Raw genomic sequence first — 72,089 nt, 5'->3', positions numbered from 1 at the left:
CAATATAGGAAAAGAGCATTGTATGGTAGTGAAGTGGATTCTCAGGAATTTGAGAGGTACCACAAATCAAGCATTATGCTTTTGTGGTTCAAAAATTACTCTACAGGGATATGTTGATGCAGATATGGCAGGTGATAGAGATAACAGGAGGAGCACCATAGGGTATGTGTTTACTGTAGGTGGAACAATTGTCAGTTGGGTTTCAAATTTGCAAAACATTGTTGTACTTTCAACAATGAAAGAAGAGTATGTTGTTGCTAGAGAGGATAGTAAATAAATGATTTGGTTACAAAGGTTTATGGATGAGTTGGGAAAGAAGGAGACAGGCAGATTATACAGTGATAGCCAGAGTGCCATCCTTCAAAGAACTCAGTGTTTCATTCCAAGTCTAAAAATATACAACTAAAGTACCATTTCATATGGTCAGTGTTGGAAGATGGACAATTGAAGTTGGAAAATATACACACTAGCCATAAACCTATAGATATGTTAACAAAAGTTGTAACCAAGGAGAAATTGAGATTCTACTCAGTTTCAATTGGTTTTCAAGTATGATGATGAAGATGAGAAACAACAAGGTCCAAAGTGGAAGCATTTTCTAGCAAGTGAAGTAGCGATGAATTTTGTATAATCAGTCTCCAAGTGGGATATTGTTGGGTTTGGAGCCTAATTATCTTCCTGATTTTTCAGAAGTTTTTGTTTCAATCACGTTGGATCCTTGTTCCTAATGGGGAAAGAATACCACCCATTTAATTTCCATCAGGGGGGTCCATGAGGGGGCAATGATGATTTTTATGACCCCCCCCAAGCGGGGGTTCAGGTGCAATGCCCCCAGAGCTAAAAATAGATGAAATAATTCCTTGTAAAATATTATAATTTCATAGTAAATCTAGGTCGTTCATTAGGAGAATGATATGATGGCAAAAGTTATGTTAATTTAGGGTTTTTTTCCCTAGAAGGAACCCCCTCCCTTTATATGAGGAATTGTATTGCGACTGTGGAATATTATTCTAAGTGAGAGAGAGAGAGAGGAGGCTATGTGAAAGCGAAGAGGAAATTACAACGAATTTGTTGTAGGTTGCATCTATTTATTTTGCTGGATAATATAAATGGAAGGACTAGTTTTTTCTCCATGGACATAGCCCAAATTAGGTGCCGCAAGTATATATGTGTCTCTCTTGTTTTATGCGTGTTTGTATTTGTGTTTCTGCGATATTTTTTGCATTTCATTGCTCCGTTAATTAATTTCTAACAATTTTAGGATAAATAGATTCATTCCTTTCAAGCTAGATATTTACTGGTCTTGATAGACATCTCCTTTAAAAAATGATTATAAAGATGAAAATATGTACCTCAACTATTAAACTTTAGTCCTAGTCACACTTCTTCTCAAGCTTTGACATTAGGTCAATGGTTTTTCTTAGATTAGCACATGACATCTTCAAATTCCTCCTTCTCGGCATTTCTTCTTTCACATGTATTGTGATTTTATAGTATCAGTCCTTTCTTTGTTACCAAACAATTTCTTAGAGAATCAATTCAAACTTAATATTTTGATCATGGTCTACTAGGAAAGGTTTGTAGTTAGGCCAAGATTAGGCCACTACCTCAGAAAGTTTCTTTAGGACTCGGACTTAAACACTCGAGCATTTCCACATGGGTAACTTGAACATCACTTCAAGAGAAGGCTCAAATTAACACATACTTTGGTCTCTTTTGAAGCTCAAACACATGCACATAACTCAGATATATTGCAGAGCTTGATTGGGCTCAGTATTTTGGTCATATCTTAGAGAATCAGGCTTGGATATCCTCTCCACATCTCAAACTAGTACATAATCTTAGGACCTCTTCCATAGGGCTCAAACTTGTCACGATTCCATTGCAATAACAAACTCAGTATTAATTCAAACTTTTGTTCTGGTTCCACAGTGATGTCATACTTTAGACCTTGATTTCTTTTCATGGAGTTTTGATAAACCATACTTCTAATGGTCCCTAATTTCAGATAGTCACCTTGTCATTATTCCATAGAGATAACCAACTTATATAATCTATATGCCATAAAGATGTATTTTGTATGCCATAAAGGGGCCCAAACATGATCTCTTTCCACAAGATTTTTCTTTAATTCGAATTATTGTTCTTTTCATAGAGGCTTAGGATCATCATAGTTCCATAGATGCTTCATATGTGTCATAAAGATATCACAGAGTAGAAGGAGGATTAGATTTTGTATCTTCATCACATCGAAAATTTTGGCATTTATCTCAAATTTCTCCTTGAACCAAGCTCTAATCCAATGTTCATTTTCTAGTGCAATCGAGACTAGTGCAATTTTTCAAACTAATAACTACTTCCAATGATACAATATTACTTCTTTAGAGCATTCCAATCATCAAGTTATACATGAAAATTTTCAACCCTTCACTTCAACAATAGAGAAATAGAGATCACAGTAAACAATGAGACAAGAGACAAGAGTCACCAAAATTTAGGTCAACGACTAGGGAAAAACCCACAAGGGGAAAACCCAACAATATTTCCTTATGAGAGAGAGTTAAATTCATTAATTGTACATCAGTGAAAAAAAGCATATCTTTGATAAGATCATATGGAAAAAACATCGTCCTCTTCCTTAGTCACAGAGATAAGGAGCCACAAAACTTCACTTTACCACAGAGATAAGGAGCCACAAAGAATCTCACATACCATAGAGAATAGTACCATAGAGAAACTCGCATACCATAGAGAATAGTGCCACATAGAAGATTTAATACCGAAAATAATAATGCCACAAAGAATCTCACATACCATAGAGAATAGTGACACAAAGAAGCTCACCTACCACTGCGAATAGTGCCATAGAGAAACTCACATACGACATATTATAATGCCACAGACTTGAACACATGCCATAGAAGATATAAGCCATAAATATTCATATGAACCACAAAACCAGTGCCACATATCCTTCACTTTAGCCAAATAAGAATGACTACATAAACCGACCTCCTTTTGTCTTTAGGAAAAAGACATAAGATTTTGTTTCTCCATCCTCAAGCTCATCCTTCCTTCGCTAGAAAATAGATGATTTGATTTCCCAAATTAGGAGGAGAAATCTCATATATATAGCTTTGAAAAGGGGTCGAATGGGTGCCTCCAATGACTTGATAAAGGAGGGGGATGATTTGACACTTGTGGGGTCATAAATGTAAATGTAAATTTTCCTTTTATTTTACTAATGAAAATGTGAAAATTATGAAAACTATAATCATATTGCAACAACTAGTATTTTTTCTCCTAACTGATAAATTAATTATTCAGTTTATTTATGTGAAGACATCGAAATAAACACACTGAAACGTTCAAAAATAAAATTGCAGAAAATAAATAGCGTTGGTATTGAGAAAATACTAGCACACACATATAAAAATAACACCGTTGTTTTTGGACAAAACTCAATGGAAAAACCCAATGCAGGAATAATGGTGCAACAAATGAGGGTTTTATTTTATTACGTAGTAGTGAAAATATAGTACATCTATGGATGCCCAACTGGAAATCCAAACATCAATAATATCTGGGAAAAATTATTGAATGGAATTACCCTTTCTCCACAAGAAATCTTGGCACAACCTGCCTGCAACAAACTCCACCTCCTAAATCCTTTGTGTTAGCCTCTACATTGTGCTACGAAGTCTCTTTGATGTCAAGCCTCCAACTAGTCTCTAATGAAGTCATTCTTCCTCCCTCTACTAAGGAAATCATCTCTCCAGAACTCTAGAACCTTTGCCTGGCCTCTGGAGCTAAGAAATAATTTCTCTCCCACAAATCGAACTGCCAATCTGAAGCAATTCGCAGTCCTCTGAGTTGCCTCACTGGGAATTACTCGACCCTCTTGCTGCTACCTCTCTGTATCTGGAAAAATTCCTCCAGAATCACTGTCCCTACCCCTTACTTACTACTTCAAACTCTGGCTCTCTGGAAACTGACTTCTACTACTCTAGAAATCGATCTACCACGGAAATCGAATTTCTGGTGATCTCCATGATTTTCTTCAAGCGCCCATCGACTCCCTCTTATAATCCATTGTTGGAGCACCAATGACCAATATTAAAACTTAATCGATGGCTAGGATTCTCTTGGAATTGATCTGTGTGAGTTTCTATATGATTCTCACCTTGACTTAATTAATACTGATCAATTAACTAGTTTTCCTAAGTTTAGACTTAGGAAACATTAAAAAATTGGTTAATATCTAGAAACAATTGCTGGGTCTTGGATATCTCATATATTATAGCCACTCCACCAAATTTTGTGGCAAGAACACATCTGATGTTGGGTGTGGAGCCTGATTATCTTATGTATTCAAAGGTATCGCCACATTGGATCCCAGTTCATAATGGGGCGGCAAAGTTGCCTGTAAAATATATGCTTCAGGGAGGGTCCAGGGGGGAAACTGTAACCTTTGGAAGCGCCCCCTGGTGGGGGATCAGGAGAAGCGCCCCGAAGCTAAAAATAGATGTAAAATTGCCTTGTAAAATGTTGTAATTTTGTAGTCAATCTGGGTCGTTCATTAGGCGGAGATCTGACTGTAGAAGTTATATTTAATTTAGGGTTTTTTTCCCTAGAAGGTAACCCCTCACTATATATGAGGGAATTGTATTACGTCTATGTATATCTATATTCTGAGTGAGGAAGAGAGAGGAGATTGAGAGAAAGGAGGGAAATACAATGGATCTGCTATAGGTTGTATCTCTTCAGTTTGCTGGATAATATAAAAGGAAGGACTCGCTGTTTCTTCGTGGATGTAGCCCAAATTGGGTGAACCACATATATATGTGTCGCTCTTGTTTTATGTGTTTATATTTCTACAATATTTTATGTGTTCTAGTGCTGCACACCCTGTTTTCTATAATATATAGTTTTCTAACATCTGATGCTACACAAACTAACACTCCCTTTTAGCGAAGAATGTGTTCTAGTGCTGCACACCCTGCCACAACACTCCCTATGTGTCATCTCCTGTCATGTTGCTGATGTATGGATTCATCTTCCCATCAACTACTGCCCAAATCTGATGCTACATATGTGCTACTGCTAACACTACCATACTGCTTCCAACTCTGCATCTGCACTACAACTCCCTCTTATCTGTTGTTGTTGCACCTGCAACATTTGCAACTGAAAAACATCCAAAATATTGAATCAATTATGTTTAATATGATGCATGTGTCTCCCTAGTCTTTGATTTTACTAGCATTTTCGTTGTCACTGAAGAATCTGCGCTGCTACCAACTCTACACTGAGCTACCTGCTCTGTTGTCAACACTGCACTGCACTGCTCAACATCTGACTGCTACTAGTCTGCAACTGTAACTCTGGTACTGACTTCATCAATTGCCACTGATCCATCATGCTATTGAATATTGTGGGTCCTTGTAGCAAGGTACTGATACATGTGGTGGAATCCTCAAGGACCCTTACCAATATTTGTAGTTGTCTAGGATTACAATACCAAATCTCCCCACCTCGCTCCTGGAGCTATATCTATGAACATCACAAAGTCTTCCTCCAACCCATGGAAAATTTTAGGGGCGAATGTTCGCCCTTTGGCGAAATTAAGGGGTTTTAAATTTTTAGTAGGCGAATATTTTGTATCATAGTACTTTTTTACAACTCACCTCAAATAGCCCACCTTATTTTAAGGGAGAGGGTAAAAAAGGTAAATTTAGCCCTTGAAATTAGGAATTACAACCTTCCATTCGCCCTAATTTTCAAGAATAGGTTTTATTTAAGTGAATCCTATGAGCCAAATACCATATTTATAAAAGAGGTATGGTAAATTAATAAAAATATAAATAAATGAGAGGTATGGTAAATAAATAAAACATTTTTTATATTTACTCCATAAGTCACCTTATATACATGCAAGGGTGTAAAAAAATAAAAATATAAGTAAAGTGGAGGTATGGTAAATAAATAAAACGTCTTTTTATACTTACTCAAAAGGTATGGTAAATAAATAAAAATATAAATAAACTAGACGTATGGTAAATAAATAAAACCTCTTTTTATATTTAGTCCATAACCCTCGTTCTATTTATGAAGGCTCAAAAAAGAGGTTTTATTTAAGTGAATTCGATGGGCCAAATACCATATTTGTAAAAGAGGTATGGTAAATTAATAAAAATATAAATAAACAAGAGGTATGGTAAACAAATAAAACATTTTTTAATATTTACTCCATAAGTCACCTTATATTTAGGAACACTCAAAAACGCGTTATATTTAGGTGAAACCAATGGGAAAAATACTATGAGACAAATACCATGGGCTAGATTATTATTAATACCATGCAAAAAAATATTATTAACCCTAATATTAGTATTAATAAAAATAAAAATGGTACATGGTATTGACCCATAGTATTCACCAAAATGGCACATGGTATTGACCCATGGTATTCACCTAGAATTTAGCCTATTTAAATGGGGGAATTAAACCACCATAGATCCATCTTTACTCTGGATCTACTAACCCCTGAGAGGTATCAAATATCATGATATGCAAACTAGCATAGAGTGAAAAAATATTTGATCCCTCTCGGGGCTTGGTGGATCAAGAGTAAAAATGAATGTTGTAATTTAATGTATGTTAAACATTTTAGCTTGGTTAAAATAAAAAATAAAATAAAAATCAACTATTAATTTTATTAAGTTTTATAAATTACTAATAGTAATTTTTAAGCTCCAGGTTTATGATAACCCATGGTATTGACCCATGGTAATACTATGGTATTCATGTGAGCATAGACTATTTAAAGGGGAAATTCTATCATCTTAGATCCACCTTAATTCTGGGTCTACCAAGTGCTCAGAGAGATAAATAGATTTCATCCCCCTAAGAGTGGTAGATGTGGAGTTAATATGGATATAGGTTGGTTTTTATGATAATGAAGATATTAAATAGACTTAGGAAATTATATTGTAAAAACATCTTAAGGTGAATGGTTAAAGCATAGACATTGGACAAGTATATTTGTATACTTTTGTTTTAAACTGAAACAAATCCAGGGCTAAAAGGAATGGATTGATTGCACTAGTCATCCTTCTATAACTTTCCAACATAGGCTGGAGTAAATAGATTGTAATTTGGGTAATTTTTCTAACTGCAAACAGGAACATACTTGTGTATTGGCAGGGTGGTTACGAGGTCCCTAGAAGTGATGAATTTGAATTTTTCTTGGTTTTATATATAGTATTAGGTTTTTTCTCACACTTTCTGTGAATGACACAGGTGAATTTTATCCTACACCGACTAGATTATTGATATGTAATTTCGGTAATTTTGATTTTAAAAGATATTTTAAAGAAATGCAATGATTTCATTTGTGTATTCAATAAAACCAATATTCTAATGGAATTCTGCATTTGTGGTTTACCTATATAGATTCCATGGAGAAGTATTAGTGGTGTGACATCGATTTTCCTCAAGCAGAGGCTTTAGTTTTACTCTTTTCTGGAAGCAAATACTTTCTTCCAACATTTTTGAATTCCATGAAAAATTTGAAAGTCCTAATAGTATTCAATTATGGGTTCAAGAGAGACATAGTATTCAACTATGGGTTAAAGAGATCCACACTGAATGATATATCAGCCTTATCTTCACTTAGTTTAATACTATTCACTTGGAGAGGCTGCACGTGCCCCCACTTCAAGAGCATAGTAAAGTCATGTAGAACTTAGAGAAGCTATCTTTAAGCTTTTAGTGAAGATTGGAAAAATGTCCGGGTTCAATAACACCCAGTCGAGCATTAAGCTTCCAATAATGCTAGATTTTAACCTGGAGCACTTTTGTGATTTGGAGGAGATGCCCCCTCGTATTTGTGACACATCTTCAGTTGTGAATTGGACTATTACTAATTGTCATTTCCTTCAAAAGTTACCTGATGACTTGGGGAACCTCAAATCTTTAAGAATGTTGAGGAAGGAAAGAAAGTACATTATGCTAAGTTCTCTTATGTTTTTCAAGTTTTTCTTCGATATCTACAATGTTTCAGGTAGGAAAGTACATTCTGTTAATGAAAATTTGTCTTGATAGAAAGGCCCAATTTCAAATTCTAATGCTTTCAAAGACATTGTATAACTGTAATGTTTCTAAAAGGAAAGCATATTTTTTCAATTTAAGTATCATGATCCCATATCCCAACTTATTTTTTAGTAACCCATTAGGCTTCGTAGCTTTGAATAAATCCATGTCTTTTGATAAGATCCTCTTCCAAATTAGAACGCAATTTCCTTTTGGCAATAACTACATACAATGTCTTGATTTTGTTATTGAGAAAAAAGAGGTTGTGAAACAAGCCTGTGCCATACAGGGACTTGATTCATTGATTATGTATCAATTATGGCTCTTGATGTAACAATGTCTTGATTTTGTTGCTTCAAAATAAAGGTTATGCTTTACTATTTCACAGAATTTCTTACAATATTTCCATAAGTATTGATTTGTAATCTCAGTCACTGAGGGATGACAGTAATGACAAAGGTAATATTCCATGGTTTGAAGTTCCCATCTTACTAAATATTTAAATATATCACCACATTTTAACAGTTAGTTAAAGGAATTGTATTTGATTTGTAAACAATTCATTGCTTGATTTATAGATTTTGATTTTTTCCATTTTTTATTTTTTTCTCAGATTTGGTATGAGATATCTTCCAAGATTTGGGTTTCGTAGTTTCCCCACCATAGCTACTAGGTTCAGATGCTATCATTAAATATTCTCGAAACGTTACAACTTTTCCAGTAAGTGTGCTTTGAAACATTGTTGTTGCTTTTCCATGGTGTTAATGCAAATAAGAACTGCAACTAGTGCCATTATTTAGATTAAGTGCCGTAATCCAGGTGGCCTTGTAATGATGGAGTGATTTTTTTCTAGCTACTAAGGCCATATGCATTTTTATCTCTTATGTTGTCCTGAGATATGAAAATTTAAAATAAGAATTGAGGTCTCGTTTCCACTGTAGATTGCAGTCAGTTTCTTGAACATAATATATAGTAGATTATCTTTTACTAATCAACTGTGGATGTGATCCCTCGTAGGGAAGGAAATTCAAAGTGACTTTGATTTCAAATTTATTTGTCAAAACATCCACACATGAAAGGAGATTCAAAGTGACAATGATTTCAAATTGATTTGTCAAAATGGAGGCAAGAGAAAAGGAAACTTTGTATTCAACAATGCTCTTAATTTCATATGTACATGCACAGACATATTAGTAGAAAATATTGAAGGGTTTCCTAAGTAATATTTTCCATTCCACTACATTCTTTATAGCTTGTAAATAAATAACTCGGAACAATTCATTACAATACTTGTTATTCTTTCTTAATCAATGGTTAAGATTTTGATATTGAACTGGCAAAGATTTTTCTTCCTTCTGTGAAATTGTGTGTTCTATAATGCTTCTTTTCCATTCACTATGTATAGCATATAAAGTGTGTCTAATGGAGTAGGAAGATTTCAAAGTCTTGTGATCCTTGAACTATGTTACAAGGTAGAAACCCAATGGGGAAGGGTAGGTGCATCCCCACAAAGGGGTCACAAATACCAAAGTTGGTAGTATTAACAGTGAATCTGGAGAGGATTCTAATATTATCTTTATAAGATTTATATCAGTTAAGATTGATGAATAAAATTCATGAGACATGAGCTAGGATGTCCTTGCAAGGTGGTTGTTGATTATTGGAAGTTATGTTGGCCATTATGTCAGGCCAGGTGGTCGCACTCCCTTGATCGTGAGCACGATTGTGATCAAGATGGAAGACTTCATAGTCTAGATTGATTGTCTAGCAATGATAGTTAGTGGGCTCATTCACAAAAGCTTCTATTTCACTAATCCTTTTTATAGAGTTGTCAGATTCAATTTCCAAAGGTTTTAATTACACTATAGAGTTGAGTTCTGAGAGAGTTGTGATTCACAGCGTTAAGCATAGCAACTATGACACTTGAATGAAGACAAGCATAGTAGAGGTATTAGACTCTGTTATAAGCTTACTTGCATATTATAAGGGACTTGGTTGGATTTTTTATAGTTTTATAAACAAGTTCCATGTCATGGAAATGTGAAAAAAAAACAGTGATATTGCCACCATGTGGCTCTTGTCATATATGGTTTTATACTTTTTCAAAAAATTCTCTAAGAGTTCACAATGCTAAGATTCACTAGGACTTTACAAAGTTTTATTATTTAGTGAAAGATTCACCAAGATCTTACAAGATTTTATAATTGAGTAAAATATTTGCCATGCCTGGTGAGAGATTCACCAAAAAATTATATATACATATTATATTATTGATAAAATCGCTTTCCATTTTTCCTATATACCATGGAGATTTTCCCATTTATTATACATATAAATTTGGGGGGGTTCTTAAAATTTTCCCTGCTCCAACCTGGAGAAAAACTTGTCAATCTTTGCAGAAGCTTCCTACTAGTCTTGCTTTTCCGAATTGTCCTTCTTCTTGAGAGGACACTGCGTGTTGTAGTGACCAATCTCACTACACCTAAATCACTTGACCTTTGACAGGCCCTTCTTCTTTTTTCTTTGTTCCCCCTACCCCTGATTGGGATCATTTTATGCGAGAGCCACATTCTCCTCCTCCTTCACCACCTTCGATCCACTGCTACTATTGCCAGTGATGGAGCTCTTTAACATAGCTCACCTCAACTCCTCCTGCCACAAGTCTGACCACATCCTATCCCATTCTGGTAGTTTGTCTCTATCCAATATGCTTTGGAAAAATACTTGGCATGCCTCAGAGACATTATTCAGTTCCAATCTCACTAGCTCTATTAGCTGAGGTGGTGCCCCAACAACTGCAAGTTGGTCGCGGACCTCTTGAATCTTGGTGAGGAAGGTATCTATTGTAGCGGCTACAAACACCCTCCAAAATTTTTCCTTAGCTTCGTTTGGGAGCCTCCCTACCAACCATCCTTAACAACATGTCTTGCACTGTCAAGCATATAGGATTCAACTGTTTCTCATTGCCTTTTCAGCCTGTGCATATCAATTTTCTTCACTCCCCTCACAGGCTAATACTTAGAACATATGCTGGCCAAGGAGATCCCCTAGAAAATTAAGCAATTCTAGAGGGGAACCAACCTTCGCTCCAAAAATTGTGCAAATCCGTTGGCCAGCCTACTGAGCTCAAGAATTGTGCAAATTAGTCTTTAATGATTCCCTAGTAAAATTGCGCAATTCTAGAGGGGAACAACCTTCCCTCCAGAAATTGTGCAAATAAGCCTAGCAGCCTACTGGGCTCTAGAATTGCTCAGGCAATCTTACCCCAGAAAACTGCACAATCTCACCTAGCACTGCTGCTCAACCTAGAAATTGTGCAATTCTGGGAGGCAGTCACCTGCTGACCCTAGAAATTGCGCAACCCATCTGGGACAGCTAGCCCAGCTTAGCCGAGGAGCTATGAAAGTTTTCATCCCAGGCTCATAGACTAATGCATGTGCCTTCGAGTCGACCGGTCCCCTCCGGGACTTAGCTATCTTGATTTGCATGCATGGGCTGCTCTTCTCAAAATAGTAGAAGGAAACATGCAAAAGGCATCCCTAGATATAGGGATCTATATTTAGCAGCTGGAGGTTACATGTAAATCTCATTTTAGAAACCTCTCACCAAGTGTCGCTTTTTCCTAGATTTGTGCCATGCGTGTCATAACTTTGTTTTTATTAAAACTTATGAACTAGACGTTGCAGATATAATTCCTCACATCGATCTTGCAACTCTGACATCCCACATCGCATCTAGGAGTCAATGGCACATTCAGATCAGATGTTTCGAGGTAAGCCCACTTTGCATGTCTTGCACTCCGTTTTTGTCGCATTTTTTGTTTCACCTTGTGTGAGGTTGTCTGCTTGATTTTAGTGAGCGCTTGCTGTCATTTTCATGTATTTTAGCTTAAAGAAGCACTATTTCAGTTTTTGTTCGCATCTCACTGCTGTCGCATGCATGACACTAATTTTGCATAGACGGTCGCTGTTGTGGTGACTCACTTCACACACATGCATGCTTTCCTATTTTCTAAATCTTGCACTTACTATTTGCATGCATGATCCTTTAGTATTTTTTACACTCAGTATCACCATGCATTTATAATTCTCATGTTTTCAGTCAGTCGTCAGCATGTTTGGGTTGCCTTAGCCCAGACCTTGCCTTAGCTCGGACCTTGCATTTCTCGGCTAGCATTGCACATTTCTAGAAGTGAAGGCTCTGCCTTCCCTCCAGAAATTGTGCAATTCTAGCCCAACACTGACCTCCAGGCTTGCATTGCACAATTCTGGGAGGCAGTGCCTTGCTGGCCTCAGAATCTACGCAATGCAGTTTGCTGGTTTGCATGTCATTACTGACTGAAATTGTGCATTACGTAGTTTCAGTCCTCAACAGACTAGGCTAGACTATGCATTGCGTATTTCCATTAGCTAGTCAAACTCTTGACAGCCCAGACTGTGCCTTGCACAGTTTTGGCAGTCAGTCTCCCAGCCTCCCAGTGAAAATTGTGCAATCTTCACAGATAATCACACATGTATGTTGCATGTTAGTCCTCCAGTTTGTTTTGGTTTTTGACTGAAATTTTTCTTGTCATGAGTGTTGCTATGTCTCCAGGTATAATAGGTGTTCGTCTATTTCTCAGTAGCATTGGTATAATGGCTTTCAGGAGAGTAGAGTCGATGACACCATTCAGAGCACAACTGGGGATGCAGTTGATCAAGTGTATATGAACTTGCCTATCTATGAACACATCAAGTTGTTCATGGACAAGGATATCAAGATGAAATGAAAATGGCATCACAATGAGCAACAACATCAACAGTAGCAGAAGGTAGCACACCTACATGCAACACATGCAAGAGGAAGGCTGTTGACATCGTAGAGGTGGAGCAAACTTGCAAGTTCAAGCAGATCCACTTGTGATGAAAGAAGCTTTGGAGACTGAGGCTATGAGGCAATTGTGCGACAAGAGGATTACGTGAAGGAAGAAAAGGAGCTGCATAGATGAGAGAAGGAGTTGCAGTAGGAACATGTACAGAAAAAGGTGCAACATGCATAGACTGATGAAACTACGCCCATACAGGTTATAGATCCATTCAGCAACCATCATGGAGTAGACAGGGTGAGCAATGCTGTCGATCCCATTAAAGGGTATTCAAGAACATGGATTTCATTTTGCAAATGCATGCAATCCCACCCATTTGGAACACTCACCAAAGCGAAGACAAGAAGCAAGTCCGACTGGAGCTGAACATGTATTTTGACAAGTTGATGCACATGGTCACTAGCACACACTTGGAGATCAACACAGACACTATGCATCAAGGTGTTTCTGGTCAAACTGCACTCAAGAAGATGATGTGCATGTTATTAGATGAGTTGGATATAGGAGCCATATTAGTGTACCTGTATGCAATGGAGGCAAGAGTTTTCTTTCAGCAGGATGTTACCATTGAGCACACTGACACCATCATGGACGAGCAAACTTGGCATTAGTTCACCAACATCGATCATCACAAGGATGTCAAAGATTTGGTCTCACCAGAATTGTCCGAGTGTTAGTGATAGCTTGCATGGCTTGCTCAATCCTATTTTGTCTCGCATGTGTACATGTGCAGAATGGATGTAACATCTTGTATAGTGGAAGTCCAAGTGTCGATAGTCGAATGTAACAACCATAGAATAGCTGAAGAGTCATGAGGGTAGATGAACAATCACAAAGGGGAATGTCAAGGGTCATCCAACCCTTTGCTATATATAGTCCCTCATAACACATTGTATAGGCTTTTGGTCAGCCAAGCTTCTGATAGGAGTATATTAGAGAAAACTTGGAGAGTATTGTAATGAGCCTTAGCTTCTCCACTATGCAGAGCTTGTATATCTCTTTGGAGGAGCATGCGACAGTGACTGTAACGTTTCGCTTTCAGAAGTAGAGGTTGTTCATGGTTGTATTGTATGACTATAACTTTCACTTCTTAATATAACAGAGCCAACACATTTCATGCATATGTCATATTTTATTTCAGCTATCTTGTTTACTCTAAACGATATATGTATCTGTTTGCTTACACATGTGTGTATAAACTCTTTCTGTATATGTATGTATGAATCTTACTGAAATGTGTTGTTGGTTTAACCATCACTTTGGATTGCTAGCTTACTTTCCTTCTATTTTGTGATGCATCTTTGCTCGTGTGTTCCCTTCTTAGCCACATTCTTTCACAGGTTTCCAAGGTGCGCACTCACATCACCCTCAGTGTGTTAGAACCGTTCATGCACCTTACTTGACTTGTTGCATATGTCACACACTTGCTACCAATAGGGATATCTTACTTGCCTCTGTGCAACCGCGGTCAAGGTGATACCATACAACCCACTGCTGGGACTCCTACACCAAACAGTCTGCGGTCTAGTTGGGACTTCTTACCGGGGAGATCCCCTGACATGTTGGAAGGTCCAACACCATCAACATTTTGGTGCTAGGAGGGCCAGATGACAAGCTATGTCCTCTCATCCTGTTTTGAACCTTGTCACATCTATCATGGATGCTATCAGACTCATCCCTCCATGATGTCTTTTGCATGCTGAACCTCTCAACATCATGATGGAGTTTTTTGATCTCTTGTTCGAATTCACGTATAATGGTGAAGGCGAAGTAGCCTTTCCTGAGTACTTAGAAGACTTCTATGCATTCCTTGATGATGCTGACGAGTTCTATGGAGAAGAGGTCATTATGCTACTATCATACACACTACGTGAATCCCCACAATGGTGGTGCTGTAGTATGCCTCCTGGGAGCGTGCACTCACTAGAGGAGTTCTATGATCTCATTGAATCTACTTTCCATCATTTTGATCCAGAAGCTCTTGACCAAAAACTGTTACAACAACGGAAGGTCCCGCAAGAATTGTCTATGGATTTTTGGGAACGCTTCTATGTGTTGCAGTTTCAAGCTCCGAAAAGTCAGATGAAATTTCCATATATTTGGGATAGATTCGAATACTATCTTAACAAATCAGTCAATCCCAAGAAGAAGTTCAAGACCAAGCCCCACTTAGCATACTTTGGTGATGAAGCTGCACAATCACGGATGGACACAGCCGTTGTCACAAGTGACTGTTTGCCGTCCCCTCATCAAACATCTCCACCATCGCAGAGTGATGCGATACAGTATGCACACACATATGTTCAACTATCGCATCCTTCTGACATTGCTTCTTCGAATTTTTGTGCAAGCATGGTTGTGAATTCATTGGGTTATCACATGCATTTTGTACCTCAACCTCCGTATTTGTGCTCGGATGATCCTCTGGATGACACTGTCTTGTGTTCTTCCATTTCGGACTTTATAGTTGTTGTAAACGACGATTAAGCCATCAACGGATTTGGTGTTGCACAACCAACATGTGATGTCATCCATGAAGAGTATGATTGGGAGCTTGAACATCCACCGGCAGTACAGGACCATCCATTTCTATCCGTACCTCCTCCATTTTTTCCTGACATCCTTGATGATCCTGTCATACCTGATTTTTCATGTGTATCTCCGTCCACGGATGCACCTATTGTTGATCATTTGCAAGACACACCATATGTCATCCCATCATCCAACGATGGAGAGGACCAGTCATTCATTGAGAATCCACTTGATTTTTCATCTTCTTTTTCTGGAAACGTAGAGGGTGAACATCCTTGCTTCTCATCTACCCCTCTGTGTGATTCATCAAATCATGAGGATGCCAACAAACATCCTGAGTTTTTTGATCATGGCTGTTGTGATCTATCTACTTATTCATCCAATCATGATGTTGATTCTATTGTTATTAATCTGTCTAAGACATTGGTCTACAATGATGTGTCTGTCGACGAAGTTGAAACCCCACAGATTGTCGAGGCACTTCAGCCCGAGCTGATGGTTATGCGAGGCCCTTATTGAGGTTGGTCTCACTTCCAATCAAGAAATTATTGAAACACCTGAGGATCCTCATCAATCGTTTGTATGCATTGAAGATCAATCTCACACACAAAATTTGCTTCCTTCACTTGAACTACATGATCCCATCGCTCATTCAAGGGAGGAATCTTATGCAGCAAGCACACTTGCACAAAGTAAGTGGTCTACCTTTCTCACGTTTTCTTGCATTTCACGGTCAAGAGAATGTGTACACTTAACATCTGCATGCAGTGTCACACAACATCATGGTAAGTCCATGGATTGCGTGCCATGCACTTGCACTCACTTATGTTCTGTGGACACAAGTAAACTCGGAGTGTCTCTGTTTTCATTGTTATGTATTTCTTGTTTGCTGGTTCATGTAGCTGTGTTGTTCATGAACCATGCCTTCACCAACATGGGTCGACCAATGCACTAGTTGCTGCATTGGAAGTATCACTTCACGTGAGAAGGCCCATGCAACATTAGCTTAGGATTAGGAGTAGTGTTTTCTTTTGGTTTGTTTGCTTGCATGCATGTTTGCTTACTTGATTTGCATGTTTGTTTCTTTTCCTGCTTGTTTGCTTTCTCGCTTTGCTTATGCATTTACTTTTGATTTTTTCTTTGTTTTCTAGTTTGTTTGCTTGTATGCGTTCATAGGTTAGTTTCGCATGGACCGTGTGCAACTCTTGAATCAAGCAAGGTAAAGTACAAGAGGACTTGTACAATTATCAATACTTGGTTATCTGTCGTCCTTCCTTTTTATGAAGAACTTGTTATCTTCAGTCCATGATACGCTAATGGAAAATACGTACTATTCGAAGTGAACCTTGGTGAAAACACAACACTTGCACGCTAACTAGTGTCACCGACTCTAGTCGGTTGTTTTTGGGTTAGTCCTTGTCAGCTCAGTCAAGTAGAGTAAGGTGAGGGGAAAAACCTTAACAAGAACATAAGAGGTATATATAAACTATTTCTCTGAAGGAACAACCTCTTCTTCTCTCAATAATTCAGGATCCCTCTTTCGCCTCTAAAATGAATAAGTGTTATGCATAGTTACAAAAATGAAAATGAAAAAATGAAAAAATGAAAAAATTTCGGAAAAATGAAAAATGAATAAGGCAAAAGAAGAGAAAGGAATCCTGAGCAGAGAGGTGATGCAGGTAACTCCGCTGGGGTACTAACAAGGTTCACTGGTAGTAGAGTGATGCTTGTGTTCTTGCGTGACTCCGTGGGGGTATTGTCCAAGCCTGCTGGTAGTGGAGCAACACTAGAAATGAAACTAAAACTCTAACAATAATATGAATTGTGCACCAATATACCCCTCATCCCCAATCGAAACAACTGTGTTGACTTGGCTTGGAATGTGTGTCGACCGACCAAGGGCTTGTGTTACAGGGAAAAGTGTCTACACAGAATTGCTTATCCCAGTAAGGTGTGGTAGCTACCTTAGAAACAAACAAAGTAAAGCTACTTTTGTTTTTCCTTTATGAAATATAGATGAGAGAAGAACAAAGAAGACCAACCTCTGTCTTGCGCTAATCTCCTAGTTCGATTCCTCTCTCTCTTGATAGTCTTTCGCTACTTGCTCCCTTGTACGCCCAGCTTCACAGAGTACCTGTAAGATTACAGTAGCATAGAACTATACAAGAACATGGATCTATAATCATAAAAAATATAGGATCAGATGTAAATTGACCATACAAATGCATAAAACATAAATGACACAAGAGTATGGAGGAAAACTTGAATAGCTTTTATTGATAAACAAGAAAGAGCCAAGGGAGTTACAACCAGTTGTTCTGACCCAGCATCATCCTCTCAGCAGGTAAGCCCTTCTTCACCTCATACAAATCTTAGATCACCCAACACTTTGATGTTGTCTTAAGAAACCAACAACAATTCCTTACCATATGCAAAATTCCCGCCTTTGGATCTCTGGGATGAGGGATCCATATATAGATATCTGTAAGGGAGATGAGTCAGCTTGTGATTTGATTAGTGTCTTCCCTCTAATAGTTCTTGCTTCCACTTGGAGATTGATGATCTCTTACTCATCCTTGGTCGAATTCAGAGAGGCAAGTGTCACAGGAGAAGTTTCTGGAAGATTCCATGCCTCTCCACCTCGCATAATGACACTGCCATTTGTCACTTCTCGCCCATCGCACCCCATAGAAGGGCTTTTTGAAATGAAACGCACCCACAGAGTGTATTTAGGTGAGATGCAACGCACTTTGCCTATGGAGCAGCTGAAATGATCTTGTTTTGACCAGTTTTGAGCAGTTTTTCATGGAGAACTTCTGGGAGAAGCTGTAATTAGTTGACCTTGTTCCTTTAGGGGTTAGAACAACACTTTTAGGGACTTAGGAGCCCTTGGTTTATGGAAATTTCATGCTTGGGGTTGTAGTGCCCAAAAATGTCTATAACAGTTGCCCCCTAAAGCATGAGGTCGTTAATCTTTTGATGTCGGGTGAAATGCTTTATTATGAGGATCCGAAGTTCTTTCAAGCTGAGAGGAGACCTGTAATAAGATACAATACAATACATTATCTTCATAATATTTTCATGATCTAGCTGAGGTGGGCATTCCCATGCTCAGCTTTATAAATTCATTTTCATGTACATAGGACAGACAATCGTCTGAGTGTAGACTGATGATTCTGGTAGAGCCATCATCCCTTTGATTGGATGATTATCTGTGCAAAAATGATGTACATTTGATGTCTTTATTTCCCTGAATATATATCGCAGCCCGGATGGATGAAACTAGATCCAGGGTCTTCAATCTCGTTCGATCTTCACTCGAAGTACAAGTCAATCCATGTGAGAGATGTTCTGGAGTCGACAATGGAAAGACATTGCCTGATTACCAGCCAATGATGTAAGCTGTTAACAGGCGCGAGAGGAATCACCGATAATGATAATGACCGTCAAGGTACTGCAGTACAATTCACGTGGTGTGAATGAAGGACTTGGCGTCGAACACCATGCAAAATATTTCGGTCGAAGGCCATTGATGTAAACCTGTCGCCGGAAGTGAGAAACTTGCCATTGAGGCATGCAAGCTTCAAAGTACTGAACATGGTGTTCCTAGACCGACTTCTTGGATAATGAGCTGATGTTGACAAGAAGCAATCCATCACAGGAGGGCCTTAATGAATCCCACATCAATGACACAGAACAGAGCAAATGATTTTAATGGAGGTGAAAATGATTTGATGACATAAGGTTCAGGGTGGCGGTCATGAAAGAATGGAGTGTAAATGTATTGTAGCGGGTGAGACACAGGTGAATTCTCTGAATGACTTCTCTTGAACATATCGGCGACACTGACGTGATGGATTGGTAGCATTAACCCCAAATGTGGATGGTGTGATGGGACCATGGTGATGTGACTGGTGAATGAAACAACCCAACCCGACTTGGATGCGGAGTGAAAGTGTCATGTTCAAGAGCGACTTGCTACCAACAAAGTTTCTTCAAGTTTTCTTCCCAATTTTTCCCCAGTCATTTCTGACCAGCACCTCTTTATTTTTGTCAAGATTGAGGAGGATAACATATGCTTTTTCTATAATTTGTCCTTCAAGCAAACCCATCGCTATGTTTTAACGAGCCTAGCGATAGTGAAACTCGTTCTTGTCTGCTATGGACAAGTTTGTCACTATTAAGTTTTAACGAGTTTAACAACAAAGATAACTCGGTCCTTTTCAATTTTAGAGAGTCTGAAAAGGAACGTAAAGGAAACTCCAAAATTCCTTTTTCATCATCTAATCCCTTAAGTCTGAAAAAGTATAAAACAATACAGAAGGGATGAATTTTCGATACTTTTAACAAGCCGAACAAAACAAGTGCTCGATCTTTTTGTGTAATAATCCCTCAGGTCCAAAAAGATTAAAATCTAGAGGAGGGATAACACTTCCGGTCCCTTTAACGAGCTGGAGAGGCCAATGGCTGAACAATTTTTTCATATTTTACGAGTCAGTTGAAAAGAGCTTAAAGGAGACTCGTCTTTTGAGGAACGAGTGAAAAAATTGGGTAGCATCTGATTCTAGGTAAGGTTTGGAATTTTCCAATCATGGCAGTGTTACAAGGATGGCTAGTGAGATCACTCTTCGCAGTTGTTCCTCAAAAGGGGTAAACAATCAAATTCAGGTGAAGGATCGGCCAATACAGAGTGGAGGTGATGATGAGAACATGACCAAGGCTTTAAAGGCTGAAGTACTACATTCACGATGGTTATTTACCGGGAAATAGTTCATTTTTTAATGAGCTTAAACGCGGGAAGAAACATTTGCTCATGACTTATGTTTATTTTTTAACGAGCTTGAACTATGTGCTAAAACTGCTCGAGGTGGGTTTATTTTTTAACGAGATTGAACCCTGCGGTAACACTACTCATGATAAGTTTGCATGCCCCCAACATAATAATGCAAATCGAGGTGCATGGCCCCCAAGCTTCATTGCATTCAACTCAGTGGTTGGACTGAAGGTTTACCTTTGAGACTTGGAAAGGGGATTTGTTTCATTTTTTAATGAGGTTGACACAGTAAAAGAACTATCCTCATGACTCTTTGTTTCATTTTTTAACGAGGTCGACACGAGATAAGAACCATCCTCGAAATCCACCGTATTTACAGTATTTGATAGAAAATCAAAAACTGATGGATGATTAAGGTTGTTGGAATAATCTTCGTGGTAATCTGGAAGATGGGAGCGATGGTGGTAATCTTCCCATGGTGCCTCTCCTATCATCATTGATTGAATGATTCCTTCGTCTGTAGAATGTACATGCGACCAAGGATCTGAAGAGGTGCCATATTCCTTAGACCTATCTATCCAAACACTCGATGAGCGTTGATTTGGGTTTGCCCCCCAAGCCAAGAAAATTGATTGCTACAATATTTCTAAAATGGCGATGATCCATGCTGACAAAATGTTTAGGAATCTTTCGAATCCATTAGATATAGAAGATTTCATATTGCAGGTTTCCACTGTGGCCACTTCTGCCAAATTGCTCGGAGGCGGTAGGGCAAAAGTACCCATTAAGGCAGGGTCTTTTAGGAGACCTACTCCAATATTTCGAAGCAAATGATTGCTTCCATGGATCATTGGAATGCTTCCCGTAACTTGTGAACTGTTGGGGAGAAATGTTTGTTGGTCGACGATTATAGTTCTTCCTTGAAAGGGAAATGCAATATTCCTGAAGTAGGTCGACACAACTACGACCATGGCATATATCCAGGGCCTTCCTATTAGGATGTTGTAATTGAGGTTTTCATGGATAACCTCAACATCAATTTCTACTGTTTTTCCCCCCAGTTCAACTTGCAAGTTACTTAAAATCTCGTATGGAGTGTATGATCGTCCATCAAATTCTTTTAACGTCATTGACGATCTCGACAAGGGTGGTGAGCCTAAATTTTTCCAGCAACTCATCGACATAATACATGTAGATGCCCCCTCATCAATAATTGTTCGATGAACAGTTTTGTTGAGGGATTTCACTTGAATAAGGAAAGCTAGTTGAGCCGGTAATTGAGGGTCATATCCTTTATGATCAAAGGCCACAAGATTGGAATCCATTGGGTCAATCCCACCTATTGCTGATAATAAAGCTTGCTTTTGGGAGGGGCAATTTTGCGGTACCTCAAGTGTCGATATAGCGGACGATGATTGGGCCAAGTCCTCTACTATATTATAATTCTGTGCTACTTTTGCACGAGGATTAAATTTCGATTTGTGTACTACTCCCTTTGGCGACTTTATCATTGGTTCAAGAATGATGGGTGGCACAACTTCGGTGAAAGTCATTGTCGAACTACTAGGTTGTTCATTAGCCTTGTTATTCGACAGCTGTGGATTCCCGTAATATTTATTCCTTGTCAAAGCATCATTTTGCTGCTTTGAGATAGACAACATAAGCACTTGGGATCGGGAAGCATTTTGATTAGCAACCAGTTTGGTTCCCGGGTTTGGAAACAGATCAGTCAATACTGCTGAGGTTTTTGAACTCTTAAAGAGTTTCTTAACTTCAGCTTTATGTGGACAATCTCTCGTCTGATGATCCTCATCGCATATATGACACCCCACAGGGGGTTTCGTTTGCCCAGAAGGGTTTGAAGAAGGTTTTTCAGGAGATGACTCATCCTGCTTCTTTTTGCTCCCTTTCTTTTTCTTCTTGCCCCCTGGTTGCTTCAGTTGTTTGCCCTTGTCAGTCGACACGACATTTACCTCTGAGGCGAGAAGTTCTTCATTTTCATTTTTATTAGAAATATTACAGGCCTTTTTAGATGTAGCCTTTATTGATTTCGTGTTTGTCGCGCCAATCACACCATTGCCGGCATGAGTGTCATTGTTCGATTTAGGAGGAGGGGGGACCGAAAATTCTGGTCTGGGCGCGTCAGGTATTTTATCGTAGAGCGTGCCAGACTGAGTGTAAATCAAGTCCAAATATTGCGCACGAGCAATAACTTGCTCTTCGGTGACGACTCCCCCTTTTGCCACATCTTCTGTAATGGAAGGTAACAAAGACTTAATAAACCATTCAGCTAAAAGTTGATCAGGAACATACGTTTTTACCATTCTACGATGATGTCGCCACTCATGTATATGATCAGATATGTGAGTGGCCATTGTTTGTTTGAAATTGGTAAGAAGTTCTGTTCCCGTTTCATACCTTATCGGTAACTGAAAATGGGTTAAAAAGGTTGTGGCTAGGGTACTGAAGTTGTCAAACGAAGCTCTGGGTAACTCGATATACCATTTTGCTGTCGGACCAGTTAATGTCCTTTGGAAAAGGCGAAGCCTAATCGAATCATTATTTAGGGTGTTTGATGAACACCACAATTGAAATGTCATCACATGATTCGACGGGTCTTCACCCAGATTTCCATTAAATTTAGGAATATCTGACGGAAGTTTATGGGAATCGCTGGCCACCAAGGGGCATAAGAAATTGGATCATTCATCAGCCGGTTTAGATCTGGTAATTCTAGAGTTGCTACAAAGGGCAATTGTTGATTCAGGTTAGGCGAAGCATACCCAGGATAAGATGGAATCGCCTGAGCAGTGGGTCTTTGCATACCAGCATAATGTAATTGATGCTGACAACTTTGACAAGGTTGATGGGCATAACCATTATAATATGGTTGTTGATAACCGCTTTGGAACTGCGGTTGCCCATTACTTACAAAGACTTGTTGCTCAGGTCCTTGATATGATTGCTGGAATGGCGGTTGTTGAGATTGAATCAGCCATGGTTGTTGGACCATTCGCTGTTGCCTAATACTGGATGATTGACCAAGATGAGAAGTCATAGTACTTGTTTGAGCCTGAGTTGCTCCGGATAAGGAGGCACTAACCTGAGGTTGTGATTGAGTCGTTGAGACAAGAGGCTATTGTATTGCAACCTGAGAAACTTGGGGTTGACATACAACAGGTAGCACTTGTACTTGCGACGTAGTCACTATAGCAGCTATAGTGGGAATATTCGACACAGGGTGGACTGGTTGCATTGAATATACAACCCTTGGTTGTTGAGGCAGTATTGGTACCCAACCGCTGGATGTAATTCCAGTTTGACCTGAACTTTGTTGTAAACTTCCATATGGTTGTTCTCCGGGAGGGAACAATGAAAAGGCATATTGCCCTCCATATGGTGGCGATCCAGTACTTAAAGGGTAGATTGGCCTTTGAAGACACATTGGATCAATTTGTTGAGTTTCTACATAAGAAATACCAGATGATAATCCAGATGAAGAAATAGGATCTGACCATGTCGTCGAAACAGTCCTTGATTGGACTCTGGCTTGTTGTTGATAACTTGCCGGGACAGATGGTATACCAGCGAACATCGTTGGAGTAGCAGCAGGAGGCTCTGCCGCTGCTGTGTCGGATGACACAATCCTGGATGTCGACGGTTGTTCAGACATATCTAGTGTACCCAAAAGATTTCCTAGCGATTCTACAAGAACTTGCGATGAAGGGAGACTAACTTCTAAGACCAACGAGGGAACAGTGATGTTATTCCGATTAAAATAAATTTTAGACGCTTTGACACAACTTGTTTTTTCAATTTTTAAGAGTTGAGAAAAAACAAAAGATGACTCTAGTCGCCTTCGATTTTTAATGAGCCTGAAGTGACAAGTGCTCAGATGGACCTTTTCCGTTAAGGAGTCTGAAAAGGAACGAAAGGGACTGCTCTGGAAATCTAGGTAGAGGGATTACCAAACCAATTGAAAAACTAGAGAATACTTTTTACGGTACGGTAGTCAATATTCCCGAATGCTGCGTTCAGTGCATTGCGATCGATAGGGCGGCAGACACGGCTTCCTATGGATAAAGGATTAAGCCTATTGGGGTCTCCCAAAATATACTCGACGGTACGTGGGAGCACAAGTCCGTACTGGCACTTATCGTCTCAAAGTGGAGGAATCACCCAACCATCAGTGAGAACAACAGTTACCAGGCTTTACGACGCCGGAATACGTCTCTAGCCTAGACTTCTAGATGTTGTGCGTTAGGTTCCAAAGCGTTGTTAGATTCATTAAATTTATTTTATAGTTGATCTTGCTTAAGAAATTTTCCTTTCAGGTTCACCGCGAGATGTAGATGTATAATTTCTAAAATGTAATCTAAGATGATAAACAATCTTTTATCTTCTTTGTGCAATGAAAATCCTAGCTACTAAGGAAAGAGAGACAATATTCTTTCACAAAGAGTAAAGAGCACACACTAAATGCATTGTCCTAAATCAAACCAATCAAACAGTCTAAATGAAAATGCACATGCATGTATTTGTTTTCGGCTTTCTTAGTATGTGAATGGTAAAAAGAAAGCTAATGCACAAATCTGAATTACTTTTCAAGCGACAATTACTAACAAGTTTCTTTTCAAAATAAAAATGGAGACAATCACAACACTTTACGATTTGGAAATGAATACTTGCTTTCGACACTAGAAAAACTACAAATTCAGACCAAATACAATAGTAACAGGGTAATCAACCATCAATATCAACCAAACTCTTTCCTATGACTGAAAACGACACTTGCGACACTTTCAAATCAAAGGGTGATAGTACAATTACGTTACTTTTTGCAAAGGAGAACTGAAAATGACTCAACAAATACACAAAAACATTTACAGTTATTTTGCACAGTGGAGGCGGAATAACAGCAAGGAAAAGGGGTTTCAAACAGAGATATACTGATTACAGGCAGCAAAATTCATGAATAGAACTGAAAAGAATGAATCATAGAAACCAAAACTGAACAATGCCTAGTTTGATCAGCGCACCTGTAACACAGGCAATTTGAAATGCAGCGCACCTACTACACTCGGGAAGTCCACTGAATTTCAGATTCACAGAACAGTACCTGCGCTGGGCCAGAGACGAGACTTTGCTTGGGTTCGGGGTCACAGTTTGCAGTTCAGTTCATGGGTTTTGGCCGAGCAAATGGTAATCAGTAATGCAACAATCAGGGATAGATCTAGGGAGGTTCTACGAGCTACCACGAGGGAAATTAGAGAGTTTGTGAATCAGTTGTTTAAGTCATAAACAAACCTCGGAGATTGAATGAAGTGGCGTTTATCTACTTTGCATTTGGATAGCAAATGCAGTTCGAAAGCTACCTGGCTCAACTTCAGGCTCCGTCTGTAAGTTTATAAAATAAACAACAAGGAAGATAAACAAACAAACTAATTCTTCCCCAGCGGAGTCGCCATTTTGTTATAGGGAAAAGTGTCTACACAGAACTGCTTATCCCACTAAGGTGTGGTAGCTACCTTAGAAACAAACAAAGTAAAGCTACTTTCATTTTTCCTTTATGAAATATAGATGAGAGAAGAACAAAGAAGACCAACCTCTGTCTTGCGCTAATCTCCTAGTTCGATTCATCTCTCTCTTGACAGTCTTTCGCTACTTGCTCCCTTGTACGCCCAGCTTCATAGAGTACCTGTAAGATCACAGTAGCATAGCACTATACAAGAACATGGATCTATAATCATAAACAATCTAGGATCAGATGTAAATTGACCATACAAATGCATAAAACATAAATGACACAAGAGTATGGAGGAAAACTTGAATAGCTTTTATTGATAAACAAGAAAGAGCCAAGGGAGTTACAACCAGTTGTTCTGACCCAGCATCATCCTCTCAGCAAGTAAGCCCTTCTTCACCTCATACAAAGCTTAGATCACCCAACACTATGATGTTGTCTTAAGAAACCAACAGCAATTCCTTACCATATGCAAAATTCCTGCCTCTGGATCTCTGGGATGAGGGATCCATATATAGATATCTGTAGGGGAGATGAGTCAGCTTATGATTTGATTAGTGTCTTCCCTCTGATAGTTCTTGCTTCCACTTGGAGATTGATGATCTCTTACTCATCCTTGGTCGAATTCAGAGAGGCAAGTGTCACAGGAGAAGTTTCTGGAAGATTCCATGCCTCTCCACCTCGCGGAATGACACTGCCATTTGGCACTTCTCACCCATCGCACCCCATAGAAGGGATTTTTGATATGCAACGCACCCACAGAGTGTACTTAGGTGAGATGCAACGCACATTGCCTATGGAGCAGCTGAAATGATCCTGTTTTGACCAGTTTTGAGTAGTTTTTCATGGAGAACATCTGGGAGAAGCTGTAATCAGTTGACCTTGTTCCTTTAGGGGTTAGAGCAACACTTTTAGGGACTTAGGAGCCCTTGGTTTATGGACATTTCATGCTTGGGGTTGTAGTGCCAAAAAATGTCTATAACAGCTTGTGATATGTTACATCTTACAAACAAGCAAGTGTGGAAACCAAGATGAATAGAGAACTGAACAATACTTTCGGAGGTGTTAGACTTGCTTTTCATGAACAAGGTCCATTTAGAGAGTTGGAGTTCTACTGGTGTGTCTCCAAGTGTTGTAGTGGCTACAAACACCCTCCAAAATTTTTCCGTAGCTTCGTTTTAGAGCCTCCCTATCAACCATCCTCAGCAACATGTCTTCACCATCAAACATATAGGCTTCAGTTGTTTCTCAGTGTTTTGTCAGCCTGTGCATGTCAATTTGCTTCACTCCCCTTACAGGCTATCTTTCTGGACTTAGACCATGTGCTGGGTAAGTAGCTCCCCCAGAAAATTGTGCAATTCTGGAGGGGAACCAACCTTCTCTCTAGAAATTTCACAAATCAGTTGGCCAGCTTGCTGAGCTCAAGAATTGTGCAAATCAGTCTATCAGGTGTCCCTTAGAAAATTGCCTAATTCTAGAGGGAACCAACCTTCCCTCCAGAAATTGAACAAATCATCTTGGCATCCTGTTGGGCTCCAGAATTGTGAAGAGAAATTAGGTAGTGTTCCTCCATAAAACTGTGCTATCTGACCCAACACGACTGCTCAACCCAGAAATTGCACAATCCTGGGAGGCAGTCAACTGCTAACCCTATAAATTGTGTAATTCCTCTGGGACAGCTAGCCCAGCTCAGTCTAGGAACTGTGAAAATTTTCATCATAGGCTCGTAGACCAATGCATGTGCCTTCAGGTCGACAGGTCCCCTCTGGGACTGATCTATCCTGATTTTCATGCATGTGATGCTCTTCCCAAAATAGCAGAAGGCAGCATGCAAAAGGCATCCCTAGATCTAGGGATCTATTTTTAGTATTTGGAGGTTACATGCAAAGCTCATTTTAGAAACCTCTCCCCAAGTGTCGCTTTTTTCCAGATTTGTGGCATGCACGTCATAACCTCAATTTTATCAAAACTTGTGAACCAGATGCTTTAAAGGTCATTCCTCACATCGATCTTGCAACTCTCACATCCCACATCACATCTATCATTGGCACATTCAGCTCAACTTTTTTTGGGTAAGCCCGCTTTGCATGTCTTGCACTACGTTTTTGTCGCTTTTTGTGTTTCAGTTTGTGTGAATGTTGCCTACTTGATTTCTATGAGAGCTTGCTGTCGTTTTGATGTATGTTACCTTTTAGAAGCATCGTTTCAGTTTTCATTTGCATCTCACTACTATCGCATGCATGACACTGTTTTTGCACCAACAGTCATCATAGCGATGACTTGCTTCACACACATGCATGCTTTCCCATTTTTTGAATCCTGCACTTACTATTTGCATGCATGAGCATGCATTCAGACTTCTCATGTTTTCAGTCGCCCATCGTTGTGTCTAGGCTGACTTAGCCCAGACCTTTCCTTTCTCGGCTAGCATTGTGCATTTATGGAAGTGAAGGCTCTGACTTCCCTCTAGAAATTGTGCAAGTCTGGCCCAACACTGACCTCTAGGCTTACATTGCGCAATTCTAGGAGGCAGTGCCTTGCTGGCCCCAGAAATTACACATTACAGTTTGCAGGCATGCATGTCACTGATGACTGAAATTGTGCATTTTGCAGTTTCAGTCCTTAGTAGGCTAGGTTGGACTGTGCATTGTGTAGTTCCAGTAGTCAGTGAGCCTCCCGATAGCTCAAACTATGCCTTGTGCAGTTTTGGAAGTCAGTCTCCCAGCCTCCCAATGAAAATTATGCAATCTTCACAGATAGTCACATAGGTCTATTGCATGTCAGTCCTCCAATTTGTTTTGGTTTTTGACTAATAGATTTCTTGTCATGAGTGTTGCTATGTCTCTAGGTATCGCAGGTGTTTGTCTACCTCTCAGTAGCACAGGTACAATGGCTTCTAGGAGAGAAGAGTCAATGACATCGTTTTAGTACACAACTGGGGATGCAGTCGATCAATTGTCTATGAACTTGCCTATCTATGTAGACATCAATTTGTTTATGGACAAGAATATCAAGATGAAATGGAAGCAAAATCACAGTGAGCAACACCATCAACAACAATACAAGGTAGCACACCTGCATGCGACACATGCAAGAGGAAGGTTATTGACAATGTAGAGGTGGAGCAAAGTTGCAAGTTCAAGCGGACCCACTTGTGATGAAAGCAACTTTGGAGACAAAGGCTATGAGGCAATGACTTGACAAGAGGATTGTGTGGAGGAAGAACATAAGCTGCACAGATGAGAGAAGGAGTTGTATAAGGAACATGTATAACAGGAGGCTCAATATGCATAGACTGATGACACTACACCCATACAGGTTATAGATCCATTCAGCAGCTGACATGGAGTAGATAGGATGAGCAGTTCTGTTGATCACATGCAAGGGTATTAAGGAACATGGATGTCATTATGCACATGCATGCGATCCCACCCATTTGGCACACTCACGAAAGCGAAGACAAGAAGAAAGTTCGACTAGAGCTGAACATGTATTTTGACAAGTTGATGCACATGGTCACCAAGACACACTTGGAGATCAGCACTGACACTATGCATCTGTGTGTTGCTGCTCCAGCTACACTCAAGACAATGATGTGCATGTTATTAGACGAGTTGGACATATGAGCCATATCAGTGTACCTGGATGCAATGGAGGCAAAAGTTTGCTTTCAGCGAGATGTGACCATTGAGTGCACAGACACCATCACAGACGACCAAGCATGGTATCATTTCGCCACCTTCGATCATCACAAGGATGTCAAAGAGTTGGTCTCACCACAACTGTCTGAGTGTTAGTGATAACTTGCATGGCTTGCTCAAGCCTATTTTTTCTCGCATGGGTACATGTGCTGACTATTCAAATGTAACAGTCATAGAATATTTGAAGAGTCATGAGGGTAGATGAATAGTCACAAAGGGGAATGCCAAGGGTCACCCCACCCTTTGCTATATATAGTCCCTCATAACACATTGTATAGGCTTTTGGTCAGCCAAGCTTCCGATAGGAGTATCTTAGAGAAATATTGGAGAGTATTGTAACAAACCTTGGCTTGTCCACTGCACAGAGCTAGTATATCTCTTTGGAGGAGAAGGCGACAATGATTGTAACGTTCTACTATCGGAACTAGTGGTTGGTCATGGTTGTATTGTATGACTAGAAATTTCACTTTTTAACATAACAGATCCATCACATTTCATGCATATGTCATATTGTATTTCAGCGATCTTGTTTACTATAAATGATATATGTATCTGTTTGGTTACGCATGTGTGTATAAACTCTTTCTATATATGTATGTATGAATCTTACTGAAATGTGCTATTGGTTTAACCATCACTTTGGATTTATAGCTTACTTTCCTTCCAGTTTGTGATGAATCTTTGCTCATGTGTTCACTTCTTATCCACGTGCTTTCACAGGTTTCCAAGGGGCACACTCACATCACCCTCAGTGTGTTAGAACCATTCATGCACCTTCCTTGACTTGCTGCATATGTCACACCCTTGTTAGAAACAAGGATATCTTACTTGCGTCTGCATGCAACCGGGGTCAAGGTGATACCGTACGATGCACTGCTGGGACTCCTAGACCAAATGGTTTGAGGTCTAGTTGGGACTTATTATTGGGGAGATTCCCTAACATGTTGGCAGGTCCAGCACCATCAACAGGTTCTATGCCTTCCAATTTCTCCTCCAATAACATCTTCTGCTACTTGGAAGTACGCTGATATAGCGTGGCGAGAGCATCCCACATCTCTTTGGCATTATCCTTGCAAGCTATGTGTGAGACTATATGGTCCCAGGCTCCATCTAGGATCAACCACTTCACGTTTTCCATTTCCTTCCTACATTCCTTCAGCTGATCTGCATCATGGGGAACTGCCACAAGGTTGTCTATGTAGAGCTTCAAGCCATATTCATCCAACAGGAAGGACATTCCTAGCCCTCTAGATGACATAGTTGGAGTAACCCTTTGACCTATCCTGATCTCTTAGCCTAGTTGTGTCCATATCTGATCAAGTCAAAAAATCCCTCTTTCCATGTGCTCGAATGTTTCTTTTCTATTCGCACTCCCTTATGGAATGCGTGGCTCTGCTAGCTACTACTGCCAATCGTCAACTAGAATTTCAAACTTCTGAGACTTGAAGTTCCATGAGGAAAATTTTCCCTCTACTATGTGTGATTTTCTTATCCTCCCAACTTAGATTCTGCTTCTACATCCTACAAAAAATCCCTCTATGTTCGACTCAATGAAAAATTGAACTGTTGCTACTCCCTCTACCTGTTGGAATCACTGATATGGGAAATTTAAACCTTTTCTACCTCCTTCAATGAAAAATCAAACTTCCCCAAGCAACTTGGTATATCTGGGAATGAAATGCGTTGCCTCAAGAATTTCAACCTACTACTCCCTCTGAGTAGCGAAATTCTTTCCTTCACTTCTGAGCTTCTTGCTAATCACTTACACTCTTATACCATGTGAAAATTCTGAAAATTGGAATCCTATTGCAACAACAAGTATTATTTCTCCTAACTAATAAATTAATTATTTAGTTTATTGCTGCAGCAACATTGAACTAAACACGCTAAAGATTCACAAATAAAGTTGCGAAAAATAAATATCGTTGGTATTGAGAAAATTCTAGCACACACATATAAAAATAACATTGTTGTTTTTGGAAAAAGGTTCCCCGGAAAAACCCAATGCGGAAAAAGCTGGTGTAGCAGATGAGGGTTTTATTTTATTATGCAATAGTGAAAATCTAAGTACATCTATGGATTCCCAACTAGCAATCAAAACAACAATAATATTTGGGCAAAATTATTGAAGGGAATTACCCTTCTTCCACAAGCAATCCTGACACAACCTTCCTTCAGAAAATTTGGCCTCCTGAAGCATCTACATCACCCTTTGCACGACTTTGCGCAGTCTCTTTGATGTCAAGTCTCCAACCAGTCTCTGATGAATTCATTCTGCGTGCCTTTACTGAGGAAATCGTCTCTCTGGCACTCTGGAACCTCTACCCGACTTATGGAGCTGAGAACAAATTTGTCTCCAACAAATCGAATTATGAATCTGAAGCAATTGTATAGTCCTCTGCACTACCTCACTGGGAATAACTTGACCCTCTTGCCATTGCCTCTCCGGATTTGGAAAACATCCTTCGGAGTTACTATCCCTTCCATTCACTCACTGTTTCGATCTTTGGCTCTTTGGTTGCTGACTGCTGCTACTCTAGAAATCGATCTGCTAAGAAATTTGAATTTTTGGTGATCTCGAGTGTTTTCTCCAAGTGCCCGTCGACTTTCTCTTATAATCCACTGTTGGAGCAACAATGGCCAAGATTAAAATTTAATCGATGGCTAGGATCATCTTGGAATCAATCCATATGAGTTTCTAGATGATTCTCACCTTGAATTAATTAATACTGATTAATTAACCAGTTTTCCTACATTTAGACTTAGGAAACATTACAATATTTGTTAATAACCTAATTAGGTCACTTCTAGGTGGAATTTCCAGAAACAATTTCTGGGTCTTTGAGATATCATGTATTCTAGTCTCTCCACAATTTTTTTTGGTTAGAACACATATGATGCTACAAACACTAACAAAAAATACCAACCATGGCTACTAAATTTCCAACACTCCCACTTATCCACGGATCGGGTGGTCGGGTGCGTCATTAAGACACTCCTAGATGTTAAGTCACCAGTTCAATTCCTCGCCCTATTCGGGTGTTATTCTTGGACATGACCATGATGTACCCCCACCATTGCCGAAGTTCAACTATATATATATATATATTATTTTTTCTTGTATTTTATATATAAGTTACATTTTGAAAGAAACCATGCAAACCTGATTTATTTCATATCATTATTATAAAGTGCATTTGTGAATCACTATAAAGTAACTTTAATATATTTATTTAAATTACTTTTTACATGTAACTTAATATACAAAATAGCTTCATCATTCAAGTAAGTTTCAATTATTTTATAAAATTGGGTCACTAAATAAATTATTTATAAAAGTGAACTTATAGACAAAGTTAAAAAATGAAGTTTTTTTTTAATCTTCACTTGACATCTTTATTTTTTATTCATCATTACATGGGCCAACTTCTACTCACCATAGGGCATGTCGGTCACCTTTTATGATTTTTTCAAAAGGTCATAACCTTCACATGCAATGTCATATATATATAATTTTTTTCTTGTATTATATATGTAAGTTACATTTTGAAAGAAATCATGTAAACCTCAGTTATTTCATATCATTATTATAAAGCGCATTTGTGAATCACTATAAAGTAATTTTACTATATTTATTTAAATTACTTTTTACATGTAAACTTAATATACAAAATAACTTCATCATACAAGTAATTTTCAATTTATTTATAAAATTGGATCACTAAATAAATTATTTATAAACGTGAGCTTATAGACAAAGTTAAAAAATAAGTTTTTTTTTTACTTGACATCTTTATTTTTTATCCATCACTACATGGGTCAACTTGTACATACCATAGGGCATGTCGGTCACCTTTTATACTTTTTTAAAAATGTCATAACCTTCACATCCAAAATCCATTTTAATTTTTTTTGTAAAATACCTATTTTTTCAACATATTTCCATTTAGAAGCTTTTTGTATCCTATAATGTGATTATTCGAAATGGGCGTTCACTTATTAGTATCAACTACTTTTCAAGGAAATATTATATGAAAAATGTATTACAAAGTAAATAATTGTACCATATTACCTTATGAAAAGAAAATTCCCTCACTGATGCCAAAAGGTGTTCCAAATGTGATAATAAGAATTCCAAGCACGTGGATTAAGAAAAATGTGTATATTTTATGGTTTATGGTTTTTACTTCAAAGAACTGATGACCCAAATGAAGCTTCAACTATACTGAAAACAATATTTAACAAGGATAGCTGCGATGCAGCGAGTCCCTGCACTAAGTTGAGATGTGTCATAGCTATGCTGGCAAGCTCTTAGTTCAAGCCAAGACAGAAGAAAACTAGTATGTGTCATAGCTATGCTGGCAAGCTCTTAGTTCAAGCCAAGACAGAAGAAAACTAGTATGACCTGTTGCAATACACCTCAGGCACATTCTGGACAACAAGTGTCTGGACAACAAGTGTGTGTGTTATAACAGGTTGTTCAGCAGAATTTGACACAACTCCTTAGAATAGTGAAAAAATATGCCTAACCTAGCTAGTGGACATTCAGTTATTAAAAAAAGAAAAAAGACTACATATTCAGTGGTTCAGAGCATAACTTTCCTCCTTAAGAGTTCAGTTCTCGTTTGCAGGCATTGTTACCTCGTAGTTTTCCCAACATTGCTTCATAAAACCAATCATATAACTCCTAATCTCCCACCAACTTGATTAGGAATCACTGCGCCCTCGTCTAAGTTCATCTTATATCTTTCTACTGTGAAGTTCATAGTTTTCCCAATAGCTTTATCGGTGGTATCCAAGAAAGGCTTCAAATTACGCCTGCGAAGATTTTCCCAGAGAAAGATTTTCCAAAATTTGATAAGTTTTCGATTTTAGACTCTACGGCCATAAAATGTTCAGTACATGTGATTCCCTTAAAAAGGATTGTGAAAATGATAAATGCAGGAGCTCAATTACATGCCATATGATACTATTAAAAACTTTTTGCAAATTTCTACTATAGAAAACAGATAATCCCAATACCGAATGCTGCCCGTCCTGCACCGGTAACAGCAACCCACTTTAATTTTCAGTGAAATGGTTTGAATGTGCTTGAAATCATTACAAATTTTCTTGAGAGCCGGGGTAATTTTCAATTATGGCAAAACTAGGCTTCAGATTATATTATGATAAAAAGACGTCATGGACCATGTGGGCCCTCCCATGAACGCCACATGCCTCACCTCCTCCATGTTATACCGTGGGTCATGACCAAGCTACTACCATGGGATACTGTTGCATGAGCATGCTAGTACCTCAGCCACGTACCCAAATCTGCATGTAATCTGATGAAACCTGGGATCGATGAAACCTGTGTTAACAAATGGGGGAAAAGATCTGTCCGAGGCAAATAGCCTATTTTGCAGCGTTCATCATTCCAAGGATATGCTGGCTATGATTTCTGCTCTTACTCGAGTAGTCTGTGGGCATATCCTTCATCCCATGGAGGGCAGCACACCTCAATTAGTAGCCGAGAAGAAGAGATGCAGAGATGAGGAACAGACGATCTCATCCACCATGAATTGCGCCAAGCCGGACGATATTTCTGGTCAACACCTTACATTCTCTCCAGGTAAATAAATAGTCTCCTCATCTGTGAATTTTTTGACAGTCCTTTTAAGTTTTCATGGCCTGAATACGAATTGTAGATGAAATGAAATGAATATCTCAGAGGCTGTAAACAATTGGATCGTGCATCAGAATTGGTATAAAGTAGGAGGCAAATGGAAAGAAAAAGTAAAATATTTGTAATATATATGGTGTGTTCTATGCTACATGGAATGAAAGGGATAAAGGAAAATTAATAAACATTTGAAACAAAATAGGCTTCTAATAGCAGTAAAACGAGCCTCGAGAAGAACCAGATCTGGAAGGGAAATACGAAATTAATCTACTATATCTGGTGTCTGGTATGCTATAAGGAATGAAGAGGTGAAATAAAAATTAGAAAAACACACGAAACAAAATAGGTTTAAATTAGGTTTGTAATAGCAGAAATATAAACGCGGAAAGGAATCCGATCTTGAAAAGAAATATAAAACCTTTGTAATATCTCTGGTGTGTGCTATCTCATATGGAATTGAAGGAAGAAATTAACAAATCAAATGAGGTTTATAGGAGACCGAAAGTTGATCATGAAAAGTAACAAGATCTGTCTTCTATTCACTCATTTCCAGGAATGGAAAAAAAAAGGACAAAATTTAATCCTGTTTGCAGTCATTCCTTCACAGTGGCCTCCTTCAACCCCTCATCGGCAAGCATTTCATAGCTTCATGGGCATGAAAATTTAAAATTTCCCTGCATAAAAATTTGCCAGAATTTGTGAGAATCAGTATTGCAGCAAAATTTGCTGCATGAAAATTTACCACGCTGGATTTACAAAGGCAACATATTATCAATTCTTTTTCTGCATGAAAATTTACCACAGCATTACATAAAAGTCTTTCATTATCAATGTAATTTTTTCAGGAGAAACTGCATGCCAAAGCACTCTCGATTTATTTCATCACTGAAAGAAATGGCGTAGCTAATGAGGAGAGCGTACCCAATGGCTTGCTGCGAGACTGCGTTTGCCTCGGTGATGAGGAGGCCTCCTCTCGTGGTTCTCTGAGAATAGAACTCCACGTGGCAGGGCTGCGGGATGTTGTCGAGCGCACGACATTGAGTCATGGGAGCCAACACAACCCTGCAGGTACGTGAACATGAGTTAGTACCTGAAGCTCACTGGCTTTGCAGAAAAATTATATAAATTACTTGCTCTGAAACTAAATTTGTGACATAGTAAATTACCTGTGAGACAGATTGAATAGCGGACCCATCTGAAAAGACGAAAGGAGATGAGGACTCGGGCACGAAAGAATGACTTCAATTTAACAAACGCTCGCCTGCAATATGAATGAAATACTCTCTGCTGAACTATGATTGCTAGCAGAAGCTATTGCAAAGCATAAACAATGAAACCAGAAGGCGTCTAAGAAAAGAAGCGGAAGAGTCCGGGAAAACAATTTGGAAGTGGGAGAAGAGATGCAAGGTGTTGATATTGGGGACCGCCCTCCTGACACCTGCCGGCAGCCAAGGACACCTGCAGCTTAACACCAAAGCACAACCTTGTAACAGCCAACAGGATATAATACCTTAGGAAAGCTTGGCATACCCCGGCTGTATGACTTAACATTAAACATTAACGAATTAATGTTAGCATTAAAACGAAACCGCACACGGTCAGGGCCAGTCGATTGTGCTTAAATACGAGTTTAAGCTATGGTCCGGCCTCTTCCGCCTCGGGAAGAGGCCAAATAAGATGGCGAAGGATGGCGAAAGAATGAGTGCAAACGAAACTTAGGATATCCCCGCTCTAACCGCCGTATAACAGAGAAGGGCAGGGGTCAACTAATGCTAAGTCGGGGTCCTATCGATTACTATAGTCCCTGCCGGATGCCAGATGGCAGGGACTATTGCCGGATGCCAGATGGCAGGGACTAATAACATGAAGTGATTTGATCCCACTATATTGAAAATAAGTAACGAATTTAAATCACAATGATTTCCTTTGAATTGATATTATTTATTTAAGTTCAAAATACTTAAACTTTTACATAAGCATTATATAAAATATAAAGGATGATCGATTGATTTATGTTATTCTATCTAAACTTAATACTGTATTATTTATCTTTTTATGTACATTGTATTCCACTCGATAAGTTCCAGAGGATTTTTACCAAGATCCCACTTTTGAGTCATTTTATTCTTCTGAGAAAGATAAGTTGTTGCATAATGGAGTGATCAAAACTATATTAGTGGCTCAATAGAAAGATAAAACCAAATATACCAAGAAGCAAATCCTCTCAACAACAAGAAAAATAAGGGTTCCAAACCCTCTTGGCTAGCTTCTATTCCCAATGGTGACAAAAAACGAAAATAAAAAAACTAAGAAGAATAACAAAAATTATAATTTTTGTGGGTGACATGGCCATATAGAGCTTCAATATTTCAAAATAATGAAGGTATTAGAAGTAGTGATGAAAAATTAGAACATCAATCTTGAATTTTAGTCTTCTAATTTTTTTTTTCTTTTGTTTTTTCCTTCAATGTTGTATCTATTTCGTGTTTTGATGAGGAATTTTGGATCTTATTATATATATTTTTGTGTAAGATCATATTCTATTATTAATTTAGAAAATATTTACGTTGCATACATACAGATAATTCCCCAAAGTGCCTTGGTATGCCAATGTGGAAACTCGACGAAAGGAAGAATCTAAGGTTCTAATGACATGTCTATCAAAATTTGTTGGTCATGTAAAATATGTTTAGTAAGAATATTACAAAAATTAGGAATTATAGTCATGAACATAAATATTACATAGACAAGAAAAGACAATAAACTAAACTAAAGAGTAAACATCTATCAAGAGTGTAACTAGTAAGAAAAACTATTGTAATTTCCTGACACTATAAGACCTCAATTAACTGCTACATAGGAGAAAAACTTCCATGCACTACATATGCTCATCCATGATTTGATAGAGCAAGTGTAATTCCTCCATGTGAAGGATGAGTTCATCTCCATTCTAATTATGCTTAAATGACACTTTTCCCAATACTTCCTTGAGGTTCCAATAAAGATCAATTGTAAGGACGCACTAATTTTGTCGTCCTCTACTTGTGCCTAGGTTAGGAAGCCAATTGGAGATTGACACCCTGACTTCTTCATCTGAGACACCATCTCATTCCTCGACCATTTCTTGTTCAATATCCTCAATTTCATGTTGCACCGCCGAAGGAGCATGTGCTCAGTATCTGTTGGTTAAAGCATGCACTTTAGAGCAAGTTTGAACATTGATGAGGCTATCTTGGCCCCTTATGCTCCTCCTCGATTGAACTCTCTGGAAGGGCATGAGGACCAAATAGGGATATGTATTAGGTAAAAAATAGAGAGGGATAAGTCAGCTGAGATAATAGGGAGGGTGAAACCGCAAGGAAGGAGAAAGGTGGTAAGAGACTCCATATGCATACCATAGAAAATATCTCAAGAACCAAAGGAATGGGGGAAATCTAGGATGTAAAAGGCATTAACAATTTCTGGCCGATGAAAGGAACACATTAGTGAGAGGGAATAAAAGATACATGAGACTTAGAGTGACAAGTTGTGAGAAGGGAAAGTAATGATTATGCCATGCTTGTTCAGAGTGAGAAATCAATTAGATTTCTTTACTGTGTTAGTGTCTACAAGAACAAAGAGAGGAAGAACCATGAAAGAATCCAATGTGTCTAGCACCAAGATTCCACCAAGACTCCTTGCAATGTGAGCACATGTAGGAGAAGAGAGCCTATTTGGTGAGCATGTGGAGAGAATAAATAAGGAATAAGGCCATGAGGTCTCAATCCTTTTGATTGCTTTGATTCAATGGAAAGGCAAGAAAATCATAAAAATATCAAAATTTATTATTGGCACATAAAGGTTTGGCCTAGGTTTAAATTTAAACAACCAGGAAAACCCCTCATACATCATCCCTTTTGGCATCACCCACAACTAGGTGAAGTCTCTCCTAAGGTATCTTATGAGGGACTATAGGAACACAAACAATTTTGAAATGGTTTTCATAATGGAGTCACATATGGAACCTGCCGCCATATCAAAAGAATGGGAGAATCACACCGAAGTCTGAAGAGTAAAATTGACCCTTGCATAACTAAAGAGATTGGATGAAAAAAATTCATGCACTAAATTAAAATTCACAATAGATATGGGTAACATTAGGGCAAGCACAAAACTCAATGATATATGACATAAAATCCAAAAACTCCAAGATAGAGCTCAAAATATTTAGAATGACCTCAACACGTTACAACCTGATGAGAAGCTAGAAGCTATGAAAAAAAGGACACAATTGACCAAAGATTTGAATACTCTAAGAACCAACTAGCAACAACTATCAACAGAATTTGAGATCTTACATGAATAAGTTTTAATTGTAACTGAGGAAATTGGGGTTGTGCATCACAATATCATGCAAGCAATCCAAGGCAACATAAAAATATTAGGGACTCCTATGACACCTGACCCAATAGTTCTGATCTAGGGACACATGTTACACTAAAATTTGTCACCATGACTATTTGCAGTTAGTATGGCTCCATCAACTGTCATACTATCCTCCTTGGCAAGTCTCATACCTCTGCTCTCCATGTCAAACTCCAAGAATGAGAGAAAGTCTTTAAAAATCTATATATCTCTGGGTACGCAGTTTCTCTTAGCCTTACCTACGTGTACGCACCCCAAGTTCACAATACCTGCGTACTTGTACGCTCTGTCTGTAAAGGGGAGGGTGCGTACTCCTGTAAAGGTCAAAAGGCGCAAGTTTCACTCCAAAAAAGTTACTTGTAGTCATTTCTAGAGCATTCTAGAAGCTTGTTTGACATGTATGGAGCGCCTCCAGATGGTTCATGTATCCCTATCAAAGATGAACTTATCCCATCAAGAGGGGAGCTATCCCATCCAAAGAGGGGCTTATCCCATTGATGGTGGACCTGAATAACTTCCTCTAGAGCACTATAAATACAGGCATTGGGCTAGAGAGAGGGGAGGTTGAAAGCTGAACATTCCTAAGGGTAGATGCTGCTGGAATTAGGACTCCTTTGTAAAGCTTGAGAGGAGAGATTCCTATCCTTTCCTAGCCTTATTTGAGAGTGGGTGAGCTGATCAAAGTAAAGGAAAACTCTTGTTGGACCCTAGGAGGGACCTGCACAACACCAAGGCTTAGGTTGTAATGGTTTCTTTTGTTTCCACTTAATACAAATGAACTCATTTTTCTCAACAGATTGTTATTCATGATTTGTTTCATATACTCCTTGGTCTGTATGATGGATATGTATTATTTTATGAGTTTATCAGGTGCTATTTAATCTTTTGGCTTGTTAGTGAATGCAGGTTTCGAAGGGAAGGAGGAGCTCATCCGGATCGGCGAGGCTGGACTACTACAAAGCGTTGGACTAAAGGTATGTTAAAGTCACCTGATTATTTGTATTCTAAATGCATGTTTAGAGAAAAGTAGTGTTTATTTGTCTTGTTTGTCACTAGAAAGCCTTTTCTTCTAGGGAGGTCGGTTTTGTCCACATTATCGACTCTTTCCGCATGACAAAATGGCGACTCCACTGGGGAATCCATTGATGTGAATGATTTTTCCTTTGTATGAAATTTTGATCTAAGAAAAGTCGTTTGTTTTCTGGTTTTTGGCTGTCTGACTGTGTTTTTGGGTGGGATAGCTTAGGGTTAAATTAGATTTTAGTTTTTCTTTGTTTTGCTAGAAGTACTCAGCCTCTGTGTTGAGCACAGTGCGTACCTGTACGCACTGTAGCTTTGTGCACAGAGCGTACACGCACCTGTGCAAACAGGTCGCCTGCGTACCCTGTCAAAATTAAGAAAATTTCAATTTTCTTCTTTTTGCCTTTTAGATTTTAGTTTTAATTTGTTTTTTCTGCCCAGATCCACTGGTTATCTGCCATCAATCTTCACCTAAGCTTGTTTCGTCAGTGTCGAGAGTTTTATTGAAATTCATAGAGATTTTGCCCTAGGGTTTGATTTTTGCACTGGTCCTGTAGTGACTTTGGCGTTAGAGGTTGTCAAACTTTGGATCTCCCTGGTTTTGTTCAGTCCTCTTAGGAGTTGGGCCTTTCATAGAATCCACCCTTGTGAGAAACCTACCTTTGTGTTCTCTCTTTGCCAAATCTCGAAAAAGTCTGTTGATTGAAATTTGAATTTTATTCTTGAGAAAAAGAACAAAAGATTTTGATTTTTGTTTTTGACTGGTTTTTGGTTCTGCATTAACTAGTCCTTAGTTACATTTTGACTGAGTAAAACATCCGGGAATCATCTTTAGTAGGCTTTTGCCTCGTTAGATTTAGTCTTTAGGTGCATTTCTCTTAGATTTGCTTTTGAGTGAAATTGAGTTGATTTGATTGCCATAGCTTTTTTAACTTTGATTTCTGTTAAAGTAAGTTTTACATGCTTTATTAATTAGGAAAAATACAAAAATATCTTTTGAAGGAAAGTTTGCTTTGGTAGCATTTGAATCTTTGAAAGAAAAAGGAATTTTCGTGAAGTGATTAGTGGTCATGTGTTGTATGTTTTGAAAAGATAAAGAGTTTGTTTCTTTGATTTTCATTGCCAAGAAAGTTGTCTTTATATCAATTTTGCATTCTCTAACTCTCTTAGCTAGGGAATTCATTAAAAACGAAAATTAGTATAAATCATCCTAAGTGCATCTTTTTAGTGGATTTCGGTCGAGTCTACACACCATCAGTTTCATCTCCACTACCTTTTGTCTTAAAAGAAAAGCCATAAAATTAACGCTTAAAGTAAAATCAACTTAGTAACTTTTTATTTACTAGGGCTCTGAAACACCAATATAGATCAGGCTAGTGTCTTGGAGTAGGAGAGTAATTAACTCTCCAAGACAGCAAAAAAACCAAACAAGTAGCTCATCTTGTGGTAGGATAAATCCAACTATTTCATTTGTACTCTGGGAAAGCTCCTCTTAAAGGAGAAGCACGAGACCGTGTCCGAACCAGTGAGGGGATCAATCCTCCTTCATTGGGAAAGATGCCAGATACGCACGTACTACAAACGGTAAACCTCGGATTATTGTCGAGGAGCCTGGGGTCACTTATCGGTAAACCTTGGATTATTGTCAAGGAGCCGGCAAGGGGATTGAGCTTGTTACTCTGCCCTTGCGTGCTATCGGGTCGTAGACTGTTCCCCCAGGTATATTTGTTGCTATTGGTAACCTTAGTGACCATTATCTTTAGGATTCTACCAAGGTGACGGTGGAGGGAAGATCCCACTGTACCTGGAGCAGACGTCGGCTAGACTCACTTGGATTTTCCGGGGGGTTCACTTCACTCGAGATGGTTAAAGTGGAGGAACTTGTGCCGGTCTATTCATTAAGCAGGTTGTCGGGGTAACTGTTCCGCCCACCACTTCTGTACTGAATTCGGCGATGTTGGGTTTCATCTCCAACTAGTGTTTTCGGTCCGGAAGGCTACTGTTTGTGTATGGTTTGACGCCCTAGATTCTTTAGGCGTGTGATTCAAATTTTTTTGGTTCTTTAGAGACTTTAGGTGGTTTGCTTTGAGATTTTACTTTGTTTGCGTGTGCAGTAGTTAAAAGTTTTTAACTGTGGCTGAATTACCGAGACAGTCCCGTAGACTTCAGGGCAAGTCTCCTGAGATTGTTACAGTGGCCGATTTGTTGAGGAAGTCCCGTAGACTTCGGGGCGAACCTCCTGAAGAGGTTCCGGGTCATTATGAAGGTTTGAAAGTCCTTGTAACTCCTAGTGGCAGTAAAGTAGGTTCACCTGAAGAAGGAGAATCATCGTTGGTAGTCCATCCAGATTACCAAGGTCTAGAAACAGGTTATAATCCCGAAGCTGTTGCAGTTTCCGAGCTTGCTGGTAGTTTTTCATCTACTAGTGATATAGGCGAAGAACCTGAAATATCTGAACCTGTTACTCCAACTTCTAGTGCACCTGATTCACCTAGGGTAGAAAGAGTCATCACCGAAAATCTTCCTGCTGGTTTGATAGCTATTGAAGAACTTGATCCAGAGGAAGAATTTGGCGTATCTATCCTTGAAGATCAACCTACTACTGATCTAAGGGAGCGTGAATCCATCTTTTACAGTCCTCCTAGAAGTACTACTTGGTACCTTTCATTAACCAATTATTTAGACAACTCAGGGATAAGTTTTTCTCCACCTCGTACTCCTTTTCCACCTAGTGGTATTTATACTCCTGTAAATATGTCTGGTCAGTCGTACGTGTTTACTCAAGCTCCTGAATCTTTCTTGTACGGTGGTCCTTCTGTTCCCTCCGGGTATCAGTCACTTTCTGGTACTTTTGCGGGAGCATCTCCTCAACCCATTGAACATGGGTTACTAGCTGGAAACAATGGTAACAAACTGTTGGGTGTAGGGGACATTTACATGATGTCAGGTTTAGTTCCCGGTTCTCAACCTCAAGGTGGCCAACTACCGCCTGGGGGGCAGCCTCAATTAACGCCTGGGGGGCAACCTCAAGGTACACAAGTTGCGTCTGGGGAGAAACCTCAAGGACAGTATGTACCCATAGTACAATACATTCCTCAAGGTCAACCCCAGCCTCAATATGTACCCCAAGGTCAACCTCAGTATCAATTTATAACTCAAGGTCAACCCCAGTATCAGTATTTACCTCAAGGTTATCAACCTCAAGGTCAATACTCGAGTCAAGGTTATCAACCACCTCAAGGTCAATCTTATGTTCAAGGTACGGGAAATGTACCCTTCAATTATCAATCCTACCCTCAATCCGGTTATGGATCTCAATATCCTCAACCTGTCATGGGTCAATACCCCGGAATGAACATAGTGTGGGATCCATCGCAAGTTCAACAGATATTGCAGCTAAGCGTATAGTTGTCACCTCAAGCTGGACAATCCTTAGTTGCTGGTCCATCCCAGCAACCAGTCCAGTCTAATGTTCAAACTTCTGTACCTTCGGTAGTTACTCAGTCGCCAATTGCACCTAGTACTCCATCTCAAATGACTGCTGCAACTACCGCAACATCTGTTCCTTCCACCACACTTGCTTCTGGAGTATCGACAGCTCCGGTTTCTACTGTCTCTGCAACTACTCCTCAGACATCTTTACCATTGTCTGGATCTACGATTCAAACTACGGTTCAGATGCCTGTAGGACAACCTGGTTTAAGTACGGTTGTCACTAGTCAACCACAATTCGCTTATCAACCGTACCAGGGACAGTACCAATACGGGCCTGCTATCCAACAGCCGGTTTACCAGTATCAACCGTATCCTGGGTACACTTATCAACAACCTCAGCAATCCCAGTACGGTCCGGTTAATCCTAGTTTTCCAGGAGGATATAATATCCCGAATGCGATACCTATTCCAAGTTATCCTGGATATCCTCCTCTTGGGACTGGTCTTGTGACCCAGAGTTTTAGGGATCCTAATCGATAGTTACCGTTTATCGCAACTTTGGATTTACCAGACTTGTCGCGCCTAACGAACGATCCAATAAATTATCTTCCGTTCTGGCCGCCAATGCCAAATAAGTTGCCCAGTGATATACCCAAGTTTGAAGGTAAGTCTGGAGAGGATCCTTCAAATCATGTGATGACTTACCACCTCTGGTGTGCTTCAAATTCCATCTCGGATGATTTGATCCGCTTACGTCTTTTCCAGCGTACGCTCATTGGTCTCGCGGCCAAGTGGTACATTGAGTTACCACGGGCCTCTTTTTACAATTTTAGTCAGTTAGCTACCTCGTTCCTAACTCATTTTCAGTTGCCGGTCAGATATGATAATGGTACGGAGTTACTAACTTCACTAAAACAGTCGACGTCCACTTATATTTCCGATCATATACATGAATGGAGACGTCGACGGCGATTAGTGAAAGTTTTTATCCCGGACCAAATCTTAGCTGAATGGTTTGTTAAATCATTATTACCAAAGATTACTGAAGACGTAGCTAAGGCCAGAGTAGTTACTGAGGAGCAAGTAATTGCTCAAGCGCAGTACCTTGACTTAGTTTACACTCAGTTAGGTACGTTACATGAAAAGATCCCAGACCTTCCAAAGTCAAATCAAATCGCTGCCGCTCCTTCGGGATCTCATGCTGCTGATGGCATGATTGGTACGGTAAATACTAAAAGCAAGAAGAAATCTTCAAAGAATTCTTCGCCCATTATAACGTTACCAGATTCCTCGACAGGAGAATCTTCTCCTGAAATTTCCGCTGATATTCACGCTGTAGAGTCATCTATGGCTAAATCAAAAAACGGTGGGAAGAAGAAAGGTAAGAAGAAGGGTAAAGCAGACAAGACTCCAAAGGAGAAAGAAAAAAAGTCGGAAACCAATGACAAAAAGCGCAAACCTCGATATCCTTGTCTTATTTGTGAAGAAGATCATTTTACAAGAGATTGCCCCCATCGGGCCGAGGTTGTGAAAATCGTCAAAGGTTCCTCAACTCCTGCTGTTTTGAAAGATCCATTTCCAAAGCAGGAGAGTAAGATGATAGGTTCTTCCTCGGGTGCCACTGAAGAACCCATATTAATGATGTCTCATGTAAGGATTGCGACTCGATCGCAAGATTATGGTAGTAAAAGTCCTGTTGATGGATCAAAAGAAGTAGAATCTTCTCATTGAAATCCATCAACCTCAGCTCCCGGTTCTGATCCACTACAGATCGAGAAACCTAACCCTGACTTAGCAATAAAACCGCTCGCCAAGGGTGTGCTTCAAAGGTCTGCTTTCAATCCACATGCGAGAGCGGCCCAGAATTACAACATTGTTGAGGATTTAGCTGTTTCACCCTCAACAATTTCGGCTTTAGAAGTGCTGCAATCATGCCCAGCACAACGAAAATTACTTTTGTCGGCTATAGGAGCTATTGATGTTCAGGACCCGAACCTCATAATCTTTGATCTAGAAAATAGTACACCGCGTTTACCTCATCAGATGGCTTTCCAGATCCCAGTGATAGTAAAAAACAGGCCTATTCATCAGACTGTAATTGATGAGGGAGCTTCCACGTGTATTATGTCGATACAGTGTTGGAGATCGCTTGGTTCTCCTTCACTAAACCAATCCCCGAAAATTCTTAAGGCCTTTGATGCCTGTGGGTTCCATCCGTTTGGCATTTTACAGGATTTGCCTATAGGGGTTGAAGGAAAAACCGTTAGTCTAGATGTGGAAGTGGTTGATGCCCCTCTAGACTACAACCTTCTTTTGGGTCAAAGTTGGTCTTACGCTATGACAGTGGTCGTTTCATCGGTCTTCAGAGTAATAAAGTTTCCACATAATGGCAAGATCGTAACCATAGACCAACTGGCTTACTTTTCGTCCGACCCAGCCTCTTCAGAGAGTATCCAGCATGTCGGTAAAACGACTATCCCTTATAAGGATGTTGGCGTAGGATTAGTTAAAGATGCTGGTTTACTGGGAACTTTTCCTTTTCCTCCAATCAACGCCATGTCTTCGTTTTCATCTATTCATATGATTACTTCAGACACTATTATTTATGACGATCCTTGGATCGTTCCTTCTGAATCTGAGATAGACTCATTTGGTGACACAATGCCTTTGAGTCCATATGAAATAGCCTATGAAGCAGTGCAGTCTTTTACCGACCCAAGTTCAACCAAAATCGACCAAATGAATGTGGTCCGTGAGGAATCCCTTTTCGCGTCAACCTCAGAGTTAATAACATTTCCCGAAGTTGTGTCATCTGACGAACAACTTTGTGAAGTCCTGTGTGTAGACGATTTACCATGGGAAGATCTTCGTTTTTACCTGAGGATGATCATTTTGAAAACGATTTCTCATCAATCTTTACAGCTGAATATGTGAAAGATGCTCAGAGTCCAATGAAACATCCTAATTTAGAGCTGAATTTGGGAAACATTTCTCGCACTATTCCCATTGACATTTCAGTGAAGCTCGGAATTGTTGAACACATTCATATAGGTGCCTCGTGTTCAGATGACGAAATTCAAACATACAAGGCCCTATTTCAAGAATTCCGCGACGTGTTTGCCTGGTCTTACGAGGAAATGCCAGGAATTGATCCCGCCATTGTTGTCCATGAAATCAAGACTTACCCGGACGCTAAACCCGTCCGGCAACGTTTGCGTCAGATTCACCCACAAAAAGTGGCTGCGATTAAAGCAGAAGTTGAGAAGCTATTGAAAGCAGGTTTCATTTATCCGATCCCGTTAACAGATTGGGTATCGAATATTGTTCCGGTTAACAAAAAATAGGGAACAATAAGAATATGTATCGACTATAGGGATATCAATTGTGCTTGTCCCAAGGACAACTATCCAACACCCTATATCGATCAAATAATTGATGATTGTGCCGGCAGTGAAATATTTTCCTTTATGGACGGTTTTTCCGGTTACAACCAAATCAATATTCTATCTGCCGATCAACCAAAAACGGATTTCATTTGTCCATGGGGGACATTTGCTTATTGCAAATTACCTTTTGGGCTTAAGAATGCCGGAGCCACTTTTCAAAGGGCGATGTCTTATGCATTTCATGACATCAAGCACATTGTGCAACCGTATCTCGATGATTTGCCCGCTCACTCCTTACATCGAGCTGATCACCTTGTCCATTTACGAGCAATTTTTATGAGGTGTAGGCATTATCGTATACGGTTGAACCCACACAAATGTGTCTTCTGCATAGAAGTGGGATGATTGTTGGGGTTTGTAGTTTCAAAAGCTGGCATTCACGTCGATCCCTCGAAGGTAGAAGCTATCATCAAATTGCCTCCTCCTTCAAGTCTGCGCCAACTCCAAAGTTTGCGGGGGAAAGCAAACTTTTTACGCCGATTCATTCCTAACTACGCCGAGATTACCAAGGGTTTTACCCGGTTGTTGAAACAAAATGCTCAATTCTCTTGGGATGAGATAGCTCAGAAATCTTTTGATGCACTAAAGCACGCGTTGACCTATGCACCGTTGCTGCATCCTCCCAACTACAACCAGGATTACTTTTTGTACCTCGCCGCCGCTCATTCCACCATTGGAATGGTCTTAGTACAGGAAGATGAATTCGAAACGGAACATGTGATCTATTACCTTAGTCGGACGTTAAATCTCACTGAGCTCAAATATTCACATGTGGAGAAATTGGCCTTGGTAGCTGTTCAAGCTGTCCAATGTTTTCGTCACTACATTCTTCTCCGTAAAACTACAGTCATTTCGGATTGCAACCCTATGATCTACATTTTGACTAAACAATTGCTAGGGGGCAAGTACTCTAAATGGATCGTTATCCTGCAGGAGTTCGACTTGGAATTTGAAAAGTCTAAGTCTAAGAAATCTTTAGTTTTTGCGGAATTGATGTGTGATTTCCCGCGTGCTGACACAGAAACTGTGGCAGAGGAACCCATTGCGGATGAATCTTTGTTTCTCATCAACACTTTAGATCCGTGGTATGGGGATATAATTGTCTATCTCCAAACCCAATCCTTTCGGCCCGAACTTTCAAAGTCGGAACGTCGAAAAATTCGATTCCAGTCCCAACAGTACAAAATTATTGGAGATACTCTTTATCGTCGTGGGGCGGACTTGGTTTTTCGTCGTTGCTTAACTCATGAGGAAGCTGAAAGGGTTTTGAATGACTGTCACTCTGGAGCGTGTGGCGGTCATATGTCTGGGTATGCCACAGCCCAAAAGATATTGCGCGCTGGCTACTTCTGGCCGTCTTTGTTTAAAGACTGTATTATTGCGGTCCAGAAATGCCACAACTGTCAAGTGTTTGATCGCAAGATGCGCGCACCACCAGCTCCTCTCCACCCTATAATTGCCGTTGGTCCTTTTGCTAAATGGGGTATCGATTTTATTACATGTAACCCTCACTCGGCATGCGTATATCATCCTTGCGGTTGATTATTTTACTAAGTGGGCCGAGGCGATGCCTACATTCGAGGCAGACAGCAAGACAGCTGCGATTTTCGTATTCAATCACATTATTGCTAGGTTTGGTGTCCCACAAGCGATAATCACTGACCATGGGCACCATTTTCGAAACATTATGATGACAGAACTTACAGGCCAGCTTGGTTTGCGTCACGATAGCTCAAATCCTTATTATCCACAAGCCAATGGCCTGGTTGAGTCTATCAACAAAGTCTTAGTTATCATGATCCGACGAATCATTGGTATTCATCGGTCGAATTGGCACAACATGTTATTTTCTGCGCTTTGGGCGTACCGAACCTCAGTGAAAACATCAACAGGGTTCACTCCTTTCCAACTAGTTTATGGTTTGGAAGCAGTGCTGCCCATTGAATGCGAAATCCCGTCACTTCAAATGGCTGTCGAATTACTTCCAGCTACTTCCGAAGAGGAGAAGCGTCTATTATACTTAGCTCAATTAGATGAGACTCGACATGACGCTGCATTGGCGATCGAGACTCACGTAAAACGGATGAAAGCTCAGTATGATCGCAACGTGACCCCTCGTAATTTTTCGGAAGGAGACCTAGTGCTATTATATGATCAAGCTAACGATAAATTAGGTGCTGGAAAATTCGTTCCTATGTGGCATGGGCCCTACATTGTCAAGCGAAAGCTAGCAAAAGGGGCCTATGAGCTGGTAGATTTTGATGGGGACTCTTTGGGTAAGCCCAGAAATGGACTTTACCTAAAGAGGTATTATGCTTAAATGATGGGTATGGAGATTTAGTTAGGTTAGTTTTTCTTTCTAGCTGGTGTGTTTGCTAGTATAGACAGTGTGCTTAGCTTAGAGAGTGTGTTTTTCGTCGTTATTTTGGCTTATCCTGGTTTTACTCTTGATATTGCAGATGTCGACGCCTCTCCAAACGTACATTGGATTTGTTGATGGTGCTTGTCGTAGTACACAAAATATTTCTTCCGCAGCTTGGGTTATCTATTCGCCCTCTGACGAGTTAGTTTCTATGCATGGGGTGAGCCTCGGTCAAACAACAAACAACATTGTAGAATACAGTGCAGTGATTGAGTTATTGTCTGAATCTATTTCGTTTGGGATTCAGAGTTTGATAGTGAGGTTAGATTCTGAACTCGTTGTATTACAGCTTAATAGAGTATATGCCATTAGAAATCCAGTGTTATTAAGGTTATTTTTGAGAGTGCGCCTCTTGGAACGTGAATTTGATTACATTGAATATCAGCATATTCCAAGGTCGTTAAATACATTAGCAGATGCAATTGCTTCTCGAATGTTAGACAGACATTTGCGATAATCATGCATGTAAATTTAAAAACATTTCATCACACATGTTTAACAAGATAAGCTGGTAATAATGATATATATAGATAGGAGTGTGTCAAAATATACATCGTCTTCGATCATAGGTTGAAAAACACCTTATGATTGGCAAAAATGATAAGTACAAAAAAAAAACAAAATTTCACATGTGTCCACAAAAGTGACTAGCCAATCACTGGTGGTGCTCTCTATACGACACCACTGCACGCGCTACCCTACACAAGAACCTCCTAAAAGGTCCTGGGACTGCGACCACATAGCGCTGAAGTCTGATAGGGATATCATCTATAGTCGTCTCTGGTATGTCCGTCGTAAGACGCTCTAGGTCCTGTTCCAACTCGGCTAAGGTCTCTGCGGCCGCATCCTGTGGGGCTGGTGCTGGTGCAACTGGTACTCTCCGTTCGAAAGGCCGGAGATTGGCCGGACGCTGTGGACCTACATCTGCATTTTGAAAATTGTCACTGTCAGTTTTGAGACGATATAAAAACAAAAAAAATATAGATAATTTAAAAACTTGTGAAAAATGAAGTACCTCTGTCGTCCCATTGTTCTCCCCGTGGAAGAACCATGTCTGGAACACCGCGAAAATCCACTCCGGCATAAGGAAAATCCTGGATCGCAAAGACCTGGTCCTCCAACCAGTGAAAGTAACCCGTAGGAAATCGGACAACTCCCGCTCCCTCATCAGGATGCCGGGCCATCACCGCAACCCATCGCATCAACTTTGGCTCCCGAGGAAGCCCAACCTCAATAGTGAGATGCTGTGGGATCAGCATCGGAACACTCTCTAGGGCAAAGCTCACAACTAAAGGCCCATACCCAAAGGTCTTTAATTGCCCGTTCTTTTCCCTAGTCAGTTGGCCCTTCATATTGGCCAACACAGCGTCACACCAGTTGAAAATGGTGCCTCGGAAGCAGTCAATCGCCATCCGCATTTGGGACTCGGTGGCAATGTGCAAAGCGGCTGCGCCGCAAAGTCTGGTAACTTTAAAGGCAATTACCATAAGTTCAGGTCGGGATATGTATTTGATTTCTATCCCCTTCTCCTGGTTCTGATTATTGCACCACTCTAGCCGGAGACTAGCAAGGGATTGGCCACCCGGCCTAGTCCCGAACAGAGACAGTTGCTCGCCCCTATTAGGCAAACCAGTGAGAAAATATATGTCTGAGGGCTCTATCTCGAGCTGGTGCCCTCCGATGTAAAAACATTGATCCTGAACGTTCCACCTTTCAACCAGCCACTCTAAGAATCGCACCTGGGCCCTCATGCCAGGTATGGCCCAGTATTTGTAGAGACCGCATGCCTTCAAAGCATCAATGGAAGGTTGATGATCTATTGCGGCCAAATCGACATCTTCGTGTTCTCTTTCGCGCCAATCAAGCATGGTGGGCAATCTACACACCAGAAAACATCCATTAGAATTCACTAAATCAAAAATTAATGGTTCAAATTTGAGATTTGGGGGTTTAAAAATGCTTTGCGCGGAGTACGCACCCCGCGTTCAGAAACAGAGCGTGGGTACGCAACTGCTATGAAGGTAGGTTGTGTACACCTGCCATTTTCCCAATGGAGAAAATGTCGGGGTACGCAGGTCACCCATGGGGCACCTGCGTACCACGAAAAGCGGATCTTGAAACCCCAAAGCCCCCAAAAAATCAAACTAGGGCCTAAAATTAAATTCTAAACGGATGAAAACAAAGAGGAGGATGTTGTGAAATACCTGAAAGAGACGGTGCTCGATTCCGACGATGGGATTCTCCGCAAAGTCCACGGGAAGTTTCTTGCTAAAGCCCTTTTCTCTCCCTCAACAGTAAAATGGTAAAAATAACATGGTAAAAGGTCTTTTTATAGGTTTTTTGGATAAATGAATGCTAAGTTTGTTTATTTTTCACCATGGAAGGATATTTTTCAATGTATTTTTGCCTATCTTAAACAGGTATGAGTAATGTGTCGTTTTTGTGCAGGACAAAAGGACTTTCAGGGAAAATTATCATTTTTCACGAACCAAAACATCAGAGTCATCTTTTAAGCCCTTTTCTGACTCCTAAAACATGAAAAGATTGCCGAGCGTTTCTTTTACACTCGTTAAAACGGAATTAAAAGACGGTCCCCTTATAGCCCTTTTCTGACCATAAAAACAGGAAAAGATTGCCGGGTTTTTGTCGTTTCAAACTCGATACTGGAAATAAAACGACGTGTCCTTGATCGCTTTTTACTTTTCAGGTCAGAGGCACTAATCATGAAAGTACTCCTTGGTCGCAAGATCAAGCGGTTCTCTCAAGTATTATTTTATACTTTTTCGGGCTTGGGAGACACAACTTTACGAAAAAGTTCAACCTGGAGTCTTCTTAAGTTTTTTCAGACCCTCTAAAAATGAAAAACGCCGAGTTTCTCCTATACTGGACTCGTTAAAATTTCACAGTAAAGGACCTATTCGATTACAAATAGGAACAGACCACTCCTTCTTAGGGTTCGAGTCAAAACTAAGTTGGACTCATCTGAAGGATGAGCTTATAATCAAGCATATGTTATCCTCCTCAAGCTTGTAAAAAATAAAGAGGTACTTGCCAGAAATGGTGGGGGAAAAGAGAGAAAAATGAGCCTATTTGTTATCCTTTGTCTCATAAGAAGCCTTATTACCACTCTTGAACACGACACTTTGCATCCACCTGGGTTGGGAAATCCTTTGCCTCACAGTTGATCAAACCACATTGAAAGTTTTCAGCCGGGTATTAACTTTGGGTCAAGTGTCACCAAGCCATCTGTTGTGTTGTTATGTGTTCAAGAGGTCTCTACATATAAACCATTCATCTGCAAAATACCCGTCATCCATCTTGACCATCCCTGAGTCAGTCCTTACAGCTACATTTCTTCAACTTGATCTATGATTTCGTGTTGTGGGCTTGCCTGCAACGGGTCGATTTCTATCGACATCAGCACATTATCTAGAAAGATGACCTAGGAATCGTCAGTACCTTGAAATCTGCATGCATCAATGGCAGGTTTCTCGCTTTTGACGATGGTTTACATCATTGAATTTCGATCGAAGGATTCCGTGAAATGTTCGACATCAACTCATTCATTCACATCTCATGGATTGTACTGGGTACTTTGAGAACCATTGACATCACTGGTGGTCTCTCTCACACTTGTTAACAGTTTACATCACTGACTGGTAATCAAGTGGTTTCTACCATGTTCGACATCAACTCATTTATTCGCATGGATAGAATCGTACCTGTTCGGGAAGTAGAAATGAAGACCCTGGATCTAGTTTCCACCATCCAGGCTACGAGGAGTTTTGTATTCATTATATAGTAGACCAAATATAAACAGATGGCTGCGTCCATACTGTGTCTACAAAAAGTCTATGATTATGATGTACTGCAAAATCATTCCTGTATCAGAGCAATAGATAGTTAATTAGTTAAAGTTTTGAATCTGAGTATGGGAATGCCTACCTCAGCGATGATATGATCTTATATATGTATTTTGTGTTGAATACTTGCAGGTTCCGACTGGGCTCTCCACAATATAATCCTTGAAATGATAAAGTACTTCACCCTTCCTAGATGATATGAAACCCTTATCTACTACAGGCTTCGCACTTTAGGGGGCAATCTGTTACAATAAAATTTGTCACCATGACTATTTGCAGTTAGTATGGCTCCATCAACTATCATACTATCCTCCTTGGAAAGTCTCATACCTCTGCTCTCCATGTCAAACTCCAAGAATGAGAGAAAGTCTTTAAAAATCTATATATCTCTGGGTACGCAGTTTCTCTTAGCCTTACCTGCGTGTACGCACCCCAAGTTCACAATACCTGCGTACTTGTACGCTCTGTCTGTAAAGGGGAGGGTGTGTACTCCTGTAAAGGTCAAAAGGCGCAAGTTTCACTCCAAAAAAGTTACTTGTAGTCATTTCTAGAGCATTCTAGAAGCTTATTTGACGTGTATGGAGCGCCTCTAGATGGTTCATGTATCCCTATCAAAGAGGAACTTATCCCATCAAGAGGGGAGCTATCCCATCCAAAGAGGGGCTTATCCCATTGATGGTGGACCTGAATAACTTCCTCTAGAGCACTATAAATACAGGCATTGGGCCAGAGGGAGGGGAGGTTGAAAGCTGAACAATCCTAAGGGTAGATACTGCTGGAATTAGGACTCCCTTGTAAAGCTTGAGAGGAGAGATTCCTATCCTTTCCTAGCCTTATTTGAGAGTGGGTGAGCTGATAAAAGTAAAGGAAAACTCTTGCTGGACCCTAGGAGGGACCTGCACAACACCAAGGCTCAGGTTGTAATGGTTTCTTTTGTTTCCACTTAATACAAATGAACTCATTTTTGTCAACAGGTTGTTATTCATGATTTGTTTCATATACTCCTTGGTCTGTATGATGGATATGTATTATTTTATGAGTTTATCAGGTGCTATTTAATCTTTTGGCTTGTTAGTGAATGCAAGTTTCGAAGAGAAGGAGGAGCTCATCCGGATCGACGAGGCTGGACTACTACAAAGCGTTGGACTAAAGGTATGTTAAAATCACATGATTATTTGTATTCTAAATGCATGTTTAGAGAAAAGTAGTGTTTATTTGTCTTGTTTGTCACTAGAAAGCCTTTGCTTCTAGGGAGGTCGGTTTTGTCCGCATTGTCGAATCTTTCCGCATGACAACACACAAAGAAAATTCAGAAAAAGTTCAAGGTAGTAAATAAGAAATTGGAGGTACTCAGTGCAAAGACAAAAGAATCTGTGTTCTCAATCACTCAACAAATGGACTGAGTCACTCAAGACAAGTGATAGGTGAGTTTTGGGGGCTTGTTGGAGCAGTGTTTTTGAGGTAAGATTTTGAGGATTCTATGTAGAGGAGAGTCGCACAGATGGATAACATGCAATAATTTTGACTAAAGAGAAATGAGTGGAATGTGAAATATGTTAGGCTAGTTTGTAGGGTTGTTACCCATAGTATTAGGAATTTCCCATGGTAAAGGTAGGTTGTTGGTTGGCCTTGTGCCTAATGTAAACTTATAAATAAGGCCGCAATATTATGTTCTAGGTGTGCCTTATTATGTTCTATTTTAGGTGAGTATTCCATGAATATTATTCACTATAATTGATGGTTTAGGTTGGTGAGTCGTGACATTGTGATGTAATGCATAATTTTCTGAAGTAATAACATTGGTTGTTTAGATAATTGTTTATTGTGCATAGTATGTTTTGATTATTATGATTTATTTTTTATGTTGCATTATGATATGCTTTGATAATAATTGATTGACTACATGGATTAGGGGTATACTTAATTTTTTTTTTTGTTGTGTTAAGAATGATAGCATAGGCTTGATGTCCCCTTCACCATTGCAAAACTTTCATGGTTCTTGAAGTCCCTCATAATATGCCTTGAGTGAGACTTGACCTACTTGTAGGTGATGTTAAAAGGGTTGATGACTAAGGGTGTTTTTTGGCTATTTAGTTTTAAAACCGTGTATGCCCTCTACATATAAAAAATGACCAAACCTTTGGATGTTTCCTTAATGAATGGTAAAAAAATATATAGAAGGGAGAAAAATTCATGTTTGATCTCTTTAAAAGTTGGATCCAGCCTTGAAGTGTGTGATTCCTTTAATGGCATCCTCAAGATGATGGACTCATTGAAAATGGAATGCGAGGTGATGGGTGATCAATCACAGAGGCTATCACTGAAACCAACAATGTTAATCAACAGTTGTAAGTTGTCTTTTCCTAATCCTTCTAGCATGTTGGTGCATGGGCGATTTATAGAGGCCAGATTCCATCCAACTACCTACTCTTCTCGTGAATCAAATGTTCCTTGGAGTTTGGTTTGAGTTATGAGACACCCCCAATGGGGAATTGCTATATTGAATCAAAATGTTATGGAATTACTATTAAGAGTTATCTCCATGTGAAGGAGGCTAAGGCATTTCTATGTAGGGAGCCTCTTCAGATAATCCTATGTTGTCTAGAAATCAAAAACCTTGCTGGTTGAGCACCGAACGTAGGAAGCAAGGGTCATTGGGTTGCTAAGAAGTGTGGATTGGATACATATTAGATAATTTTATAGCCTCCAATTGATTGCAATATTAGTAGTATTACTTCCATTTAGAAGATGTTTTGATTTTTTGGTCACTAGTTGGGAGTCCCCCTCTATTAAGGAACTTTGACTCGCATAAGAAAGATCCATTAGGGGACTTTTGAGGTCTCAAATGGGCCTCCTAAGAAAAATGTACAACCAAATTAAAATTTATAAGAACCAATAGGATTCAAGATGATGATGTCAACCATGGGGGATGATTCACCATTTTTGGAGTGAAAAAGTAAAAAGTAAAAAGTAAAAAGTAAAAAGTTTAAAAAATAATAAAATAATAAAACTACTTTTTCAACTCGTATTTTCAACTTATCTTCCTAAGGTTTTACTCAAATTTTGGGCAAGAGTACTCATTCAATGCAAAATTCGATTCCTCATCCAAGGAGTACCCATGTTGCATACTTTTGATGGACCCTGCTACATGAAAAATGAGAAATACATGAAAAAACATGACTGCAATCACGTTTTTCATGTATTTCTCATTTTTCATGTAACAAGGTTCATTGAAAGTATGCAACATGGGTACTCCTTGGATGAGGAATCAAACTATGCATCCAACGAGTGTTTTTGTTCAAAATGTGAGCAAACCCATAGGGAGATAAGTTGAAAATACAAGTTAATTTATTTATTTTTATTTTTTATCCCTCTAAAATTTGATGATGTAACCTAATCTTATTTTATTATTTCCACTATTATTTTACAATTTCCTTAGGAGGCCCATTTTAGACCTCAGAAATCCCTTAATGCAATTTCTTGAGAGAAAAAAATTGCTACATTGTTGGTGTTGTGAATCATGTCTCCTAAATAGAAGAGGAGAGAATGTCCTTTCTCATTTTGAAAGATGACTCTATAACCAACATGGTGTGGACTACCCGTAGAAGCATTGTTGAAATTTAGTTTAACAAAACAAGGGGTAAAGGGGAACCAAGAGGTGGGGGGAGAATAGGAGGGAGAAGGGTGGCCAAATAGTGACCAGAAGATGATAAAAATAGGGAAGAACTTTTTAGAATTCACATTTCTGGGATGGGAGAGGACTAGGCATCTAGGGGGCAAGGGGATATCAGAGAATATTATTTCACAACACTAAGGAGATTTTAAACTAAATTAAGTTCTTGGAGAGGATTGGTTCCTTAAGAGTCTACTATTATGGCCCTTCCATATGCACCAAAGAAGTAGTTTGGGCATCAAGGTCCAAGATTTTTTAAAAATAGGATTCTCAAATTGAGAGGGGCTCTAGTTTTTAATAGTGTTTTCAATTCTATTTAAGTATATATTTGAATGTTCGAAGAGAGTCTTCAATTGATACTAGAACTAATATGAGATACTACATGTATTGAAGGGGTTGTTGACATATTTGTGGTTGTTGTTTCAGAAGCGATAAAATGATGGTCTCTCAAAACCATACTTGATCAACTTATCTACCATCAAGGTGCATTTGTGGATGAGGAGCCAAATAAAGTGTGCCACCTTTGGCCATAAATTTTATCCCCATATGTGATTCCAAACCTTTTGTGATGGTAAATATTTGTGTCCTACAACTAAAGAGTAGGCCTCCTTGGTGGTGAACATGCAATTAGATGCTAGATTTGATCAATATTTTATTCCATTGGAGATTGATCCACAATCGATCCATGATTTCCTCATCCCCTTGATATTACTAGTTGTATTTATTTTTCCAAGTTATCCAAGAATGGGATGGGGAAGAATTATTCCAATAATATACTACATTGATGCAAATATGGGAAGATCCATCATTGATTAATATGGAAGTTGTTGCCATGTGTCTTACAAGGTAAGGGTTGATTTTCCATCTTGAATATCCTAAATGTTGTGCTACTCAATGAGGTCCTTGTTAGCATTAGCATGATTTTAAATGAAGGATACTTTAATGAAATATGAGGAGTGTGGTTGTACTTGTTGGAAGGCGATATGATGGCTATACTTTTGTTTCTAGATTTTCTTCCATAACTTCATGCCTCCTTATATCCACCTCCACTAGTTTTTTGCACAAAAAACATTACTAAGAATTTCTGGGTCTTTAAGACCTAAATATCACTTGGATTTGGGAATGCAAATCTTCTCCCAAGAGGAAAAGGACCCCTTATTTTCCAAGGAGAATCCTCCCTATAGAAAATCTCGCTGGATTCCTTTTATGGCTCTCGAAATGGCCTTTGGACTTGTTAAAGTAGAGAATAGATATATGGGGCGATCTTGAAGCACTTTTAGGGGGATCGCTCAAGAAACAATTTTGATTGACTAGAATTTCCAACAATCAAGATTATCCCTGAGATTTTGTAGGAGATCTCTCCAATGCTTATGTTTCATAGAGGATTCCACCAAGGAGGCTCCTAAATATTTATCAGGTAGGTGGCTGATTTGATATCCCAAGATACAAGCTATATGTCTTTAGAGAAAAAGAGAGGTGTTCTAGAATATCTTAGACTTGGAAATATTGATAGTGGTGATGGAAACAAGAGAAAAAAGATCAATAATATACTTGAGCATGTTCTATAACATATATGAGAAAAATGTTATTTACAAACTGCTGATGTGAGACAATGAAGTCATCACCTATAATATTAAATCCCTTGAGATACCCTTGAGAGACAACCCGGTGGATAGTACACCCTAAGACTTCAGCTGTGATAATGAAGAGGAAGGGATATAGGGGTTATCCCTAGCAGATTCCCTATGAAGAATTAAAATTGGTGAAGGGGGAACCCTTAAAAAGGATAGAGAAGAAAGGGGAAGAGACTAGAGAACCCACCCAACTAATCCAATTATTAGAGAACCCAAGGGATTTGAGAACATGAAAAAGATAGTTCTATCTAAACTTTTAAAATTCCTTGGATAGGTAAACTTTGATTAGCATACTTCTCTTTTTGTACTTCTTCAAAGAGTGAATGATTTCGTGGGCTACCACTATGCCATCTAGAATTTTCTTCCCTTTGACATAAGAAATTTTCTCTAGGGAGATTAACACTGACATAATGGGTTTGAGGTGGTTAGTTACAAATTTCATAATAATCATGTATATGATATTGCAAATTGTAATGGGATGAAATCCCAAGGGATAATTCACCTACTCATATTTGGGAACTAAGGACAGATAATAGCATTGAGTGATGGAAATACTAAAGTTATTGTTAGTTTTATTTTCCTGAGTAGATGTGCCAAAAATATAATTTTATGGTTGGTGAAAATCCTGACTGATAACAAAGAAAACAAGAAGGAACTTGTTGGGATGGGGTCCCTTAAAGCCCAAGTTTTTGGGCAAAATCCCAAGTTTTGTTGTATAAAATGTAAAGTCTCCGCAAGTTGTGGTTGCGGAGCGCATAGGTAGTTGAAGTGTCATAAAGGGTTTTACCCTTCTTTTATGTAAGTTGAGTCGACTTTTGAAGATCTACCCATGGTCCACGGACCATGGGATTGTATAAATAGGTGTGTCTTAGGATTTCTAAAAAAAGTACCGATGAGGAAGATGAATGTAATGTGTCAGTAAGAGTAAGAGTGAAGAGGTCTTAGAATAGAAGGAAGGCTCTACAGCTGTGTGCGCAGAGGCCTAGAGTAGAGTCCATAACTGAGTGCGCAAACCCCTGCAGCTGAGTGCGCAGGGAAGTCTTGAGTCTGTAAGCAGAACTGAAGCATTAATAAAAATATTATTCTAGAAAACTCTTGTGTTTTTTCTATTTACTTATGTTTATATGAATGCGCCTTATGTTATAATGGGTTTATGAAATAATGGTGTATTAATGCGTGACTTTACATGATTGATATTGTTACATGAACACAATTACTGTTAACTGTTTACACGAAGATTATCTTATTGTATGCAGAAGTTATTAAACACTTAAGTTGATATGAGTAATTACTAGGTTAAGAGTAATCTTTGATGCACGTAAGTAGCTGATTCACATATTCAGGGTCCGCGGAAGACACTTGTGAACATTTGTGGAGGCATAGAGGTTGATTACGGGTAGTTATATCGATAAGCCCTAAAGGCTTATCGATCTGCACGAAGGCAAATTTAGGGCATAAAACAACATCACGATCATCTCTGGGTGCGGATACTTGATTCTAGCATCCCCCCATACTGCTTTGGGTGGGACTTCAGTCCGCGCTCTGCGGTTTGATGCTGAAAGGGCCAGTAGTGTAGGGATTTGTTGGGCAAAACTAAATCTGAACCTCGGTCAGGACCCACTAAGCCAAAAAATGGTTTTGTTGTTGGGACCAGGGTCTGCATAAAGAGATGTGTGATGTCGCATCACTGGAATCCAATGAAGAAAGAGATTGAGGAGTGGTTGGATAGAAAAATTCAAGAATTCGTGACGTAAGAAAACATAAATCTGCATCTGATGAAAGAACATTGGTTGGATAGATATCTCTACACAGAGATACACAAAATTTTCTTCCGTTCCTTCTCAATCAAGCTATACGAGTGGATCGCTAAATTGGCAGACGACCAAGGAAGGTGGATGCTTGATAGTCCAGTAGTGTGGACCCTAGAGCTAGTACGGAGATTAGAAGCCTCTAAAGATAAGATTGTGCGTGTTGTCGATCACTGGCTTGATCGTGTCATAGGAGTATTTGTGACGGAATTCACAGTTGATACCTTGGTCAGCTACAATGAAGTAGAGTGACGCTTCTTCAATGGACCGTGAGGTAAGTATTTAAGATCTTTGAATACTTGGATTAAGATGCTCTTGTGTGAAAAGTGGGTTATACCATTACCTTAATGTTTGGAGCTATGTGAAGTGGAATTTTCTTCAAGGATATAGGGAGAACTAGTCCTGAATATAGCCCGCTGATAGAGCCTCCTCTGAGTGATGACTAGGGAGCAGCACAGGCTTCACTGCAAAGTGATGTCCAGTTGATAAGGCAAGGGTTCCCGCGAATATCTCATCCGTCCACACCACCTTCACCTTCAAATCCACGGCATACACCTTTGCCCACACTACCACCACCTCCACCACCATTAGATATATCGAATATGATGAAGTTTCCCATTTTCAAGGGCTTGGGAAATGAGGACCTGGACTAGTTTTGGTTCGTTGCGAAGGCCATGTGGACAACACAAAATATTACATATGATCATATGAAGAAAGCACAGTTGGTTACTGCTTTACAAGATCATGTGTTGACATGGTAAATTAAGTACTGCACTAATAACCCAATGGTGTCATGAGCGGACACTCAGACTACTACGTATAAGGAGTTTGGTAGGCCTAAGTCTGAAAGTAGTTGATAGTAGGATTCAAGGAAATAATGACGAGAATCAATGAAACACCCTAGGAGTTGGATCAAATACTGAAGTGCGAAATCCATGAAGCCAATATGAATCTCACAAATAGTCAGCATTGGGATTGGTTTATAGTCGCGCTCCTGCCTCACTTAAGAATTTCCTTGTCACAGCAAAAGATAGGGACTCAAGCAGAAATGATGGAAATCACAATGAGGTTACATGAGACACCTATCTAGGACGTGACGTTTGGAGTTCAACAGATTCATGTGGAGTTGCAGAATCTATGCTTGGAGTTTCAAGGCTTGAAATAGGAGAAAGTGGCTCAGCCAGAGGTGCGCGAAGAAGTTTGGTACCTCAAGTGTAAAATATAGGGGCATGATAAGGATCACTGCCCGGTTTTCGGGAATTATATGGCAGGAGGAGGGCCCATGCCTCTAAGGCAGGAAGTTCAAGAAGGACCAAGTATAGGGCCTGCATTATGGTGCACTACCTGTCAAGTAGAAGGAAAGCAAGTAATAGACAATTTCCATTTGCTGCAAAATTTTTTGCAGATGCCACAATAGTTATTCTGTAATTTCTGTAAATTAGTAGGCCACAGTGAGCGTAACTCCCGTAGCTATGAATTGACGATGGAAAGAACTCTAGTGTATAGAATGCAAACAGAAACTCGTCCTCTAGCTCTAGGCGCTAGGGGAGAGCGCGGAGGATATCAGAGATGCATATGAGGCCGAGGAGGAGGAGGATCTGTGAGAGGTCGAGGACAAGTTATTTTCTATAATTTCGGAGTGCCAGGAAACTATGTGTGCTAATGTACGGGCCAGACACACCCATCGTGCCGTATTGTACTCAATTTGATCACACGATAGAGGAATTTCCTATATTGATAGCTAATATGTAGGAGAAGAAGGTGTAACCTCAGCAGCCTACCTAGAATCTACAGATGATAAGGGCTAAACCCCGTGAACAGGATCCCAATGTGAATATCGTGCTGTGAAGTGGAATGATGACCGATGAGGATAAAGGAAAGCAGCCTGAAGAAAGTGAGTGGGTCTGTAGAGCTCCCAAAAAAGTGGTCAGGTTTGACTTGGAGTGCATGAAAGAGACATTCATGGAAGTGAAGAAAAGAATCGCTAAGGCTTCTACCTCAATAATTCATGACAAGGCTTCTGAAGAAGTTGACCCCTCCATGCTTACTACCTTCTTGGAGACCTGTATGAAGCTGCTACCCGATAGCAAGGCCATGAAAGGATTACATGAGTTGATAAATAAGTGTGCCGATAAAGAAAATTCTCCTGAAGGACCTTGCATAGTTAGAAAAATTGGTAAGCATAAGGCAAGAACAGGGCGTGAGATGAGGCTCACTGCACAAAAAGGAGAGTATGAAATGGATCAAGTTATTCTGGATCTTGGGTTGGATGCGAATGTTTTGCCTAAAAAAATGTGGGAAATAATGGGGATACCTACGCTACAGTGGTCTTTAGTTCAACTAAGAATGGAAAATCAACAGAAGTTTATCCCCATGGGAAGATTACAGGGAGTAACAATAGATATAGAGGGTGCAAGCGCATTGGCCGATTTTGAAGTAATAGAGATTGTTGATGACAACAATCCCTACCCTAAGCTCCTAGGGATTTATTGGGCTATCGTCATGACTGGGGTAATCAATATGAAGAAGCGGACAATGTCTTTTGAGAGGAAATCGCTCCGCGTAGTAGTACCTTTAGACCTTATAGAGGAACCGCGCTATACTAAACTAGTCTACGATGATGAGGAAAACGACAATGATTTGGACCAGATCTATAAAATAAGAGTGCGAGATCAAGATAGGGTTAATAAGACAGATGATGGATGCATTGCATGGGACTGAAAAAGTTCCTGTACATCAGATTCAGATGAGGAATTGGAACATGACAGAATAGGTTGCACGAAGTATCTATGCTGCACTATAATATGATGACTAAATCACTGCACTATGTATCATCTAAGGTAACAAGTTTTCTTTATTATGATGGTCTAATTGATGTAGATAAATTTTTGTATGCATTCGAAAGGGAAGTGTCTGAGAAGCATCGCTTCCAAGCACTAGATTTGATGCTGCGCGCTACGCCCACAAGGTGGTGGGGTATGCATAAAGATAGTTTTGATGGGTGGCACAAGTACAGAAAAATGATGAGATTGTGATTTGGTCGACCAAAAGTCTGGCTAACAGAGAAATATGATGGAAGGAATGATCCGCGTGATCATTTAGCAAAATGGACCGATGCTCATGGAATGGAGTTGTGACTTGAGTGGGTGCATTTATTATGTCACACTTTGGATGTAATACTAATGAATTGGTACCTAGAAATAGAGCTCCGCCATGACACTGAAGAGTGGGACATTTTGACACAGGGATTATTGATGACATTCCACTTTGAAGATGGATTCGAATGCATTGATGAGGCGTTGCAGGAGGTCAAGGTAGTGATCTTTAGAATATTGGAGGATCCTTTGGACTTGATTCAACCAGATTGGAGCACCCAGCTGCGCCATGCGCTGGAGTGCTATAATGTGATTGTCGAAGAAGAAGAGGAGGATCCAAGGAACATTAACATACCAGAGGTAGAAGGCCACTGCAAAGTTGAGGGGCCACAGATAAAGAATCTAGATATCACTGCACCACTGAAAACTAGACAGGTAAATATTGGCACAGAGGCGAAACCGAAGTTTGCGAAGAATGGAGACTACTAGGATGATGCCATAGTAGATAAGGTTGCTGAGCTACTCCGCGAATATCAAGATTTGTTCCCTATAAAGTTCTCACATGTAAAAGGAATTATAGGAGATTTGGGAGTGATGAAAATAATTTTGAAACTGGACGTGAAGCCTGTTAAGCAGAGGCCATATCACCTTAATCCCAAATACAAGGAAAAGGTTCGTCTAGAGTTGGACAAGATGCTTGCGGCATGAATTATTGAACCGGTGGAGGAATTTGATTAGGAGGCCTATCCATTCACTGATGGGTTCTATGGATACCATCAGATAAAGATCACTCTAGAATACAGGAGTAAGACTACCTTCACGAATGAGTGGGGATGCTTTTAGTATATGATAATTCCTTTTGGACTTAAAAATGCACCGACGATCTTCTCATGCGTAGTCATCGTGACGTTAAAAGAGTTCCATCACAAATTTTTGGAGGTATGTTTTGATGATTGGACAATGTTTGGACTGGTAAAGTGCCATGTAGCTACTTTTCTCTTGACATTGGTTATGTGCCAGAGGTATCAGATTGTGCTAAACTTGAAGAAATGCTTATTTTGTGTCCCTTTGGGAATCTTGTTGGGTCATGTAGTGTGCAGACAAGGATTAATGGTGGACCCTACTAAGATCACAGTTATCATTAATTTGGAGGCGCAAAGGAGTGTTAAATAGCTATGTGCAACACTAGGCCATACAGGATACTATCAGAAGTTCATTAAAAGTTATGCTCAGATTACCGCGCCTATGGACAAGATACTGAAAAAGGATGCTACATTCTAATAGGATGAAGAGTGTCAATGGATTCTTGATGTATTAAAGGAGAATATGGTCACCACGTAGATCCTAGTCTTCTCGGATTGGAAGAAGAAATTTCATGTGTGTTAGCACCTGGATTCAACCTCAGGCTGAAGGAAGGCAATGCCAGGGTAACCACAAACCACGCTTAGCTAAGTAGCTAGCCCTACTAGGCCAGGAGAGGGCTCTCTCCATAAGGATCTCAACCAAGATGACTGGATCAAGAAATGATATTAGGATAAGTAAAGTAGCACAAGGTTTGATTTGATTTTGAAGGGGTTTTGCTGGATCAGGAGGAGCCAGTCAGTTAGGGCAAGGAAATTGGGTCAAAACTACAGGGTGTTGGATGGGGCAAGGTAGGAACAATGATCAGAACCTTAGGGTTTGATGGATGAGGTGAAAAGATAGGTGAGGAGCTAGTAAGAGCATGTAAACCTCATGGATTCTTCCTAAACTAAAGAAAACACAGACTGTGAAATGTCTACCCAAAACAAAGCATAAAAGTTATGGATTCTGCCTTTCAGTCTTGTATACTTTCACATAAAGAGTATGAAATGATGAAATGGAACCAAAAATACATTTTAACACATGAAAACATAAGAAAAACTGAATTGAGCATCATACCACATGGATACCAAAGAAATAGCTACAAGTTTTCATTAATCTCCTACTATAACAGATGCAAAATGATGTCTATCAAAGCCTAAGCATCCCACTGAGTCCAACTGAGTCCAACCCTTTACAATGAGAAAGAAGAAGAAGATATAGACATTAATTCAACCTCCTCCCATCCTCAGGGGTTGAATCCCTAAGATTAGGGACTAATCCATCAAAAACTGAAGAAGAAATTGGAATCTAGGCAACCTAACAACTTGCCTCTAAAAGGGAGGAAACCGATTCATTTTTCCTCAAGATAACTTTTGATCTAATGAATCTACCTTGCAGTAACTACTATCCATATTATTTACATTCCTAGTCACCATTTACATTAGTAAAAACATCATTCATGAGAGAAAACCCAAAATTAGAGTCATGGCACAGTGAAGTGAAAATTCAGCACAAAATTGTCCTATGCGCAACGCTCAAGCTCTATGGCAGCACTTTTTGTAGGACCATTTTGGAGGTCTTCCTAGTGTCCAGATTTAGTTCATGATAGCTCATTGGAAATCCTGTCATGTCTATTTTCCAAATCTACCTTTAGTTTCCCATTTGGAGTTGATTTGACCCCTGAAAGGATGATTCTCCCAAGACTGCTTCTATGCACAACGCCATGGGCAGAAAGGTCATTTTTTGTGTGTTTTTTGACCTTTTGGTTGAAAAGATTTTCTCCAAAAGCTTAGAAAATGCACAGGGTGCATGTAATCATCATTTTGAAGCCAAAAATGCTGATCATTCCCTGTTTGGAATCCCCTAGAAAATGCGCAACATTAGTGGCGCTGCGCATAGAGCCAATTTTTCTAAGTCAAAAATTGCAAAATTCTTCAAAAGGTAAAAATTCTCAAAACTTACTCAAAATTTGTGGAGAAAGCCACCATCAAGTGTCTGGGTTAGCAAAGAAAGCTTCAGCAAGAAACCTAAGCCTATCACACTCCTTTTTGCCTTTGAGTGCTTGTTTTAGCCTTGTCTTCATTCGCTTGACTCTTATGTTACAAATCTTGTTCTGGGTCCTGTAATGGCGAGCCATGTGCCTCATGATTTGATTGTCCCCATTGGCCCTTAGTAGAAGCTTCTCCAAATACAAATTGACGCTATCAAGCCATATTTATCTATCCTCTTCAATCTCCTTTTCAAGTCTTTGTTCTGTAGTCAAGGTGGTTGGGGTTTCTTCCTCTTGCATTATTGATTTGCTTTTGTCACCTTGCTTCTTTGCCTTGAGAAGTTCCAGCTCCATGAGGACCTGTTTGTCACTTAGTTTCTTTTTCTCTTGCTCAAGGTATGAAATGACATACTTAGCTCTCGCCAGGTTGTCCATTAGTGCTTGGATTTGTGCATCTTTTTCCTTTATGATTATATTTTCATTTTTCACCTCATCTTGAGCCTCCAAGTCGACTATCTCAATGCCATGATGAATGTGTGGCTATTCTAGTTCATCATGCTCCATCAAATCAAATTCCCTTTCCTCTTCATCATTGAGGCTTTCCTCTAGCTTCTTTTCCTTCCCTTTATGCACCTACTGCACCTGTTGTACCTGTGGTGTTGATGAACAAGGCAAAGCCCCTTCCATAGTTTGTGGAGCAAGCATTTTCCTATGAGATGATGAAGAAGGAAAGGCCCCTTCCACATCAAGTGGAGTAAACACTTGCCTATTCATTGCAAACAACTTTCTGGCCCCTCTTTGATATGTTTTTTAGGTTTTTGGCTTCTCAACAACTTTAGTCTCTTTAGCCTTCTTACTTTTCTTTACTTTGGTACTACTGGAATGCCTTTCTACTTCTTGTGGCACCGATGGAGGAATCTGAGGACCATTGAAGATGTCATTGGCAATAAATGTATCCCAAGAGATGTTGAGGAGGTTGAGATGATGTAGCACAATAATCTTAATTAAGGAATAGTGATAAATAGTATTCATTTGATGGGGGTATGGCCTTTTCAGTGCAATGTGGGCCATCTTCTCAATGCTCTTGAATAAGAAGTACAGGATGTTCGACATTTCCACTCTCTTGAAGTGCATAAGAATCCTAATATGATAGGTGTATAATCTGGAAAATTTGCCCTCACATGTAAAATACTTCATACTGATCCTCATCATAGGGGCATACTTGTCGTCAAGGAACCTGAAAGGAAAGGTCCTCTTCTTTTCATTCCTGTACCTGGGTTTTATGTATGGCTCATAGTAGTGCTCATCCAAATCTTATGCTTTATACCATGTTTTCCCCACATTCAGAGTCCTTTTAGCATCAACAATGATGGACGATGAAACTGTAAATGTGACCCCGACAAGTGTTACCTTGTTATCATGGAGATTGGCTACAAAAAGCTTGGTCAACTCAAGATGATGTTGAACTCTTTGTACCTGGTCACAAAACTCATAATGCCCTAGATGCCTGAAACAAGAGACAATCATATGAGAAGCATGTAGCTCTCTGATGTTTGATGGTTCCTCTCTGATAATTCTGCCTCCCTTATGTGGTTTTCTCTGATGCTGAGGTTCATCTCCCATGCTTTCACTGCCACTGTTTTCCTCTTCCTCATATTCTCTATCCTCTTTATCCATGTCTTTTGAATTTGAAACTTTGAAACCTTAGAGAAGGTAATCAAGAAGTGAGTTATGGTGAATAGGGATAGGGGAAGTGGGGAGGAGTTTGTGCGATGTAGGATGAGATATGTATGAGGTGAGGGTGAGAAGGAGGGTATTCTTTGGTAGGGACTGTTTAGTAAATAGGGGTTTAAGGATTTGTTTTGGGGATTAGGGTATAGGGGATAGGTGTAGGGATTTTGTTTGAGGGATTAGGGTATAGGGGATCGGTGGAGGGATTTTGTTTGAGGGACTAGGGTATAGGGGATGGGTGGAGGGATTTGACAACAGAACGTGGGAATAATCTCCCACTTGTTGTTTTCTTTCCATAGGGAGCCACAAGAGAGCTTAGTCATTTATCTAGCCCTGCAATGCACATTGTTTCTCTACACCAAGAGAACTTCTCAGAGCTCACAGATTTTGTCAATGCATCTACAATATTCTTCAAAGTGTCCACCTTTAACAGCAACACCTTTTTGTCTTCTATCATATCCCTCACAAAGTGATACTGAACATCAATATGCTTTGTCTTTGAATGGTAAGAAGTGTTCTTTGCCAAGAAAATTGCGCTTTGGCTGTCACAGTGTATCCTTATAGCTCCCTGTACTAACCCCATACTTGAACACAATATCTGCAACCAAATTTCTTCCTTGCTTGCATGAGTGGCTACCATGTATTCTGCCTCTGTAGTTGATAGTGCCACTACAGATTGTTTCTTACTCATCCAACTGACTGCACCTCGAAATAGGTTAAACACATACCCACTTGTAGATCTTCTCTGATCTAGATCTCCAACCCAGTCTGCATCAACAAAGCCACGGATATCCAAAATTCTGTCCAATCCTGGTCTTCTTTGGTAGCACAAACCATAATCACTAGTTCCACACAAATACCTAAAAACCCACTTCACTACTGTCCAATTCTCCTTCCCTGGTTTTCACATAAACCTGCTCAATACTCCCACTACATTTGCAATATATGGTCTATTACAGACCATTACATACATCAGGATACCAACTGCACTTGCATATGGAACACGGGACATGTCCTCTTCGTCTTCTTATGTCTTGGGACATTGTTCAACAGATAACTTTACACCTATAGGAATAGGAGCCTTCACCGGTTTACTATCCTGCATATTAAATCTCTTCAATATTGTCTCGACATACTTCCTCTGGTTTAACCAGAGCTTCCTCTTTTCCCGATCTCTTTTAATTTCCATGCCCAAAATATAGTTTGCAGCACCAAGATATTTCATGTCGAATTTAGAGGACAAATGGATCTTCAAATCCTGGATAATTTCTTTGTCATTTCCAACCAGCAACATATCATCCACATACAAGACCAGATAAGTAACACAGTCACCAATTAATTTAAAATACACACAGTGATCTGCTTTGCTTTTGGTGAAGCCAAGTCCACGTATTCATGTATCAAATTTCTGATACGACATCCTTGGTGACTGTTTTAACCCATGCAAAGACTTATTTAACTTGCATACTAGTTCTTTCTTACCCTTCACCGCAAAGCCTTCAGGTTGCTTCATGTAGATTTCCTCTTCCAGATCCCTGTGAAGAAATGTTGTCTTCACATCCATCTGTTCTACCCCAAAATCAAAATCAGCAACAACAGATAAGATTGATCTAATAGAAGTTACCTTCGCAACAGGAGAAAAAATATCACCAAAATCAATTCCCGGCACCTGGGAATAACCTTTTGCTACCAACCGAGATTTATATTTCTCCACCTTTCCTTCTGCATTTGTATTCTTCTTGAACACCCATTTGCTGACAATGGGTTTCCTTCCAGCCGACAACTCCACCAGATCCCAAGCCTCATTTTTGTGTAAAGATTGCATTTCATCAACCATGGCCTGTTTCCAAAGTTTTACATCCTCTAAATCTACTGCTTCCTTCACAGTTATGGGATAATCATTAGTAATAGATAAAGCAAAATTTTAACAGAAAGTAGATGGACTATACCTTTCTGGATGCCTTCTTTCTCGAACTGATCTTCTCACAACCAGAGTTTGTAGCTCTTCATCTTTTGATTCCTCCTCTATTGTAGAGTCTGATTCTTCCTCCTTAAGCTCAAACTCTATCTTCTCAGGTTCCTTTGGTTGGACTTCAAGTTTAATAACATCTTTCACCTCTCTGAACACCACATCTTGCTTGTACACAACCTTCCTTGTTACTGGGTTCCAAAGATTATAACTCTTTAAACCATCCTTATACCCAATAAAGATGCACTTTTCAGATTTACTATCCAACTTGGTTCGTTTCTCCTTTGGAACATGTACATATGCATCACATCCAAATACCCTCAGATGTGAAAGAGAGGGTTTCTTACCAGTCCATATCTCTTGTGGAGTCTTATTCTCCAATGCTGATAAAGGTGATCTATTGACCAGGTAACATGCTGTCTCCACCGCCTCTGCCCAGAATTCTTGTCCTAACCCGGCACCACTGAGCATGCTTCTTTCCCTTTCCATTAATGTGTTTTTCATTCTTTTTGTAACTCCATTTTGCTGAGGTGTATATGGAGTAGTATTTTGTCGTGCTATACCACACTTCTTACAGAATTCTTCAAATTCCTTACTGTAAAACTCTCCACCGTTATCTGTTCTCAATACATTTATCTTCTTCTCTATCTGGTTTTCCACCAGAGCCTTAAATTCTTTAAAGCTGTCAAAGACTTTAGATTTCTTCTTAAGGAAATATATCCATGTATTCCTAGAGAAGTCATCTATAAATGATACATAGTACATAGACTTACCCAGTGATGGAACCTTCACAGGTCCAAACACATCACTGTGCACAAGCTCTAATATTTGTTTCACCCGCTTACCACCAGAGGGGAAACTCAAACGATTCTTCTTCCCATATACACAATTTTCACAGAAATGAAAATCCAGAGATCTATTACTCATACCTTCTACCATACATTTACCATGAAGTATTCAAAGGCCCTTATCTCCAATATTTCCAAGCGTTTGATGGCACAACATGGTCTTCTCTCCAGAGACCACTAGATTTTCTGCTCCACTTTCGGGAACCACAGAACTGTTGCACCCATCAACGACTGTGCTACCTTGCAACTTGTATAGAGTTCCAATCCGAACTCCCCGTATCAATACCAGTGCTCCCCGAACCATCATGGAGGTATCCTTCTTGAACACTGTTTTTACACCTGCATCATCCAACTTGCTTACAGAAATTAGATTTCTGGCCAATGCAAGAATATGCAGAATGCCCGGAAGTGTTCTAACCCTTCCACCTTGCAACTTCAACTTTAATTTTCTGCGACCAACAATTCTAGCCTTCCTTTCATCCCCTAAGAAGACATCACCACCATCATATTTCTCATACTCGCAGAACCACTCTCTATGGGTAGTGAAGTGAAAGGATGCACCTGAGTCCATCAACCATGCCTCATGATCTACATATGTACTTGAAGAAGCCAAGTACACATCCCCACCTTCATCTGAGGTGGTTTTCGCCTCTGTAGAAGGATCATCATCAGATCCCTTTCCTTTAACAAGATCTTTAGATTTAAAGTCCCTTTTGTAGTGCCCTTACTTTCTGCATTTCCAACACACCACCTTTAC

At 39.6% G+C, this 72,089-nt stretch overlaps 2 protein-coding genes across 2 annotated transcripts; one reads left to right on the top strand and one right to left on the bottom strand.

Annotated features, from left to right (window-relative positions):
• Nucleotides 1-34,759: 34,759 nt before the first annotated feature.
• Nucleotides 34,760-36,411, top strand: LOC149249453 (uncharacterized). Its single transcript, XM_089456266.1, has 3 exons — nucleotides 34,760-35,100; nucleotides 35,997-36,219; nucleotides 36,329-36,411. The coding sequence occupies exons 1-2, from the start codon at nucleotides 34,833-34,835 to the stop codon at nucleotides 36,038-36,040; spliced, it is 312 nt and encodes a 103-aa protein (XP_089312392.1). The 5' UTR covers nucleotides 34,760-34,832; the 3' UTR covers nucleotides 36,041-36,219; nucleotides 36,329-36,411.
• LOC149249452 (putative 12-oxophytodienoate reductase-like protein 2A) lies at nucleotides 35,664-36,456 on the bottom strand. Its single transcript, XM_089456267.1, has 3 exons — nucleotides 36,318-36,456; nucleotides 36,073-36,213; nucleotides 35,664-35,825 (listed from the first exon to the last, which is right to left on the bottom strand). The coding sequence occupies exons 1-3, from the start codon at nucleotides 36,344-36,346 to the stop codon at nucleotides 35,768-35,770; spliced, it is 228 nt and encodes a 75-aa protein (XP_089312393.1). The 5' UTR covers nucleotides 36,347-36,456; the 3' UTR covers nucleotides 35,664-35,767.
• Between the last annotated feature and the right edge of the window lie 35,633 nt (nucleotides 36,457-72,089).

This window comes from Pinus tabuliformis, chromosome 7 (genome assembly GCF_031772625.1).
Source record: "Pinus tabuliformis cultivar Carrire ecotype Pingquan chromosome 7, CPIR1, whole genome shotgun sequence".
Taxonomy (NCBI): Eukaryota; Viridiplantae; Streptophyta; class Pinopsida; order Pinales; family Pinaceae; genus Pinus; species Pinus tabuliformis.
Note: the sequence above shows the minus strand (reverse complement) of the source record. Positions and strands in the feature narration are given on the sequence as shown.

Bases quoted from the DNA above. Each gene is read 5' to 3' on its own strand.
- LOC149249453 (XM_089456266.1), top strand. From the start codon at position 34,833: ATGAAACCTGTGTTAACAAATGGGGGAAAAGATCTGTCCGAGGCAAAT. The intron at 35,101-35,996 runs GTAAATAAATAG...TAATTTTTTCAG, and splicing joins ACACCTTACATTCTCTCCAG to GAGAAACTGCATGCCAAAGC.
- LOC149249452 (XM_089456267.1), bottom strand. From the start codon at position 36,346: ATGGGTCCGCTATTCAATCTGTCTCACAG. The intron at 36,214-36,317 runs GTAATTTACTAT...ACGTACCTGCAG, and splicing joins CTATTCAATCTGTCTCACAG to GGTTGTGTTGGCTCCCATGA. The intron at 35,826-36,072 runs GTACGCTCTCCT...ATTTTTATGCAG, and splicing joins GTCTCGCAGCAAGCCATTGG to GGAAATTTTAAATTTTCATG.